Below are 72,089 nucleotides of genomic sequence, written 5' to 3'. Positions count from 1 at the left end.
AACCGAGATGGACCACTTCCTTCCCCCGTCTCGAACCCAGAATTCAGCCCTGAGTACGGTGCTTGCACGGCTGGCAGAAACTGCAGCGCTGTAACCCTGCGTCTCTATCCCAGCGCGCGCTGCAGACTCTAGCCGCGGGGCGATTTGCTGAATAAGCCGTGTTACCCTCCGTGCGACAAACCTCTCGCATTTGAGTCCCCATAGCCAATCCTCGTGCGATGGAAATCCTTCCTCCAGGTTCCGGAGCACCCCACTATTGCTGGAAATTCCTAACAAGATATCCTTTAGCCGTCCTGACTTGTCATACTCCCACACAGTGAAGCAGCACACGGGGGCAATGCACTCCCCTCGCCGCCATCTTCCTTCTCCTTATTTTTCAATCTTAACTTACTATATAAGAATATCTATTGGGCTGGGTATGGGGCTCAAGCAGTAGCGTGCTTGCCTGGCATGTGTGGCGTGCTGGGTTAGATCCTCAGCACCACATAAAAAATAAAATAAAAAGATGTTGTGTCCACCAAAAACTAAAAAATAAATATTAGAAAAATCTCTCTCTCTCTTTAAAAAAAAAGAATATCTATTAGGCTATTTTTTTATTATTTTCATGTTGTTTAAAATTTCCGATATATTTATCAATTCTTTCCATATGTTTTAAAAATTCTTCTCATAGCTATTATATTTATTTTGAAGTCTTTCACAACTAATTCTAAATTTGTGTCAAATATGAATCTTTTTTTCTCTCTTATTTCTATTCTTTTGGATTGTAATAACATGTACATGCTTTTTCAAAATTTAAGTAATGTTTTGTTCCATTATAGACATAGTATATAAGCATCTATGGATTGTGGGATATAAATACTTGCATTTATGCACATGTTTGTACACACATCTATGCACATTTACATATGTAAATATTTTTATTTACCATTTTCCACATAATGTAAGCCCTCTTAGTAAGATTCCTCAAATAATTGACAAGCAACATTGTCTCTTGGTTTAGTCTCTGAGTTTACCTCCAGTTTGCCTAAACTCCAACAAGATATGCAGCTACTCCTTGATCTGTGGTCATCATTGCCTTCTCTGCTCTAGCTGGGAGATAGGTTGACCCATTGTTTTAGTGTGCTCTTGAAACCATTTAAGTTTTTGTTAATCTAATTATTATATATTATAGTTGCAACATGCTGTGGAAATTTTTATATATTATACAAATTTATTTGTGAACTATTTAATAAAAATTAGAATCCCTTTTTTTTCTTTTTAATAAGTGCATCCCCTGTGGCTCCTGTGGCTTTGTTTGTACTCTGTCTACACGTCTTTCAGAAAACGATACACTGCTATGATAGACCAAATTTTGACAAGGACAGAAATCTATAAAGAAAAAGGCTTATCTATGAATTGAAAAAAAGACTTATTGAATTGAATTGAATACGTTTCAGAGGTTTAAAGATCATTATTACTGGAAGATCTTAAACAGCATTTGTTGAAAGATAAATTTTATGCTCTTCCTTTTCTGAACATGAGGCAATGGAAACTGAAATTGAATAAAGATCTGGCCTTGATCTTGTCTTATACAAAAATTGGCATCCAAAGTTCCTGAAGGATGGAACCTAGTGTGATAAGCAAAACAGGAAATATTGCAGAATGTAGTTGGGAAAGTTTGAGAAATTGAAATAGAATGAATAAAGACGTAACTCATTGTGTGTGCTTACAGATTGCTTTGACAGATAGTTGACAGTGAAAATCTGTTAACTGTGGCTGGGCATTTATATAGGGTACATATTATTCTATAATTTTTAGTAATTTGCATGCTGCGTTTTAAATAGTTTTCATCTCCACACATTCATTTTACTGGAAAAGATCTCTGATTGATATTTTGCCTTGGATTTCTTCGGTTATGTTTTACTCTATCAAGTGATCAGAGGCACAGCTTTGCTCTTTGCAAGGATGCTTTTATGATTGACTGCTTGTCACTGCTGAATCACCTTCTCCTAATGTATCTTCCATCTACTACCACTGTGGTATAGTGCTTCTAACACGTAACAGAAATAGCTAGAAACAGAGAGAAACCAGGAAAACCTTTACTGACAAAGCCTGACCTCTAAAACGACTCAAAGCTTTCCCCTGTTCAAATTATAAATGAGTTGTTTTTACATTCAAATGTCAGTTCTTTTTCACAATTTTATCCAAAAACATAAATATCCTTTTTAGAGGCTCATAATATGAAGACTGCTGATCAAACCTGCCTACCCTCAATTGGCAGGACACCTAGTCTCCTTGATATAGTTATTCTTTCACAGTAAACATGTTCTAGTGGATATTAAGAAGAAACACAAAGATCTTCTACATTATGCCCACTCTAATATGTTTATCTACATGTCTTAACTAGTTGTGTCAGTTGCCACTGTCTGGGATCTAGAGGTCTCATCAACTGAGCTGGGGTCACATTTTATTTTATAACAAGTAGACAACAAGGTGCTCAACGTGAAGTTCTGACCACAGAGAAGGCAGTTTCCTCACCATGATGTTCAGACATCACGTAAAGATGCAATCCATCTGCAAGCCTAATTTGGACTTCTTTCCTTCTTTTTCAGCTGGTCATTTAGAATTTCCTATGTGACCACATACATGATCTGAGAAAGGGGTGAATGGTGTCAAGGGGGTATGGATTTCTTTTCATAAGGTCTTCTTGCTTGTACTATTTGCTTTCATTCCTGTATTTCTACCTTAACATAGTTGCTGTTGAGTCCTCATGATTTTATCATGGATGGTTCAAAAGGACTCTGCTCATGATGAACAATTGCAGATAGACTTATGGTAACTCAGTGTCCTTTGGTCAAGTTTTGTATCTCTGCTACAGCCCAGTAGTATTCCAGGAGCTAACTTTCCATATATTTGTGATTTTTTTTTCACTGCATAATACGGACCTGGTTCTATAATTCTATTTGCCTGTATTATGATTCTTCCACTGGGGCTGGCTATAAAATCCATATTGCATCTTAGTGTATCATAGATGTATTTAATAACGTTAAGTTCTGTTGGGCTGCTTGGTGAAAACAACAGATGTATTTGCATCTGTACATACACAGGCAGAATATTTTCCTGCACCTGCTACTAACTAAAAGCTGTGTTATATAGAACAGAGAGGTATTTGTACATGGCAGATATATTTATTCTAGCAATTGAAAATTGTTCTAGGTCTTCTGCTTTCTTACTTGTATTAGAGGATGCAAGAGCTTTAATTGTTTATTACATATTCACACATTTTTGTGTAATGATTACATACTTAACATAAACAAATATATTTATATAAAATAATTAAATATAACAATGTATTATTCTACCCGATATTTGACAAAAGTGTTATTTTATGTATTATTTAAGACTATTTAGGCATAAAAATAGAGATATAAGGATCATGCAGGAAGCTAATTTAATAGTATAAGAATAAGAGCAGGTGAATCCTAAGATTAATGTGAACCCAAATTCAAGATATCCAAACAATGGAGTGGTTAGTATGTATCATACATCTCTAGACTGATTTTCTGTTGTTATGCTGTATAAATTATAACTTGATATTTAATAAGTCATTGACCACAAGTATCTTTATATGGCTCTACTTTGTTCATTTTAGTTCATTATCTCAAGTTGTCCCTAATCTTTCCCAAAACTACTGGTGTCTTTGCTTCTTCTAGTATTCTCCATCTCCCATAAAATCTCTGAGTCTGGATGCCTTACAGGACTGAGACCTGTTGTGAATCCTTGTCCACTTTGAATAATATGTAGAGTAATCATAGTTCATAAAATGTGTGTTTCTCATGATTCCTGCTAAGATCTATAATTAATAGATAGGAAAATGCCTTAAACTTTTCTTTTATCTATATACAAATATAATACTTTTTTGTTACTTACTTTAGACTTTGTCAATATGCTACCTATCTTAGCACTTTCCTATTTTCCATAATACTTGGCTTATAAAATATAACAATGGCAGCATAAAATGTAAAGCCAAAGGGGTTCACATATGTATGGTGAAATATGAATGAAACAATAATTCCTAATGATATGAAAGACTGCTTCACCATCCATGTTCAGTTTGAGTCACAGACCAAGAAGGTGAAACCTCATATCTCATGAATAAATTAACTCTCACAAGGGATAATTGGCTTCATCCTTATTTTATGTAAAGAAATTAAATTATATATAAGTTAAATTATATACAAAGTGCTCCGTGAGATGAAAGGATGTGATTCTTTTTCCCATGCAACATTGACTGAATCAAAAAAGCTTCTGAGCTTTTGTATAAAACTTTCCCTATGATCTTAATTTTTTTCACACTTGTTGTATCTCCTAAGTTCCATGTACTCAGAAAACATAAAGGCCTTGTGTTAGTTGGCTTTCATCACTGTGCACAAAATACCCAATGAGAACAATTTAGAGGAAGCAAAGTTCATTTTTGGTTCACGTTTTGAGAGGTTCAGCCCATGCTTGTGATAGTCCATTGCTCTGGTCCTGAGATGAGGCAGAACATCATGATGGAAATCATAGCAAAGGGTCATTGCTACAGGGAAGCAGAGGGGGTGAGGAAGGAGCCAGTGGAACAAGATGCCCAAAAACATTCCCCCAGAGACCTACATCTTCCAGCCATACCCCATCTTCCTATAGGTGCCATCCAGTACAGTACACCTTTCAAAACAGTAATCCATCCAATGCACAAATCCACTGATGATCTTATAGCTCTTATAATCCTCTCATTTTACCTCTGAATGGTCCACATTGTCTGTCACAGGAGCTTATTGGTGGTCACCTCATATCCCAACCTTCAGAGGCCCCGTATCCTTCAAAGATAATATATTTTATACTGTTTTTGAGATGATTATTAACATAAAGTCTGTGCATGCTATGCAAGAACTTCACAAAATCCCAGTTTTGCAGAAAAAAAAATGTTTAAGTTCTAAAATACATTAATTCTAATCCACCAATCTGTCAGGTTTCCAAAGTTTTCACAGAGAAGCATAATAACTTTTACCCTAAGCATCACAAAACAAAATAAAACAAAATTTTTCCCTAACTAAAAATAACAGATGAATTAACAACACATTTGGAAACCAGAATTTGAGTTTTGCAAATAACAGGTTGGATTTTCACTTATTTTGTGAACACAAAGCTTGAACAAAAATTCTATTAATTCATCAATATTAAGTCACTATGTGTTAATATAAGTTCCACTAAATGGCCTATTTATTTATTTAATTCCACTAACTCCATTAATATATAGAACATATTTGTTTACTCATTCAGTATATATTAGAGATGGAGTTTTGGCCAGTGATTTGTGACTGAAGGAAAGGTGAGGATCAGCTGATCAGAGACTCAAAGGAGAGTTTTCCTGAAGATAATGAAGATTTTTGGTTAAAGGTTAGACATATTGCTAAAAAGGTCTAGACCCTAAATAAATTGATCTAATCCAAATCCACAGGTTGATCTTGACAAGAAAAGTGGCCACACCTCGAGGCAAAGTTGGAGAGGGGAGGCTGAATTCATAACCCGGGGAATCCAAAGCAATGGGATCCACAGCTGAATGAGAAACAGCTTCTATTTCAAAGCCCAGGGAGCAATCTATACTGGACCCAAAGCCCAGATATTCAGCGTAAGTCTTCTGGCAGGAACTACAGGGAATGGAGGTCCTCTGGGAGTCACAGGATGGCCAGCGGGACCTGGATCCCATGTCTGGCAGCTGGTGGGCTCACAGCAGGTCTTCTGACAACCACTTAAGACAGAGGAGCCCAGCTGACCAGTGCTGGGAGAGCAGAGGTCAGTTCTTTTTTATTTTATTTTTAAAATTTGTTCTAATTAGTTATATATGAAAGCAGGATGCATTTTGATTCACTGTCCACAAATGGAACCCAGCTTTTTATTTCTCTGGTTGTACACGATGTAGGCACACCACATGTGCAGTCATACAGGTACCTAGGGTAAAGATGTTTATCTCATTCCACCATGTTTTCTACTCCCATGCCCCCTCCCCTAACCTCCCTCCCGTTTGCCCTATCCAAAGTTCCTCCATTCTCCCCATCCACCCCCCACCCCTATATGTGTCAGCATCCACTTATCAGAGAGAACATTTGGACTTTGTTTTTTTGGGATTGGTTTACTTTGCTTAGCATCATAGTCTCCAACTTCATCTATTTACCTACAAATGTCATAATTTTATTCTCTTTCAATACTGAGTAATATTTCATTGTATAGGTACCATAGTTTCTTTATTTATTCATCTGTTGAAGGGCATCTAGGTTGGTTCCACAGTTTAGCTATTATGAATTGAGCTGCTATGAACATTGATGTGGCTGTGTCACTATAGTATATGATTTTCTGTAGCAAGAACCACATGAGGAGTAGAGCAGGTAGCCTCCTGGGGACCAAGGGAATATATTTCTTGTTCAGCAGTTGTAGGACGTATTGAGAGGAGAGGCGAGCTCAGCCAGTGTAACTGAGAAGATTCACGTTTTGGTGACACATTCTGGAATTGGACACTTATATACTCATAGTGAAGGAAGTGATGTCTACTCTGTCATCATTCCCCTAGTCCTGCCCACGTCCCATGCAGCCTGTGGGAATGGGGTTCCCCTGTGGAATGAGGTGGCTGAGAAATAAAAGCTAAGAGAAATAAAATGTCAAAAAAAACAAACCCACAGAACACAGAAAGTAGTTTCAAAAGTGGGGGAAGGATGGACAAGCTAATCAGATGTATCTAGTTTCTGGACAATATGGAGCCCACACCTTTATTTATATAGGAAAACATCAAAGAGATCATATAGAATGTTATTCTCCGAAAAAATGGTTAAAGGTGGGCTGTTCAGTTTCTAACAGGTGATACCCATCTCCAGAGCTACTATGAGGAATCTTCCTAGCGGAGTGGAGAGAAAGGTCATATGCATTGAGCAATCTACTGCAATGGGAGAGCCACGGAAAGGTCCCAGTGCCAGGCCTATCTCTAGCTTCCATTCAGAGAGAAGATCCTCATGTATTTCATGGATGGCTTCCCACACCACAGGAATCTCATTTCTGTATGTGTAGTTCAGTAACGTTTTCTGTAATGGCAAATGAATAATTCCATTTCACATTTATGGGTGAATTCATTGTGTTAGTAGAGCACTATGCTAATAAGCTACTTCTGTATCAGAAATGCAATGGTTGTGTGTTTTTAATGCCATGCAATTATCACAGGGAAAATCCCTGCTTTTCCCCTTGGCCAAGCCTTCTTGTGTATTTGCCTGTATGTTGGCTGGGGAATGTTTATTTCTATGGGTGAGGAGTGAGCTGAAGTCAGTGTTCTATGTCCTCAAGAGAGACACCATTTGACAGCAGTGTTTCTTTGATCCCTAAAATTCTTTACCATAGATTACATTATACCTGATTCTCAAATATACTGGAGAGGAAACCATCAATAGGTTACTTTGAAAGACATGGTAGAACACAGAAATAAGCTGCAACAAGTGTTTAGAAGCAAAATGACTAAAGACTGATTTGAAAAACAAGTCTCAGAGGAAAACTATTTGTGCATCTATGAAAAGATTCAGAGTCAGATAACTTTAAAGCAAGATAAATGTTGACTATAGCTCTTCTACTTCTGTGTAATTCAAACCAAAACTGGTCCATTGTCTATCAATTAATCCATCTATCTAACTTAAAAAATAGTATAAAAGAAGAGACAAAGGAAATATAAGATGTATCAAACAGCAACAAAATAGTAAATACATAAAAATTAAATATAATCTAACTGAAAATGCAAATATAATACTTCAAATGTCAAGTGGCTAAAAATCAAAACTATTTTCTATTTAAAGATTTCTTAAAATATAAGAAAACAGAAAAGATAAATAAAAAGATATATCAGACAAAATAAGAAATAAAAAATGCTATTTCTGTTTTATAGCAGACACACCTGGCTAACACAAAAGGAAGTTCATTAGATATAAAGAAACATTTTTCTTAACAATCATTGCCAGTTTTCCTGAATGAAACACTTAAATCAGTTATCCATTTAGCAGTTTCCCTAAAGACTCTTACCAATGCAAGTTGCCACTAGCCACATACATCATGATTGTTATATTAATCAATATAAGATTTAAAATGAAGTTCTTTAATCACATTAGCCATATTTCAAGGGCATGATACATAAATGTGATTAATGGCAACATACTTTGGAAAGTACAATGTGAGAACATTTTCATCTTCACAGAAAATTCTATTGAACAGAGATGCTTACAAATCACAGCATACTTTATTGCTGTATTAGCATAATTTAGTACTTTTACCAGTGTAAAAAAAGTTAGAAGTAATTTAAGTCCAGGTAACCTTAACTCAATTCATGTACAGATGTTAGGGGTTTTTCTGTATTTTGTTTCATATACGCTTACACCTATTGATATATACATATGTCTTTATTTTTTTCTAATATTTAATTAAATTTACCCAGTTTGTTTTTTTGTTTATTCTTATTCATTACATCTACTTGTTCTGGTATTATTTCATTTTTACTGTGTATAAGTACTATCATATATGTTTTAAAACTTTTTAAATATTTATTTTTTAATTGTAATTTGGCACAATACCTTTATTTATTTATTTATTTTTATGTGGTGCTGAGAATCGAACCCAGGGCCTCACATGTGCTAGGCTAGTGCTCTACCACTGAGCCACAAACCCAGCCCCCTGTCATATACTTGATGATGAAAAACTAGTGACACATTCTCTAAGTATTTCATTGACTGAAAATTTCTATATTTCATCTTCATTTTGAAACAGAAACTACTATCATTTTTTAGTTTTGAACTTTTACTTCCTAAGAAAGTTGAGAGCATTTAATCGTTTTCCTACCTTTCTCCTTTTGGTCTTTGCTTAGAATTCACCTGCCAATATCATTGGTGCTTTAAGTTTTTCTTTTTTATATTTCGTGCTCACCACTTTGACTCTACAATGGCTGATTTTCATTTTTTCCCTACTTTTCATACAAGGGATTTACAGCAGTTCTAGAAATCTGTTAATTTGATCCCTATTTGGAAAATCTTTCTGGATCGCCTATGGAGGTGTTTCTACTCATGTTACTTCTCTTGGATGTATTGATTTGTCATAAGCTCTAAATTTCTCATCAGATATAAAAAATATATACACATATGCACACACATATGCAATTCTGTTTTAAGGGTCCAATTATAATTATGCTAGATCTTTTTCACATATTCCATAATTTCTGAAGCTTCTTTTAATGCTTTTCTTACCTTTTTTGTATTCTATGATACACTATCTTATACTGAATTTTTAATTGATTCACCAAATCTTATTTGATTTATTGCATTTTGCAATTTTAGAATTTGTTTGTTTCTTTCTTATTCTTTCTTTCTTTCTCTTTCTTTCTTTCTTTCTCTTTCTTTCTTTCTCTCTCTCTCTCCCTCTCTCTCTCTCTCTCTCTCTCTCTCTCTCTCTCTCTCTCTCTCTCTTTCTTTCTTTCTTTCTTTCTTTCTTTCTTTCTTTCTTTCTTTCTCTTTCCCCTCTTTTTCTTTATTTCTTTGTTCCTGGGACTGAACCCAGGGGGCACTCTAGCACTGAGCTAAATTCCCAGCACATTTCATTTTTTATTTTGACAAAGGGCTTTGCTAAGTTGTTTAGGGCCTCACTAAATTGCTTATGGTGGCCTTGCAATCCTCCTGCCTCAGCCTAAAGATGTGGATCACCATGACTGGACACTATTTGTTTCTTTTATAAGTCCAATGCTCTGCCCCCAAAGTAATTCTATGCACTTTTAAGTTAAAGATGGGGAAATCTTAAGAAGTTATGAAATATATTTTCTTGATAAGTTCATCTTACCTTTTGTTTCCATATTCTTCATTTAACAAAGACCGAGTTTGTAATGTGTACCTTTCTCTAAAGGCTGATGAACAATCTAAAGGAATAATGGCTTAGAATATTTATGGACACTTGTTTTAACTCCCTATATTATCAGACTCAGTTATACTATCAAAGGCTTTCCATGTTTATGTTCTGTTGTTACTGGAACTACTTGACCCCCAAAGCTTATAATATAACCATGAAAAATAACAATAATATTTCCCTTATTTTATGTTCAGATGTTACATCACTTACAATGATATAAAAAACCTATTATCTTCATTTTTACTTAGTAAAACATTTTAAGTATAAAACTTAGATGGACTTTAAAATCTATCTATTCTTTTAGCAATTTTAAAAATAAACTTTTCATTATTATTAACTGGTTGCTATACAATGCAATAACTCACTAAAACTAATTGTTCCAATCTAACTGAAACTGTTTATCCTTTAATCAAGCTATTCCCACACCCCATTTCTATCCCTCCCCCTCACCTCTGATGACTACCTTCCTACTGTTTCTATGAGGTCAACAATTTTAGATTTCACATGACTGAGATCATGAAGTATTTCTTTATTTTTTTATCTTTTTTTTTATATATGACAGCAGAATGCATTACAATTCACATTACACATATAGAACACATTTTTTTCATATCTCTGGATGTATACATAGTATGTTCACACCAATTTGTGTCTTCATACATGTACTTTGGATACTGATGTCCATCACATTCCACCATCATTTCTAACCCCCTGCCCTCTCCCTTCCTCTCCCACACCTCTGTCCTATCTAGAGTTTGTCCATTCCTTTCATACTCCCCCTCCCTACCCCACTATAAATCAGTCTTCTTATATCAGAGAAAACTTTTGGCATTTTTTTTTTTTGTATTGGTTAATTTCACTTAGCATTATCTTCTCCAACTCCATCCATTTACCTACAAATCCATGCTTTTATTCTCTTTTATTGCTGAGTAATATTCCATTGTGTATATATGCCACATTTTTTTAATTTATTCATCTACCCAAGGGTATCTAGGTTGGTTCCAAAGTTTAGCTGTTGTGAATTGTGCTGCTATAAACATTGATGTGGCTGTGTCCCTGTAGTATGCTGCTTTTAAGTCCTTTGGGTATAGACTGAGGAGAGGGATAGCTGGGTCAAATGGTGGTTCCATTCCCAGTTTTCCAAAGAATCTCCATACTATGTCTAATAGAAGAAAAAGTAGATTCTAATCTTCATCATGTCAGATTAGGCCCCAACTTCCTTAATAAGACTCCTATAGCACAAGAATTAAAATCTAGAATCAATAAATAGGATGGATTCAAACTAAAATGTTTATTCTCAGCAAAAGAAACAATTTGTGAAGTGATTAGAGAACCTACATCTTGGGAGCAAATATTTACCCCTCACACATCAGATAAAGCACAAATCTCCAGGGTTATATAAAGAACTCAAAATGCTAAATAATAAAAACCAAATAACTCAATCAATAAATTGACAAAGGACCTGCACAGACACTTTTCAGAAGAGGATATAAAATCAGTCAAAATTTATGAAAAAATGTTCATCATCTCTAGCAATTAGAAAAATGCAAATCAAAACTACTCTAAGATTTCATCTACTCCAGTCAGAATGGCAGCTGTTATGAACACAAACAACAATAAGTATTGACGAGGATGTAGGAGAAAAGGTATACTCATAAGTTGCCGGTGAGACTACAGATTAGTGCAGCCAATATGGAAAGAAGTATGGAGATTTCATGCAGTATTTCTTTCAATACCTGGATATTTTTATTAAGCTTTATGTCCTCCAGTTCCATCCATAATTTTGCAGATGACGGTGTTTCCTTCATTTAAATATCTCTCAAATATTTATCATTACTTTATGGTAAACATTCAATATATTTTCTTCTAGCTTGTTGAAATGTATAATTCATTGCCATTATCTACCATCACCCTACTGTGTAATAACACACAAGGACTTTTACTTCCATTTAACTCTAAATCAATACCCATCAATCGATGTGTTAATCATCTTTTCATCAATATGACTAGGACAGCTTAGATGAGGGAAGAATTGTTGTGGTTCACAGTTTCAGATGTCTCAGCCCCTGTTCGGACAATTCCACAGTGTGTTTGAAGGGCATGGCACAGGAAAGCTTCTCAGCTCATGGCAACCAGGAAAACAGACAGAGAGAAAGTGGAGGCAGACCCTTTCAGGACGCATTCCCAGTGACCTACTTTCTCCAACTAGATCCTACCTCTTAGTAGTCCAGTGATTAACCCACTGATGCCTAAAAGCCCCACCTCTGAAGCTTGTTGCAGAGGGCACATGATTTTCATACATGAGTCTTTTAGGGAATATTCTATCCAAACTATAACAATCAACCTTCCCCATCCTAACCACCCTTGCCAGTCTCTGGAAACCACCATTCTACTCTTGTCAAATTTAGCTTTTCTTTGTAATAGCAAAAACACCTGAAAAAAAAACTTTAAAAATGAAATATTTTATTTTGCTCATGGTTCCAGAGTTTTCAGTCCATTGTCAACCAACTTCATAATGTCTGGTCCTGTGATGAAGCGGTATGGTGAAAGGGCATGGAAAAGGAAAGCTGATCATCTTGCGGTGGCTAGGAAGAAGAGAGAGAGGACACAGGGACAAACTATACTCTCCAACTGCAAACTCCAATACCTACTCCCTTCAACTAGGTCGCGCCTCCTGTAGTGTCCACAACCTTCCAACAGTACATTTAATTATGGTCTTGTTAACACCTTCATGATCCATCACTTTCCAAAAACTTTACCTTTGAACATTGTTGCCATGAAGGACCAAGCACTAAACAATAATCCTTTGGTTTGAATCCAGATTCAACTGGAACTATTCTCAACTTCTATATGAATACCTATATTATATATACACATGAGTGAGATCACGTAGTGCTTGCCTTTCTGTGTCTGGCTGATTTTAGTTAGCATAATGATCTACAATCCATCATATTGTCTCAATGACAAGATTTCATTCTTTTAATGGCTAAGTAGTTTTCCATTGTGCATATGTGTCACATTTTCTATATCCATTCATCAGTTGATGGACACTTAGGTTGTTTGACTTTCTTGGCTATTGAGAATGGTGCTATAATGAACATGGGGATGTGGATGTCTCACCAACACATTGATTTAATTTTCTTTGGATACACACTGTAGTAGGAATTACTTTATCACAGGGTAGGTGTAGTTTTGAAGAACTTTCATGCTGTTTTCTTAATCTCTGTGATAATTTACATTCTCAAGTATAGTGTGCAATATTTCTCTTTTCTCCACATCCTCGCCAGTGCATGTTACTATTAGACTTTTTGTTAATTGCACTTCTTACCAGGTTAAGAAGATATCTCATGGTGCTTTTGGTTTCCATTTCTCTGATGACTAGTGATGTTGAGTATCCTTCTCTTTGAAAGTTGTCTTATTTGATGAGATGATAGATTTGTTAATTAGCTTCAATGAATCTTTATACAAAGTATGCATAGATCAAAACATCACATTGTGCCACATTGTTACACTTGGATTTGGAATGTCCCCAAAAGGCTTATATGTTAAAGGCTTTGTAGATGGTGAGACTATTGGGAAGTGATAGAATCATTAGAAAGTGCCTTGTGGGAGGATGTGGGTCACTGGGGAATGTATTTGAGAATGCATATTTGCCTTTTCTCCCCAACTCCCAATGCTTTCTAGCATCTTAGAGGTGAGCAACTTTGTCTCACCTTATCTTTCTGTCATGATGTACTGCTTCAACACAGGCACATATAATGGGACCAAGCAACCATGATTGATACCATAATCTAGAATAAATCCTTCTTCCTGTAAGTTCATTTTTTCATGCACTGTTGTAGAAGTAGAAAGCTAACTAACAAAAAATTGGTATTTTGATGTGGGCTCCTGCCTATGATTATACTCCACAATATGGTTCAGAATCCTTTGGAATGGTTTATGAAGGAACTGAGGAATTTTGAATATGTGGACTAGAAGAGCCCTAGAATGCTATAATAAGGGCATAATGGGCAATTATTGTATGAATTAAAAGGATCAGAATCCTGATAAGAATGCAAACAGCAAAAACTGTGCTCATGGGGTTTCAGATGGAAATGAGTATACTCTTGAGAACTGGACTGGAGAACCATTATTGTTATATTCTGGTTAAAAATTTGTCCTCATGTCTATCTCCTGAGACTTCATGTGATGCTGAGTTTAAAGGTGATGGACTAATTAATCTGATAGAGAAAACTGAAGGCAGGAAAGCATCTAGGCAGTGGCATGGGTAATTCTAATTGCTGTTAGCCAGTTTTACTGTGATAATCAAGAGCAAAGAGCAGAGCACAGAGATGTGAAAAATTGGCAGTTTGTCAGAAAAAAAGCAAGTGTAAAATAAGAGCCTAGAAGAATATGGTTGCTGAACAGATTCACTCCATTCAAAAGCAGCCAACTACTGTAGATGGAGACAATAGGAGGGATAACTCAAGAGCATCTCAGGAATTGGCCAGCCCCACTCACCTCAGGTTCCAGGGTATGAAAGCAGTACCCTGATCCCACAAGGTCACCTAGGGAGTTATTTCCTCAGCATATACTTAAGGATTTAATGTTTGAGTAACTGAGTTTCAATCTTGGTTTGATCCCATCCCTCCTTTCCTTGCCTTCATTCCTCCCTTTTGGAATGGGAATGCTTACCCTGTGCCTTTCCCACCATATGTAGCTTTTCCTTTTTGTTTTCTTTAACAGAGGCTCACAGCTAATAGTTGCCTTGAGTCTAGGAGGACTTGGAACTTTTGAGACTATTGGACATGAACTTTTGAGACTATTGGACATGAACTTTTGTGGACCAGGAGCAGAATGTTATAGTTCAGATCCAGAATGTCCTCTCAAAATTCATGTGTTAAATATTTGGTCCCCAGCTGGAAACACTATTGGAAGGTGGTGGAAACTTAATAGGTGTGGCCTAGCAGAAAGAAGAGGCACAGTGGGGCCTCACATTTGAAGGTGTGTTATTTCACTGGTACCTCTCTTTCTTCTTCTCTCTCTGATTCCTGGTTACCACGAGGTGAGCATTTTTGCTCCATCACCCACTTCTGCCATGATACCCTACCTTACCAAAGGCCTATAGCCTTAGGGTTCAATGACCATGGACTTAAACCTCCTAAACCATGAACCAAAATAAATACTTCATCCTCGAAATTGATTTTCTTGCTTAATTGCTTAATTGCTTAATCACAATAATGGAAACTGACTATGACACTCATAAATATGTAAAGTTATTACACATCTATTAAAAGTAAATTTATAAAAAAATCCAAGGTGAAATCTAAACTCTATGATCTTGACCCTTCACTGAAGTTTCATGGCTTTTCTTATTATGTATACTTAGGTAACTGAATTATAATTTGGATATTCCTCAGTAAGGTGAATGTATTTTGCAACATTTACAAGTAAATATCAGATGGTTATATGGAAAACTATATAAAATTCAAATATTATCATCTTCCATTTTCCCCAGTTTATTTTTCCTTCATAATCATATGGATCTAAATATTCCTTTTTTTTTTAAGTCTCTGCATTCCTTATGGAACTGTCAAATAGTTTGTCTTTGTTTAACAAAGACCTCAGGATTTACATTTTAGGAAGGGATCAGTCTAATTCTTTATTATGACATATTAATTAATAAAGCACTATATATTCAAATGATGTATTAATACTTCCTGTAGTTTACATTAAAAAATCTGAGGCCTCCCAAATTTATTCAAATCTCCACATTAATCGATTTTTAATTATTTTTTATATGCCTATTGATTACATACTAATGATCCCCTTAACACTGTGCAACCAATACCTAAGTTAGTAAACAACTTACAAAAGCAAACATATCTCAATATTAGAATCAATGCATTTATTAAAGTTTGAATTTTCATAAAATTTTGAAAGAAATCCAATACTATAAATCCCATCTCTAATGCAGGCTTTAGACTTTATTTTGAGTTACTATGCTAATTACAGAGTTTTTCAGATGGAGTCTATCAGTTATTTGCTAGTCCCAGACAAGGTGAGAAATCAGCAATCTGAGAACAAGAAGGCAATTCTTCTTGTACATAATGAAGGTGATAAAGATTGGAAGAGGAGGCACTGATGACATTTGTCAAAAAATTAGAAACATAATAAGATGATCAGTAGAACCCACATCCTGATGTACAGGTTGGTCTGTAGCAAGAAGACTGGCAGGGTCTGGAAACCAAATAGGATGGACGGCACAGCCCGGATCCACAGCCCAGAGAAGAGAAGCCACCAACTCTGTAATTCAGGTGTCTAAAACCACTAGATCCACAGCATCTTGAGCCATAGCCCTGAGAGCAACAGCTACTAGACACAGATCTCACAGATCTAGCATAAGTTGTCTTGCAGGGACTGCAGAATGTGGAGGTCCTTGGGCGGTAGCAGGAAAGCTGGCAGGGCCTGGACACCACACAGGACGTCTGACATCTTGAGGGCCTGTGGAAGGTCTTCTGACAGCCCCTGTAGTGAGAGGAGCCCAGCTGGCAGGTGCTGGGAGAGCAGAGGTTCTGGCTGTAGATCAGGTTTCTGTTGTAGGAGGAGCCACAGGAGGAGCCTGAGTAGGGCAGGTAGCCCCCAAAGGAGCGGGAGGAGAAGTTTCTAGAGCAGCAGTTGTAGGGCATGTTGAGTGTGGGTGTGAGTTCAGCTGAGTGTAACCGAGAAGATTCTGAATGTGAATATCACTGCTGAACTGGAATATTTATATACTCTTGGTGATGGGTGTGGGACCTTACAGTGTCATCTTTCCCATATTTGGAATCCCCCATTTGAATGCATGTAACTCAGTAATCTTCTCCATAACTGCAGTTAACTAAATCCCTTCATCTTACTTTATGAGTGAACTCCTTTTGGTTTTATGGCTCTGAGTCAATGAAGGACATTTGTATAACAAATGCTATGACTTGTGTTTAATTAATGCCTACCCTATCATGGCCAGGAAAGCCCCTCTTATTTTCTCTGACCCTGACTTATACAACTCCTCCTATTTTGGTGGGGAGAATTCTTTCTTCCTAGGGTGGAGACTGTAGTTATTAGCAATTATTAATGTAATTACCATGTAAGTAAGCAATTATCAGTGTTTACTATGTTCAGTCCACCAGAGCCATATACAATTAAGTCAAAGGAATTGAGAGATGATGATGAGTGGATGAGTGTTTTCTGAACAAGAAAACATTTAGTGCTTTGAGAAATAAAATCAAGATAAAAACAAGAGGAGACCATAATCAACCCATGTGAGGAAAAGTTGTCCCAGACACAACTGAGATTGGATGGAAAAGTGACAGTGGCAGCAAAGAGGAGCAGGGCTGTTAGGATTTTCTTCTACTCCCGTCATGATTCAATCACGTCGATATTGTTTAAAAATAAACTTAAATCCAAGCTTTCCTATAATACACTTTAATTGTGAATTCTACTGGGACCATCCCCCCCCAGCCCACCTCCCATATCTCTAAACTTCATTTTAAAATTTGGAATGCCTTTGGAGCATTTCCATGGTCAGGCCTACTTCTAATTTGTTTTTTCTTCCTACTTGTGGTACATGATTCTAACCCAGCTTTTTAGAAGAGGTGGACCAGAGCTTTTAGGTCTTGGAGAGTATAATTCCGGGTGTCCTAATTAAGAAAAGAATATAACATTATGCTTATTACATTAGTTATATAAAAATAATACTGTTATATAACAGCAGTTATACAAGAATCATATAAATACAAGTCACAACAATACCATCATCCTTCTCATCATCTACAATGTTTTCCCTAAATCTCACAGCTGCATAGTCTTTGATAGCCATTGTACATGACCATGATTTTGTCAGCATTGTCTTCTGGAGAAAGAGTAGAAATATAACTTAATTTTTCCTATGGAAATTCTATATTAAAAATTATTTAAATTATTTTTGATGACACAGAAATGCTTTCAACATTCCATTTGTTATCTGGAATGACACATCTGTAACATCCTCTGTCATTTCTTCTCAGTCAGTGCTTCAAGCCTAACATGATAGACATCTCAGCCATGTGTCACTCATTTACCTTCCCACCCAATCCTGAAACCATGAGGCTGTTTGTGTGAGAATCTGCAGTAAATGCCTGTAGCCATGGATTGTAGGGTCTATGAAAATCATCCTTGTCCGACCCAGCAAAGTTAGAACCAGAAGCTAGTTCATGCTTGCCTGTCTGAGATAAATACCATTTCAGAGACTTTCTACACTCCCCATGAAAGATTCTTTCTCCTTCTAGAAGCTCCTTGTGCTTGGCATGCCTCCCACATGCATATATGCACAGATTTCTGTAACCAAATTTATACGCAACACTTTTTAAGACTGCAACAATTCAGCCAGGGTGCTTTGGAGAGAGCAACTGCCCACAATAGCACCTCCACCTATGAGCTGACATCAACTCCTGCCTTCTCCTTGAGTCTCCAAAACGAATAAACTTTGCATTCAAGTAACTTATGTAAATTTTCCCATTTTTGCTTTAGGAACTTCCCCTGGCCTCAACTTCTTTGAATATGCACATAGTCTATTTCTCTGCTATTACAAAATAAATAGCATTCATTATACATTGTAGAATCTCTCTGTGTCATTTAGGTTGACAGGGCCTCCTGGCAGATAGAAGAATGGTGTCTTGTACAATATTTCTAGATCAAAGCTTCCTAAAATTCAGTTTGACACTGGGGGCTGGAGGTGTTTAATAGTAGTGCAGGCAGTGTCTGGTTCCACAGCAACCCTAAGACTACCACCAGCGATTCTCAGGCTATAGTAGTGTAGCTACTGGAATGACAAGTTCCTCCCAGGCTCCCTGGAAGAGTGCCAATAGCACTTTGGAACTAGCAAGAGAAGGTCCCCTGGGTTTAAGATTCATTAAGTTGCATCTGTCTCTGTGTCTATCCAAGGCACCCTGCCCAAGACACCTAAACATGTGCTCAGATGATCTCTCTGCACTATCAGGGACCTATATGGGGTCCCGAGGTCTCCCAGGGTACATTTCATCTTTCTCCAAAGATCCACCTTCAGTTTTAGTGATTGTCTTCGTGTGTGTTTGGCTATTCTTTTTGTTATTTGTCTTTGAGTCCCTCTAACTCTAAATCAAAATGCAAAACAAAGTACAAAAGTATCTGATAGATTTTAAATGATTTTTTAATATAACTCTAGGTTTATTGACAATTCAAAGCAAATGCACTGATGTGATAGATCCAAGGTCAAATATGCAGAGATAAGGGTTAGGGCTGAAGTCATTTAATTTCAAATCCATTCAAATAAAAATACTATAAAATTATGTGATAGACGCTGAACTCATCAATGTTTCTTTATATTTGATTGGAAATTTTTAAAGAAGCATCGCTACACAGGATTTGAACAAGTCAAAGGAATGGCAAATTTCCTGCACACAGCCCACAGTGACTTTGGAAAAGTCTAACTTTCTTCCTGTGGACTCCTGGTTACTGAGGTAAAAGTCCTAGCCCATGCAATATTGTGAAGACCACTCTTTTCTCAAATCCCCATTTTCTAAAGAAATTTTTAGAATAGCTATCCTACCATAACTAGGAAAAGGAAACTTTTTTGTTTCATGGGAGCAAGCCCAGCATTAGTCAAATAACAAAGTCTGCAAACATATCTACCATGGCGCAACATTCTGGCCACCTTCCCAGGTGAACATGGTGCCCTCTTCTTCCCTGTACATATCCAACCCTCTTCTCTTTGATGTGGGGGTGTGAAATAATAGACCACAAGCTCTCAGGTCCTCTAGCAAATCCAGCCCACTCAGTCTTGTTCATTTCATAGGTAATGAGTTTTATATTAGACTCCAAATTAGTTGTCAGCATTTAAAAATCAAAAGAATTCACAAAAAATATGGAATTCTGATTTCTTAAAGAAAAAAATCTGAACATCTGGTGAAAGAGGGCTCTCTTTCTGAAATGGGAACAAGTTGCTCTGTTCACTTGGAATATTTACTTCCTAATTCTCAACAGCCCTAGACCTCTTTCCTCCAGCTCACAAGCCAGACTTCAGTCCCCATTGGTGGCCTTTCCTGCAGTTACTTTGTTGTGTTTGTTAATATCTCTATCACTAATGCAAGACTTAGAAGTGGATTAAGAAGCTTTGGGTTTAAACAAAGCTTGTAGGAAAAATATAGAGAAGGAAAAATAAACTATGTTTTTATGCATTAAAAGCATACTCTTTCATGTTTAATGGAAAAGTACCATGTATTTGTGCTGATGAAATAAAATATAAAGCATCATGCATGAAGCAAATCACAGGTCAATCTCACTTAAATTTATAGTCTGCCCAGACTATGTAGTGCCTTGAAGTTAGATCCTCTGACTTTAAATGCTTCACAAGCTAGAACAATTTGAGTTGGAGTTATATGCTAGACAAAGTCTTGGATCAGTGGTGTTCTTTCAACTAAATATTGCAAAATTAACAGTGGGTCACTTTAGGATATGCAAATAAACAAGAAATAAGTAATGTTTTATAAGTCAGATGATTCAGTTCTTCCTAAGCTTGTTTTACCTGTGATTCTGAGGTACCACCATGGTTGGAAATCAGTCCATTGAATTAAAGTGTTAGCATCCAGCCTGAAACCCAAAAGATCATCACAGTCCTGTGAAATAGATCTACCAGCCTGACCACTATATCCACTTCTGCACATGACTTGTCTGTCCAAGCAAATCAAGTAAGAAATTTAAAACAGAGGAAAGGTAATCTATTTTCTGTTGGTAATATTATAATTTTGTTGTCATGGGCAGTTGTCCAAAACAATGTACCACTCCCTCTTTCATGCAAGTGTGCAGATATAATAGCTATTATGGGCAATATTGTTTAATAATGTGGAAGATGAATTTGGTGGCATTAATATCTGTCCTGCAAGACTCAGCATCTTAAAAGTTTGGATGAAGACAATGTGTCACTATCCAACATTGTACAGATGGCCTCATGATGCCTAGTTATAACTCCTTTTATCATAAATACCAGAGGGAAGAGTAGCAATTTTGGCAGACTGTGACAGCTGGTTTGGGAGGCAGAATAAAAAGGCCTTTTGAGTTAGAAGTAAAATAAATTGTATGCAGAATCCATGACTGGCACAAAAAACATCCCTGGTATACAGTAGTTACTTTGCAGATGCATGCTGATGCAATGAAAAAGGAACTTGAATATGTAGAGGTTTTAAAGGAACAAAGCATGTGGGAAGGTTCCGTAAATATTAAATACAGTTCATTTGTTTATTATTTCTTTGGGAAGCTGAGTAGAGGTTGGCTGTATGTAGTACGTAGATTTGTAAATTACTCTGCTCAGAAGCAGGTACACTCAAAGAAGTGTCAGGCGAGATCCATGGTCTGTATCCATCTAGATGAGAGGACATGCTTAGGAAGAAGTGGTAACAAAGGAGAAAGAGAACATGCTAGAAATATGGGTAAGAGCCTCTCCTTCACTCCTTTGAAGACATGTGCTCTCTTCCTGATCTTGGGACACCACCACATCCTGCTTCATTTCCTTCTTTTTACTCATTTCTCCTAAAATGTTTTAAATTTAATTGATTTATTGGTATTTTATGTGATTTTAGATTAGAAATCATTAAAAAGTTTTTTGGCACCATTTCAAAATTTTAAATCCCATCCTTATAATACCTTTGTAATGGAATGTGCCCCAAAGTCAGAGCATTCCAATGTGACTTGCAAAGATGGCTCCTATGAAATTTTGTTTGTCATTGTATATGTCTGGCTTCCACAGCTCTTAACCGGTTGTTCCTCTGGAAAGCTTCCAAGAATCCCAGCTTCATGTAATAACTCATCTTCAGCTACCACGCCAAAAGGACCATGAAGATGAGGATAAGGTTTATTCCTCAGTTTCTGGCTCTCAGTGCACATTTAGTAATTAATGTCTGTTAAAAAAATGAGTTCAGTATTTTTAGTATCAACTCTATTATTTCTTGTTGGCAATTAAACACATGAGATTATCACTTTGGGATCTAAGAGATTTCTCTTTCTGGCTCCTCAGAAAACAGCCATTAAAGATCCAGTATCTTGCCGTCCTGAGATGGCACAGAATGGGGGTGGCAGTGCCTCTGAAGTGCTGCATTTTGATCGCTGGGTTATTGGCCATGAAAATAGCCACCTTCCTCCTATAAATGAAGAAAGAATGATCCGTGTCTCTTAAATAAATGAATAAAACATATTCAGCCATGTCTTTACAGGAGAAAATCAATTTCATTTTAATTAGAACGCTGATTAGTGAAAACCCAAAGGGCTCTATGAATACCAGCATGTGTTCTTTACATACCATGTTCAGATTTAAAGGTTTATAAAGTGCTTTAGGAAAAAATTCACTCCAAATATCATTAAATCATAGGAAAACCAAAGTCAGGAAACAGTATCTAATCAAAATCCACCATGTCTTTGTTCTTACTTTTGGTTGCTGCTTATCTCCTGTTACAAGTTGAATTATATCATCCATAAAACTCATATGTTCAGGTGCTATTTCCCAGTGCCACAGAATACCACCTCATTCACAGACAGGGTTTTCTCAGAGTTAATTAGGTTACAGTGAAGTCATTGTGGTGAACCCTAATCCAATAAGGCTCGAATCATTATAAAAAGGGGAAATTGGGACATGGAGAAAGACTCACAACGAGGGAATATTAGGTGAATAAATAAGGAGAAGATGGACATCAATAAGCCAAGGGAAGAGGCCTAGAACAGATCATTCCCTTACAGCCTTTAGCAGAAAACAACCTTGTCTGCCCTTTGATCCCAGACTTTGAGCCTCTGGAGTTGTGAGAAAATATATTTCTGCCTAAGTCACCCCATTTATTGTACTCTATTTTGGCTGGCCTAGTGCATACCCTGTTTGTCACAGAGGTCTCCTCTTATCCCAGAAGTTGAGTACCTTGGTGATTCTCTTTTCCCAGTGTCTACCAACTTTCCACTGGCCACAAGAGAACCTGCCAGTCATCTTGTGTCCATTTGCAAACATCCTGTCTCCTCAGATGTCCAGAGAAGAAGGCTGTGAGTGTGGAACTGTGGATTCATCGTTTCTAGTGTCTGGGCTGTGGGTCTGGAACCTTCCTCACTCTGATGATGCACTGGTCTTCCATGACTCTCCTCTTCCTCTGGGAGAGATCAGTAACCTAATTCCCAGCCAACGTGTAACCATAGGTCTATGGGTCAGTATGTTGCATTTGTAGGATCTCACAACTTTTATTTTTTTCTTAACTTTATTACAAGGAGATTCTAGATCAGCCAACTCAGGAGTTGCCTAGCAATATCCAGGAAATGTTCAGGTGCTATCTTCCAGTGCCACAGAATACCACCTCATTCACAGATAGGGTCTTCACAGAGTTAATTAAGTTACAGTAAAGTCATTGGGGTGAACCCTAAAGATGGTTTTTAGAGCCATCTTTAAGCACCGGTAACCCATGCTACCATTAGAATGCAATTTCTTGCCTCAAAAATTCTCTTTCTTTTATATTCTTCTTCTACCTTTCCTTCTCCTTCCCCACTCTTTCCCTTCTCTGTCTCTCCTCTCTCTCCCTTCCCTTTCTTAGAATGTTTTGTGTTCCATATTTTTGAACCATCTCTTTCTAATACCATCTCTTTCCCAAAGGAATAGAAAGATGCCAGTTTATTTTCAAATAATTTCCTTACCATAGAAATCAGATTCTTGCATCTACTTACTTATTTTAGTGTGCTTTGTTTCCATTTAGTCAGTTTCCTTTGGCATGAAAATTCTTTGCTTCTGATTCCCCCAAAGGATATCATTTAACTGTCAAGTTCAGACTTTTTGGAGACTATTCAAACCAGGTGTCCCAGATATTGAAATCATTCCTATAGTTATAATCTTAATTAGCTCTCCTTATTTCCTTCTTCCCCCACCCCCCTGTTGGTCTCTATCCAAAATTAGAGCCCCAAGGAATTTTTTTTTCTTTAGAAAGATTAAAACAATGATAAGCTTCTTTCCATCCCTTGTGAGTTAAAACAAAGAGTACTACTAGGAAGTGTGCTGAAAAAAGATCTTTCTTCTGTGCTAGCTGTTCCACTTAAGAACTTGGTATTATATCAAAGAAGCACAATCCAAATTCAGCCTGAGGTCATACAATTCATGCAATTCATACAACTCTTGTCATCTAGAAATATATATTTAACCTCTTAAAAGAATTAGAGTTAGGGAGAATCAGATAATGGATTTGCTACTAATAACCTTGACTGCAGAAACCTCACAGAACTCATTCATTCATTCATGCACCTTTACATCAAATCATCTGTTCAAAATTAATATCATCTGTTCTAAGAATGCATACTCACAAGAGCGACTGGAGTGAAGAGATTAAATGAATGAAGGAATGGAAGAAATGATGGAGCTTGGAGTAAAATAAACCTGAACCCAAATCTTAATTTTATCAGTTATAGGAGGTGAACTTCTATAAGTGAGTAAATATTGCTTTCCTGATTTTCATCTGGAAAATATGAATGGTAATGGTATATATTTCCCAGGAGCATTTATAACATGAAAAGTTTTACATGTAAAATTTCTAGTAGAAATCTTGATTATGTATTGGCTCTGTTACTTTCTTTCCCTTCTGTCTAACTTCTGTGTTATTCTATATCCCTTTGCCTTGATCTCCCTTTATCCAGGAAATTTGTACTTTCCAAGGAAGGCTTTTTGACCTGTACTTTCTCAGCTTTTAGTGCTGTGTCTGTGTGTTCTCCTCTGTGAGTTTGGTTTTGATTGGTAGCAGCCAGATCTTGTCTTTTTATGACTTTGAATGCTAATATCTATCTTCTGGTAGGATGTGAACTAGAATTTGAAAAGAAGCTATTTTCAGGATGGACATTCAGAAAAGTGTGACGTTAATGGATAAATCTGAACCAGCAGAATTTCAACAGCCAAGAGCTAAGAAAAACCCTATGGATAAAGCATAATTTGAGGTTTATTTCCAAGTTCAAATCTTGAGCTCAGTTGAATCACAGAGAAGGGAAGATCTAAGGATTTGTGAAAGGTGAAAGGATCAGGATAAGAAGTTTTCTGTTTTTATCTTTTAAGAAATTTAGAACGTTTTGATATAGCTGAAGTACAGGTTGATGGCATGAAGATGAAATGGATATTAGATATTGATTTTTCTGGGTTGAGATAATCAGTCAACAAACTAATTAAAATTTATTTTTGACAGAATTGAAAAATAAGAGTCAAATACAAGTCTGGAGACTCAAAAAAAAAAAAAATCCATGATGGAACAGAGTGTGTTTTCATAGCATGTCTGCAAAAAGAAATAGATATCATTTTGGAACTACTGTGAGTTAAATAGGATGACTTCTGTAGCATCTGTACTGCTTAGCACAGTGCCTGGCCCATATGAAATGCTTATTAAATAGCAACCAATATTATTATTTTATTAAGACAAAAAATGGAGATTTTTGCATTCTGTTCCAAAATTAATCATTAGACTCTCTGATCCATTTTATCTGTTTTTGTTGTTGTTGTTGTTGTTGTTGTTTGTTTGTTTTTTTAAACTAGGACTGCTTTTAGGTAGGTTTCTATTTCAGTAACTCTCCAGGACTTTCACATGACTTGAATTAATTATGGTTTAGAGTCATTATGGTCACATCAGAGTTAAAAGGTCTTAGTGCAGTGGATAAAATCTCACATCCTATGGCAAACATAGTATACAACTTTAAGTGAAGAAATATATCTTAACAAAATGTGATTTGCTACTACAAAGATTCATTGTTTCATGTTTTAAAGTCAAGAGTTCTTGAAACTATTATGATAAACATGTCAGTATAGCAGGAAATCACTTTGCACTGCTCGGTAAATAAATGTAGACAGAAGCTTGCCATTCTGATGAGGAATGGAAGGTACAATGACCTAGCTTCCATTGAATAGCCCTGGTTTGTGAATACTTTCCAACATTCTTTCTTATAAATAAAAACAACGTCATTCACAGATTTCACAGATGGTGTTTTCTCATTTAAAGCATTGTGTCAGGAGCTTCTTATATTTTTAATCCTTCAAACACTACTGATATTTTTCGAGCTGTGACTAATATAGGCCAATCAAGTATGACTCAAAGATACTGAGATAGTTACAAGTTCCATATTATTAATATAATGAAAACAAAATGAATATATAATAAATAACTTAAAAGTAAATACTTGAATGTCAAATAATTTTATTTTTTCTGATGGAAGAATTAATTGTGACACTGTTTAATTTCTTAGTAACACTCTCCAATGGCTAATTTTAATGTGTTGGTACATAATCCATTTGTTCATTGAATACCAGGTTGATAAAGTAATTTTTAGATACAACTCACATTTAAATCATTAAACTTTGAGAATAATAATTTACCTTCCTTGTAGGGATAGCTTCATGCAATCAGATGAAGGTTATAAGAATATAATTGAAGTTTCCTGAGGAAGAAGAAATTCACAAGACTGTAACAGAGAAACCCTGCCAGGTCTCTAGCCTGCTGCCTCACGGATTTGAATTCAAGCCTGCCACATCAGTTTTTACCTGAATTTCAAGCCAGTTGGCCAACTTTTCCCATTTCATAATTGCCATCCTCCACAAATGCAAGTGTGATCCAATTCCTTAAAATAAAATTGAGTTTGTTTACACACACACACACACACACACACATATTCTTCAGCTTCTGATTTTCAGGAGAACACTGACTAATGCACTCTCCAAGTAACAGATGATTTCCTTCATGTTTAATTTCAGTTTCCACTCTAACCAATTGATAAGTCCTTTTTGAATATTTAAGTAATATTTTCATATTACTTAATATTTAGTAGGAGAGGAACACACCTTTTCCTATACAACCAGTCAAAGAACAAAACTCAGAAGAACTGTAGTCATATGGATGCTCATTATAGAAAATAAAATTTAAAAACTTGATTTTTATGTTAGAATAACAGAATGCTACAATTGTGAGGACCTTCAGAAGCCTCCTTATCCTGCCTCTGATATATGTGAGAGCAAAAGTGGAGAGCTGTAATTTGGTTTTGTTTCCATTCTAATATACTAAACCTCATTTCTATCAGTGTAAAAAAAATCAGACATTGTGATGAGTGGTTTTATACACTGGTATTTACTTGTTAGGTTTAGAAACATCTAATTTGGTTAAATATCTTTGTGCATTGCTCAATTCGCAGTAAGTTTCAGGGTTTTTTTTTTCAAATTGAATTTATTTTGTTTTTTATTTTGTTTCCTACAGTGCCAAATTAAAAAAAAAAAAAAAAAAAAAAAAAGGAAAGTTGCCTGTAATGATGGCTCCCTGTTTGGTCCTCTAAGCTGTTTTTCTTTTCTTCTCTTTTCTTTTCTTTTCTTTTCTTTTCTTTCCTTTTCTTTTCTTTTCTTTCTTTCTTTCTTTCTTTCTTTCTTTCTTTCGGCCAGGTTGTGTCATCTTTGACAATTTTTCAGATAAATATTTGGAGAATAAGTTTTGGAAACAAGATGAACTAAATGTTTCCCAATTTTCTTAGAAGCCTCTAGATAAACTAAGAAGCATACCAAAGAAGACAGGACTAGCCTCTGACAGTTGGGTGGTCCATCCAGCACTCAGGCATTAAACTCTACTTAAGCCAGAAGAAACCTGTCCCACCTCTGCCATCCGAGTAGGATACTGCTGAATGAGGCACAGAGAGGCAGAAAGGTGTTCATGATGTCCATGCAAAACCACAGAAGAAGACAATCGTAGCTTTGTTTACCTGAAGCCAGTATTCGAGTTTCAGGCTATCAATGTTAATATGCTGGACCCTTTAATATTTTTAAACAAAGATAAATGATAAAATTTTATTTCAATAAATATTTGAGAAATGACAGCTACAGTACTATGGTAGAAATGATTAACATGAAGACAAAATAGTATAGGATAATAAATATGAAGCTGTTGATTTCATCTTTTCTGGACTTCATTTATGCCTATCCAACATAATTGAATGTGCCTTGCTTTCTGGCTAGGGTTTCCCTGGTAATAATGATTTATACTGCTCCTGGGATTGAGAGACAGGTTGTCACAATTTCTATCATTTTTACAGACCTAGCAGATATGAGCACTGCTGCTGGATCCTGAGGCAACTTACAGTCACATCATAGGTAAAATGGGACAATTCCCATTTTAAAAATTCCCAAATGAACAGAATTCATTCAAGAATATTTGGTACCTGAAGATCCTTGAGCCTATAAGAAACTAGGTAAATTAATAGGTACAACCCTTCCAACAAAGAAACTTTCAAGTCAAGATGGCTTCACTTGCAAATTATTCAAAATTATTGGGAAAAAAAATCAATTCTGCATAAAATCTTTCAGAAAAAAATGAAAGCATAAAAACTTTTCAACTCATATTATGAGATCAATACCACTCTGACAGAAAACCATACATAGACAATATTATAAAAATATTCTAAACCAATATCCCTTATGCACTATCACAAACTCCTCAGGAAAAAAGTCTGTAAATCTAATCTAGCAATGTATTAAAATACAGTAGGCATCATGACCAAGGAGGCCATCCCCAGGAAAGCAACCAAGTTTGGCTTTCAAAATCATAAAGCACAATTTGTCATGTTTATAGGGAAAAGAAAAAAAATAGCTATGCAGTCATCTTAGCAAATACATAACAATGTTTCTAGTAAGATCCTATATGCCTTCTTGATAAGAGTTCTTAATAAAAAATTTAGAAAAGGATTTCCATCAGCTGGATCAGAGACAAGGCAAGGATGTCTCTCCTTTTCCTGGAAGGTTTTGTCTAGAACAATAAAAACAAAAGAAAAAATATCCATATATATATATATTATAAAGAAAAAAACAGAACTATATTTGCAGATGACATAATAGCTAATATAAAATACACGAAATGATTTACAAATATTTGATAGGATCAAAATTAAGTAAGGAAAGTTGTAGGATATAAGATCTATACATAGAAAAATATAATTTTAGGTAAAATGAATTTATATTTTTTATTGAGAAGCAAATAAAGATTTTAATTTTAAAATGTGTTTGAAATAACACCAAATAAATAACACACAGTAATTATAAATCTACTTAACACAGCATATACAGGACTGTGGACTGTGTGTGGTGACATTAAAGAACACTTAAATAAATAGGCATATAATGCCCTTAGAACAGAAGACTACTCAGTTGCCAATTTTCCCCAAATTGGCTATAGAATTTAGATGATTCTAATCAAAATCACCACCAAAGAAATTTTTTAAAATAGAAATTGATAAACTCACTCTTTAAATTTGTACAGAAGCTCAAAGGAATTAGAGCTGGGAAACAACTTTGAAAATACAGTCCAAAGTTTGCAAATATACAATGTGATTTTAAGGTTTACCATAAAGCTCTAGTAATTAAGTCCTTGTGGTTCTGACCCAAGGCAGAGATACAGATCAAGAGAACATAAGCTTGACTCCAGAAATAGATCTATATAAGAGTGATTAACTGCCTTTTGGCAAAGGTGTCATGATGATTCAATGAGAAAGGGTGTTCTTTTCAATGAATGTTACTAGGGTGGTTGGACATCAAAATATTAAATATAAAAGAGGCCTGACCCAAATTCTGTACCATGTACTAAGAGATTTGGGGATAATTTGTGTTTCATAAAATTTATTCACACACACACACACACACACATACACACAACACACAAACACACGCACACACACATACATTCTTCAAAGATTTTAATAAGATATGACATGACAAACCACCACTGGGGAAAAATGTTGGAAACATCCATATTTGATAGAGGAACTGTATCTTGGATATATAAAGAAGTATTATAACTCAGTGACATGAAAACAACTCAAATAGAAAAATGGTCTAAATATTTGAAAAGGTATCAATAAAGAAGACATCAGAGACAGAACATGAAAAGATGTTCAGTATTATTTTTTTTAAAGAAAGAGTGGGAGAGAGAGAGAGAGAGAGAGAGAGAGAGAGAGAGAGAATTTTTTTTAATATTTATTTTTTAGTTCTCGGCGGACACAACATCTTTGTTTGTATGTGGTGCTGAGGATTGAACCCGGGCCGCATGCATGCCAGGCAAGTGCGCTACCGCTTGAGACACATCCCCAGCCCCTGTTCAGTATTATTAATCATGAGAGAAATGCAAATTAAAACCACAGTGGCGCACCTCTACATGCCAACTACAATAAGCAAAATAGTAATTATTATATTATTATAACAATTATATAATTATAATATACACAGTGCTGTTGAGGATAAGGAACAAGGAAAACTTTCATACATTGCTGTTTGGAATGCAAAAATGTTACAACCATTGTGGAAAAGAGATTGGCAGTTATTTATAATGCTAAATATACAGTTACCATATGAAATAATCTCATCCCCAAGAAATTTACTCAAAAGAATTAAAAACATACTTTCACATAAATATTTACATTCGCGAGTTTATAGAAATTTTATCCAAAGTAACCCAGAACTAGATATCATGTAAGTGTTCGTTTCATGGTGAATGAATAATCAAGTGGTATGACATATGGATAATGAATCAGCATTTAATAATAAATCATACTGAATAACTGAAATGTGAAACATCAAGCATATGTCTCAAGTGCATTATGCTCTTTAAAAGAAGCTAAACACAAAGGTCATGTGATGTGTAGTTCCATTTACTTTTCAAAGACAAGAACAGAACTTCAGGTATGGAGGGATTGGTGTGATAACTTCTGGCAATAATGAAAATATTCTATCTTGATTGGTTAATGATTACATAACTACACATGATTGTTTGTCAAAACTCATTGATTAATACATTTCAAAATGATGAATTTCATTACACAGGAATTGTATCTTAATATAGCTGACTGTGTAAAAAAGTGTAAATAACTGACCAAAGGAGTATACATATGAAACACAAAGACATGATATAGAATATAAAAAAAGACATGATATAGAATATAAAAATAAATTTACAGTTCAGATGATTCTATAGAAGAATGGGCAAAAGATAACTAGAAAGAGAAATTCAATATGTTTGGTTTATACAGCTAATAAGTGATGGGATCAGGATTCAGATCCAGTCAGCCTACACTCAAGGACTGCCATTTTAATAGCCACAATGCCTGGCTATCTTACTTCTGAATACACACCTGCCAGAGCCCTAGGCAGCAGGTAAAAGGACCTATACACAAGTATGCTTCTGGGCATATGATTTATTTTTTTTTTCTTCTTTTTTTTTATTGGTTGTTCAAAACATTACAAAGCTCTTGACATATCATATTTCATGCATTTGATTCAAGGCATATGATTTATGATAATGAAAAAATCAGAAAATTAAAGGATAAATAAAATGGCACAAATATATAAATATCCACATGGGAATATTTTAAAATAAGTTTATCTAAATAATTTTAATATAAAAAGAAAATCATCCATATATGTTCCATAAGAGAGAATTATTGCAACTTAACCCAATAATAATACAATGAACTGTCTATACCTACAAACATGTGTAAAGAAAATTTTCTGGAAGTTTACTGAAAACTGATATCACATATCACGTGATGACTTTGGCAAGGTGGGAAAGAACCAGACTGAAGTTGGCCACCAGAAGCAGCCTTCTGATATTTTATTTCTTTAATTAATAAAAGAAAGTCATTATACAAATATGACAAAATTGTAACAATTATGATTTTAGGTATTACAGAAAACCATATTACTCTATGTATTTTATTTAGATGTTCCAGTTGCTCAAACAGCTTTGGACAAACATCAGGGTAGGTTCTTGCAAGTGGTAAAAAAAGATACTTCTGTGAGCAGAGCTATTTGGAAAGCAGATACACTGACCTTTATATTTAAAATACAAGTTAGGGAGAATTTGAGTCACAAGATACAACATGGGTCCATTCGAAGTAGAAAATGGTGCAGTCAGGTAGGAGAGATACCAGGTTCAAGAATAATCACAAACACTGAGGCAGGTTGGCCAGGCAAGGTTTGCTGGTTATCTGAGGAAGAGGCCAAGAGCAGAGTGGGCCAGTGATTCTGTGGAGTCCTTCACTGATCCAATTCTTCAGTGTGTGTTACTCCTTTAACAGATAAATCCCCTCAGGATGAATGCATTTGGAAAACTAAATCCAGCAAACTACAGCTATTATGAGGAAGAACTCCAGGAATTGAACAATAAAGCCTCTTTAATTTTTGAGACTATAAAATTTAGTATGAAGGAAGAACTGTGTACAGAGTGGAGTATAGAGATTTCTTCTATTTTTGTTACTACTGAATATTTTTGCCTGATTTTAAGAGTTTTCAAAAACCTGAGAAAATCTCAATAAGAGTCAGGTTGAAGGCTGAGCTACATTAACATGATGATCTGGAAAAATCCTTTTTAAGCAGTTCATATCATAAGCTACTTTTGGGTACTGAGTACTGCAAAGCTAGTTTTTCTCTGTAGTGTTAGTATTTCTCAATTTCTTGGAAGAAAAGAAATTTTTAAAAAGAAAGGAAGGAAAGTTTTCAGTATTGCACCTTTTCCTCTGACAAATTCAAATATTGAACAGTTGGCCTGTATATATAGAAGACACATATAGAATATTTAATTAGTTCTAAAATCCACTTCTGAACAACTGAAACTACTCTAGTTTTGTTTTGCTTTTTCTTTCATTCAGAGGTACATATTTATGAGTTGTTCATTACCATTTGCACAAAGTACACAAATAACTCTAATAAAAAATATTAATGTAATTAGGGGTGGGTGGAGGAAGTATTAATTAGAATTGACTTACTCTCAAGTAATTTTAATGTTTATTTCCTCTTATGGGTAGCTGACCTGGAAAAGCAAGAACTTATAGATATTATAAAGTAAGTTTTTTTCTTTCCTTTTTTTTCTATTTTATAGCAAGAAAAGAGTAATATTTTCAGTTCCAGAGGAATTCAAGGCTGGCATTATAAAAAATACCATATGTTGGGGATGGCACATGCTTCTGTAGGAAATTTAATAGGTGTCCATTCATAAAGCACAGCTTATTTTACTTCAGTGAATCAGAGTGATGGCTTAAGTATTGCATAAGGGCACTTCATGCAATGCATGCCACACATTGGATTCTGCATGGGTGAGAAAATCATAAAACAAAGTAACTAATGCTCTGAAGCACGCGCATGCTTGGAAATAAAGATAATTAATTTTTAGATAGTTGAGTGGCTCCCTCTCAATGACAATTGTGAATGCCATTTCCCTTAGTTAAACCAAATCAAAAGTCAGATTGAAAAGAAGAAGAATGGGTACAAAGCAGATAAGAAGGCTTTTGTCCCACATTAATCTAAGTATGGATTATCTAGCTTCTTTTTTTCTTTCCTAGGCCAGAAGGTAAAACTGTGCTTAAAATGTATGAAGATTAGTGAAATGTAGAATTCCTCCAAACACTATTCAATGTAAACATACTTAGAAGAGATAAATAAGGCTTTAGTAGACTTTCATATCAGTATCAATAAGCTTAATAAATTCTTTTTTGAGACAAGTTAGAATTTGCTTTTAAAGTTTTCAGAGTATTTGAAACTTAACTCTGCATACGGAACCCATAGTTAAAGACTCACTCTTACTTCTCTAAGTGAGATATTAGAAGAAAGTTAAGGAAACTTTTTGAGAGATAATTTTTTCATGCATGTATTGACCAAATTTCAGTTAAATATGCACATAGTTCTAAGGCTTCAATTTAATATCTGCAGAAATTCCTAACAATCCCCCAAATGTTCTTTGAAGTATATATTAATATTGTAGTTAATTATCCTTCTACCAATAAAAAAATTCAAAACACAAAGACAAAATATAAATAGATTCTACGTATTGATTTAGGGTATAAGCAAAAGCTACAAAATAGACTAATAAGAAAATGCATGAAAAAAATCTTCTGTTAAAAGTCTCACTACAAGTGTTTTATTTATTATTTCCTTAGTGAGAATAATATGTGAAAGCTTCTCTTTCAGGAAGTTTATTGATATGAACACCAACAATGTTGTTGCTCTCCTTAATTCTTATCCTGAGCTCAAGATGGAGAGAAAAGAGATTTAACTGAGTAGAGATAATATTAAAAGAAATTCACTATAATGTGCTTATAAAGTAAAAAAGGATGAGTCATTTTGGAAAGTTACCACTGATGTTTCTGGTGACTTCATAAAACTGAAGAAAGAACTGATGCAATTTCTTTTGGTAGAACAAGGACTCTGTGTGCACACAGATCGTAAGAGCAAGACCTTCAAAAACATGGTCAACTGTCACGCTGAAGGTCAAACCACAACAAACTGTAGGGACAGAAAAGAATGAGTGGCTTCCTGGTAAGTGTATCAGAGAGATTAAAGTGCAATTACATGAACACGTGATAAACTTCAACAATAACCTTGAAAACATTCTCATATAAAAGGTGAGGGAGAAAGATGGAGCATCAGGAAATTGGACACACCCAGGTGCAAGAGTATATATAACCTGGAGTATATATAACCTTGACATTGAAACTCAGAGCATCTTCTCAGATCCACTCAGCTAACCTCACATCTCTCATCATGTCCCACAGCTGTCACTCTGGATACTTCTCCCACTCCTTTGGGGGCCACCTGCCCTATTCACGCTCCTTCTGTGGTTCTTCGTACCCTAGGAACCTGGTCTATACCACCAACTTCCACCATCCCAGGACCTGCCACCTGGGCTCCTCTCACTACAGGGGCTGTCAGGAGATCTTCCACAGGCCCTCAAGATGCCAGAATTCCTGTGTGGTGTCCAGGACCTGCTACCACCCAAGGACCTTCACCCACTGCAGTCCCTGCCAGAGCACCTATGCTGGATCTCTGGGCTTTGGGTCCAGCAGTTGCCACTCCCTGGGCTTTGGATCTAGAAGCTGCCACTCTCTGGGCTATGGCTCTAGAAGCTGCCATTCCTTGGGCCATGTTTCTGGAAGCTGTCATTCCCTAGGCTATGGATCTAGAAGCTCCTGTTCTCTGGGCTACCGATCAAAGAGCTGCTATCCCTCAGGCTATGGATCCATCCACTTCAGACCTCTGGGTTATAGAATCCATGACTGCCCTTCCCTGGGCTATGGATCTGGATTCCACCACCCAACCTATGTGGCTTCTAGGAGCTTCCAGTCTTCTTGTTACAGACCAACCTTTGGGTCAGCCTTCTAGAGATAAATCTGATGAATTTCTAGATCTTTTAAGCCAAATGTCTCACTGTCTCCTTAGAGCTGCTGTTCTTAGTTTCTCAGCAATGTTAGAACCCTTTCTTTTGCATCAAGCACAGGTTGACAGACTAGCACTTTCAGGCTGTGAAATTAATGAATGAATAAAATATAGAGTCCAGTGTCTATAATTTAGAAACAAGTAATTCATAAGTACATAAATTCATCCTATAAAATTTATGGAAGTTCAGTTATATTTGACCTAATAAACTCATTCACTCTTGCATACCATATGTGGCTCTGCTTTTTTTTTATTTTCAAAGTTTGATTTGGGATCTGCTTTTGGTTCTTCAGGTTCTCAGAGTACCTTCCCTAGGAAACCCATTCCCTAGGAAAAAACATCTGGCTTTTGTTCGGATATGGTCTGGACATTCCATTGTCTAAATGCTAACAAGAACTTGCCTGCTGTCATATTTTTAACAGCAGAAGATATCCACAATGAAGCCAGTATTCTCATCGTGCTTTCAATGAGAACAACCTATGCTGACAGCCATCATTGGTTTTGAGTTTACATTTTTAAAACAATACTGAGAGTTTCTCAAGATGATGTCAACTAGGTGAAGAAATATTTTTTTCAATATGTAAAATATTTGAGCAAATCCGATATGCTGTTATGTAAAAGAGAAAACACCATGTGGAGGGAAATATGGTTGTCTTTAAAAATTTGTGAAAACGAGTTGGTCCCTGTGTATGTGTGTAAAAGTGAGAGAAAGAGAGAGAAGGACAGAGAGGGACTTAAAGGTTAGGACAAAGTAATAAAAAAAAGTTTTAGGGAGGCATATGATGGCTCTTTATAAAGAAATATATACAGTAGTTCCTTGGTATCTGCAGGGAATTAGTTTCAGAAAGTCTCACAACACCAAACTGCTTAAATGCTTAAGCCCCTTAAATAAAATGGTGTAAAATGGTTAAGTATTTTCATCTAAACATGCAATCCTCTTGTATACTTTAGATCATCTCTAGATTACTCATAATACATAATACAATATAAATATGTATTACACTGAACTGTTTAAGAAATGATGAGCAGACATAAAAGTTCATACACATATGGTAGAGACACAATTTTTTTCAAAACTATTTTCAATACACAGTTGACTAAATCTATGGATGTGGAACACACATATATGAGAGGTTGACTATATTTATGATTTATATATATGATTTATGATTTATATATATATAATATTATTATGACTTGGGTACTTTTTTGGCTACCGAATCCTTCAAAAGTTAGATGAGGTTTTGCTTTGGATTAGATCTAGTGTTCTAAATCTTAAAACCTGTGTTTCCTTGGGATCCAGTGCTCAACTGCAACAGTGAGAATAAAAATTAATCATTGTAGAACTTCATTCACATCTTAGAAGTACATCCTTTATGTTTCTTTTAATTTAGAGTCAATTGTTTCCTAGGCTGATTATAGTGTGAAAATTTAGGTAAAAAGATTGCCATAATGATTTAGTAATAACTCTTCACAAGTGGTAGAATAATTACCAAAGATTATAACTTACTCCAATGCTCTGAGTGTTTACTGATTTGTATGCCTAACACCTTTTCCTGGAGTGTTTTCTAACTGGACCTGAGAAGAGAAGGCATCCTTTTTTCATGCTATGTGGGTTGAGCATGGAGGTGTGGGAACAAGGCCGTCTATGCACAGTAACCTGCTCAGAGATAGAATAGGATAGAACACAGGGACAAAGAGTAAAGCTCGTGGTGACCTAGGATCCTCTAGCTGCCATCATCTCTCAAGTCACCTTTATTTATCCTTCCTGTGCCTTGATTATATGGGCCCCAAAATTTCCTCTTTTGGTTTAAACTAATTAAAATAAAATAGGATTTGTGTCACTCACATTTAAAGAGTCATAATTAATAAGAATATGTCATCTGGTGTAGACTTACTAGTTGACTTTGGTGTAAACAAGCGGTTCAATCTTTTATTACTAAGACCAACAGATTCCAGGGAGTTTGAGTCACTGTCATTACAATGAGGGTGGATGACTCACTTTCTTTAAATAAGGGGGGATGAGTAAAATGTGGACTAAAGAGCCTTTTGGGAAGAGAAGCAAATGGGTCATATACATGTCCATTGAGAAAGTCCTGGGAACCTAAGGACTTCTAAGATTAGCAAGGAAGGCAAGGCACTACAGGAGTGATGGTTTTAAGAAAGTTTTAAAACCAATAACAACCTCAAGAAGGAAAAAAGGGATGTCCAGGGACAAGTTGAATCTATTTCCAAAATGACTTCAAGAATTTCCCCCATTCTAATGGACGTGTTGAAGCAGAGTGCCAAAAATTGAAAGGAGGAGTAAAAAAGTAGAAGAAAACCCAAACATTAGAATCTTTGCCATATTTAAACTTTACAAAGTACAATGTGAAAGTTCAGATTTCAGGCATCAGACAAGATGGTCACACTTCAGATCCTTGGCATAATACATCCTTTGCATGGTTATCAGTCCTTGCTCTTCTCCAACTCTAGGGTAATTTGAGTTTTAACACTGAGTCAATAATTGGGTTGGATGATGGTGACAAGAATGTGATAGAAGGCTGCATTCCATCACTGGCTAAGAGTGTGAAATGGAACTTACCCTTAAGTTCATTCTGCTCATTCATAATTATTTAATTCCCTTACCACACTAAGTGATATGAGCTGTTTGTTCTGAATTCAGCTCAGGAGATTATTTGAATTTTAACTTTGTATTTGAGTTCTGTAAAAAAATAAAAAATAAAAAATGCTGGAAACTTAGGAAAGACTGAGGTCTTTGTCTTAAGTAGCTAGTTCATGTCTAGTGAAAGACACGTTTTCTCTCATTATTTTGGTGTGAAGGGTGGCGTGAAGAGGACTGCTGGTGGGATAATTGCATAAGTTACTGCAAAATTGATTCAAAAAAAGGCATATAGGGTTGGTGAGTAGAAAACTACAAGGTTTTATTGTTTGTTTGATTATTAACTATGAAATATGGACAGCCAAACGTAATCAAAAGTGTGATTGCACAGCAGATCTGTGTCTGAAATACTTATATTTCAATGAAGTAGAAATTTTCAACCTAGAGTATGCTGCTATATATAGGAATGATAGGTAGGCTGAAGTCTGAAGATCACTTAACTATTTTTCCTATTTTGTGGCTCTATATAAAAGAAAATAGAGCAAATTTAGAAAAAAATACAGCTTAGGAGTTAGGGTATATTTTTGGTTCTCTTGTTAACTAGTTTAGATCTTCTACCCATCCCTTGATTTTCTTTGGGCCTCGGCTTCTGTTATGTAAAATTAGATGTCTCTCAATAGTCTACAGTCTCTAAAGTGCCTTTCAACATCACAGATCTATCCATAGCATATGAAGAGTGCTAGTAGTAACATGTGACTAGAAGGTATAAATGTCCCCATCACAGTTTTAATTTGTCTATGCAGACTTGGGAGGAAGGAACAAAAGAAAAATATATAAAATGTAATATAATATAACATAATATTGTTAAGAAATTAATTTTAAAGATAAAATTATGATTTCTATGCAAAAAAAATTAAACACCTATAAAACACTTTATTAGTTAATAAAAGAGGGACCACTAACTGGTTCAAGGGTAATTCAAATCATACACTCATTCAGGCTATTAGTTGTACTGAAATGAACTCAGAAAGATGCAAAGTAATCACTGTACTCAGAAAATAAATGGTATTCCACTGGACTGAACTCATTTTCATTTTTATGGACAGACATCATTTGCATTTCTGTCAATTTTGTCTGATATACAAAATTCTACAATATTTCTAAAGCAAAAAGATACCCTGAAAGTGAATCAGACAAGCCTTATAGTAATTCATCCCTCCCATTTCAGTCTTTGACAATTTTTTCCTGACAATAGTATGAGAAATTATAACTCTCATTGTAAAACATAGTGCTGCATCTGCTGCATTAGTGTGAACATCATTTTTTCTGGTATTATGAAAATAAAGGAAAAAAATAAAATGATGTCCATTGATTCATGAGGCTATCTACTTTACCTTATCAATTATGTCATTTTTATTCATTTCAGATTTTTAAAAATGTATTCTTATTATTTATTCGTGGCAGTAGAATGTATTGTAACATATTATACATACACAGAGTATAACTTCCAATTTTTCTGGTTGTGTGTGATGTGGAATTACACTAATCATGTATTCATCTATGTTTATAGCAGCTCAATTCACAATAGCTAAAGTATGGAATCAGCATAGTGCCTGCCCTTCAACAGATGAATGCACAAAGAAAATGTGGTATACACACACACACACACACACACACAATCAATCAATCAAATGCTACTTAGTGATAAAGAGAAATGAACTTATGGCATTTGCTGGTAAATGGATGGAACTGGACAGTGTCATGCTAAGTGAAATAGATCAATCCCAAAAACCAAAGGTCAAATGTTCTCTGTGATATTTGAATGCTAACTCACAATAAGGGTGAAGGGGACGGGGAAGAATAGAAGTACTTTTTAGTACTTTTTTCCAGCTTTGTTGAAGAAAATCAACAAATACAGTATATATTTAAATACTGCTATTTGATGTTTTGAGTCTATAGACTGTTGATCCTTTGTGTCCAAGAGTTTTGCACTCATTGATTCAACTGACCATGGGTTGAAAATATTTAGGGGAAAATTTAGATCTGTACTTAACATGTACAGATTTTTGTTGTAATTGTTTCCAAAGAAAACACAGTATAAAAACTACTTACATAGCTTTTACATTTAATTAGATATTTTCAGTACTCTAGAGATTATTTACAGAATACAGGAGGATAGTGTAGGTTATATGTTAACATTGCACCCTTGTATATAAGGAACTCCAGCATATGTGGATTTGGGTACCTATGGCGGGGCAAGGGGGTCCTAAACCACATTACTATGGAGATGGAGGGACAATTATTTGAAATGATCACATACTCAAGCTAATTAATATAACTAATCATCACCTCACTGTTTCCATTTTTAATTAGTCAGTTAATGGATTAATTTATTTATTGTGGCAATAAAACTTAGATAAGTGTCCTGGTATTTTTAAAATATATAGTGCAGTATTTTAACTTTACACACCATGCCCCATGTTAGATCTCTAGCACTTATTCATCTGTAACTGAAGGTTTGGACCCTTTGACCAGCACCTCCCCATTCCACCTCTGTCCCAGCCTATTCTCTGCTTCTCTGATTTTGATTACTGTAGACTCTACATCAGTGAGATTGCCATAAAGCATTTGTCTTTGTGTCTGGCTTACCCTCTTCAGCAAGCGGTCCTCCAGGTTTGGGCTTTTCTAAGGGAATTGCCTTGGCTGTGACATAAGGACAAATGGGCTTTATTATACAAAGGTGTGATATCTTGACTTAATCTTTCTTCATGCTTCAACCCATCACTTAATCAAATGCTACATTACTATTTCATATTATTGCCTAGGAAAAACAAGAGTCACATGTAAACTACTTAATTAATTTAAATAATGTTTTGCAAACATAATCATTTTTTTCTAAATGCTAAGAAATTGGCTATTAATGGAATGATCTTGGTGGGCTGTGGATGTGACTACCTAAGTAGTTATTTGAAATAAATTACTTGAAGCCACAAATGCATGAATATTTAGGCAGATAAAAGTCGAGTACTATGGTCTGGCTAATAGTACTGCACTAACGTCAATCTCCTTATTTTGATATTGTAGTATTTAAGGGATGTGTCCATATTGGGGGAAGCTGGATAAGGGGTTCAGGGAAATCTATTGTTTTGGGAACTTCCTATGAGTCTGTAACATAATTATCTTTTAAAAGTTTATTAAGAGTTAACCAGATGATTTATTAGAAAGAGGCATTTAAGGTTGACAGGGAGCAGTCCTAGAGAATGAGTATAGATACACTAAAATCTGATGAAGTGAAAAACTCTAGTTAGTGATTTATGGAAGCTCTTAAACTACTAGAAGTGGTGAAAACTGTCAAAGGACTAGCTTTGTCCCAAGTTCATCTTTTCTGCAATGTTCAAAACCTGTTTCAAAATGTATAGATCCCTCTTCATTCTCCATTTTGCTTTCTGATGGGATTAGTAAAATGTTCTACTCCATTGCCGAATGACTAAAGCCCCATTTCCCACCATTAACTGCTTGGAACATTGATCTTAAGAAACATTCATAGAACAGAGATCCTGTGCCTAATAGAAGAAAAGGAGGGCCAAATCTCCATCATGCAGGCTTAGGGATGGAATTCTTTAACAAGACTAGCACAAGAAGTAAAATCAAGAATCAATAAATAGGATGGACTCAAACTAAAAAGCTTCTCCTCAGCAAAGGAAATAATCAATAACATAAAGCAAGAGCTGACAGAATGGGAGAACATCTTTACCACATGCACTTCAGATGCAGCGTTAATCTCTAGGATATATAAAGAGCTAAAAATACTTAACAATAAAAAACCAAATAACCCAATCAATAAATACGCAAAGGAACTGAACAGACACTTCACAGAAGAAAATATGCAATCAATCAACAAATATATAAAAAGTTCAACATCTCTAGCAATTAGAAAAATGCAAATCAAAACTACATTGATATTTCATCTCACTCCAGTCAGAATTGCAATTATCAAGAATACAAGCAATAATAAATATTGGCAAGGATGTGGGGGGAAAGATTCTCTCATACATTGCTGGTGGGGCTGCAAATTAGTGGAACCACTATGGAAAGTGGTATGGAGATTCCTCAGAAAACTTGGAATGGAATCACCATTTGACTCAGTTATCCCATTCCTTGGTTTATACCCAAAGGAATTAAAATCAGCATACTACTAAGATGCAGCCACATCAATGTTAAAGCAGCTCAACTCACAATAACTAAACTATGGAAACAACCTAGATGCCCTTCAATGATAAATTGATAAAGAAAATGTGGTATATATACACAATAGAATATTATTCAGCATTAAAGAAAAATAAAATTATGGCATTTGCCAGTAAATGAATGGAGCTGGGGGAAACAATGCTAAGCAAAATAAGCCAATCCCAAAGACTCAAGGGCTGAATGTTTTCTCTGATATATTGATGCTAATTCAAAATATGAGGGGCAGCATTAGGGAAAAAAAGTTACTTTGGATTAGACAGAGGGGAACAAAGGGAAAGGAGGGTGTATCGGAGTGGGAAGGACAGTGGAATGAATCAGACATTATATTACCCTATGTGAATATATGAGTACATAACTGGTGTAATTCTACATTATGTACAACTAGAAAAATGAGAAGTCACACTCCATTTATGTATGATATGCCAAAATGCATTCTACAGTCATATATAACTAATTAGAACATATAAAAAAGAGAAACATTAATAGATCAGATATAATGTTATTTTTATAAATTAAATTGATGGACCAAATTAATGAGCTTTATTTTCTTCTCATCTTAAGAATTTTTTAGTATACTCAAATGCATTGTGATTTTAGAAGAGAATAAGAGAAGACTATAGTTTTCCTCCTCTGTGAGACAGTGGAGTTGAAAGGGACACACCACCAGTTACTCCAAGATACCTTAAGTCATTTAATATTGTAAATTGTAGTCAAAATCCAAATTGAAAATAACAAGCTATTACCCTCACTTCAGAGAATTTCTGCAAAGGAAAAATATTTAAATCTGTCTCTTCTATACACTTTTGGTACATTACCAGCAAAATAACTGTAGTCCTGTAATTGAAAGGAAAGCTGTTAGAACAATAATAATCATGAAGACAAGTAAATAATGTCTCATTTTGAGCTATTAACAGCTTATTCTTCCTGGTGGCCAAACAACCATAGAGGGTAATGCCCTTGATCATAAAATTAATTCCAGGGTCTTCTTTTCTGTGTCCTGTGAATATTGAAGGTGAAGAGGTGTTATTGGTTGTTCATATTCTCCAGCTTAAAAACCAAGTTTGAAAACTCTTGGGGCTGGGGATGTGGCTCAAGCGGTAGCGCGCTCGCCTGGCATGCGTGCAGCCCGGGTTCGATCCTCAGCACCACATACAAACAAAGATGTTGTGTCCGCCGAGAACTAAAAAAATAAATATTAAAAAAAAAATATCTCGCTCTCTGTCTCTCTATCTCTCTCTCTCTCTTTAAAAAAAAAAAAGAAAAGAAAAGAAAACTCTTTTTGCTTTCAAGAAATGCAAGGGGATTTCTCCCGGTCTGTTACTACACTAGCAAGTATAGGAAAAACATTCAAGATACAGTTAGCAATTCCTTGGCAGCTGCAAACTTCATTCTGGGAGAAAGATGTGGAAATGTCCCCTTAATGGATTTTCCACACCTGGCCATGACATCAAGTCTACCTTTATTGAAGTCATGAGATTGAATTCTACTGGGCATCATTTTCCAATTATTGACAGGGAAGGAACGTGGTTATGGATTCTAGAATGATCCTACCTTTTTCTTCCTACTTTCTGCCTCTTGTCCAGTAGATCATTACTTTGGGAGATTCTCATCCCTTTAATTTTAGTCCTAATTTCTGAAGAGTGTAAATGCTAAAGACTGTCATAATAAAACCTTACCTCATCTGCAACAAGCATGAGGTCCTTGGCATTTGTTAGCTTTATTTTGTGGCTCGGGTGATGAAATATCTGCAGACAGACAGACCTAGTCTCACCTTATGACTCTGTAAGCTTTTATGAATAATTTTATTTAACAAATTACTTAAAACATCTCTTTATTTTCATCTGAAAAAAATGAACATAGTAGTTAATTCACAGAATGACTATGAGGAATAAAAATGAGAATAAATACCTTTCTGAACATGATCTCTTTGAATATGATATTATTGTCATATTTTATCAAGTAGTATTCCCATGTTAGTCTCCTTTTAGCAAGCAGGAGGGGCATAAAATTCTTTGGTTGGCATTACTGATATTATAATTGGGCATCACTGTTTCAAGCATCAATCCACCAACTGTTGCTTTCTCAATAATGTATAAAAATAAATTTTGTTTTCCAAAGTTTACTTGTTATTAAATTAATAGACATTTTTTCCTAAAATCTTCACTGATTTTTATGATGGATAAGAGTGATACAGGTAAAAAACACACAAAACTTCCTCAAAAAAGCCTTTTACCTGCTGATATACTACTTTGTATAAACTCCTAATAATCACAGCAGGGTGTGATGAAGAACTATGAAAAAATGTTAAAACACTAGCATTGAAACAGAGTGCAAACTGGCTCCTGTCAACCCACCAGCATGAGTAAAAGATGCTATTTCCGATGTTACAAAGTATCAGTGATTGTTCTACCACGATTTTGTTGGGAATGTCAAATACTGCATTGAATATTAATGATATTGAAACTCAAAATGAATGTGGTCCATCAGATAGTACCTTTGCCTACTGAACCTTAAATTCTTACCAACATGGCTACTAGCAATGGACAACACATCACCCTGTAGCCATATAATGGTGTAGAACTGATGCTGCCCAAATAAGTCCTGCCTGTGAATAAGCACGTGATTCCTGAATACCAAGAGCCTCTGGAAAGTCACCACTTGATTATTAACCTTAACCCTCATCCTTCCCCAAATGCCAGTAATACCAGGTTAGTTCGCATGGTAGGTACAGAGAGTCTGTATAGATCCAGACCATTAAAAAGAGGAGTCCACACTGCTGGGACTTTTAACTAACAGGCATTCCAGACCCTTGGGAACAGGATTGCTTGATTACCAGAATGTCACCCTCAGGGTCCCTCATTTGGCTTCTTCATCTTTTGGATCTTCTGGGCTTTTGTGTTTTAGCATCATTTCTTGAAAGAGTTAAGTACTTAGATTATATATGTACAATTATTTGTATGCATATAATTTTATAATTTTGTATTATTTTAGTCAGGTTTTTTGCTGCTGTTACCAAAAGACCTGGCAAGAACAATTTTGGAGGAGGAAAAGTTTATTTGGGTCTCGTGGTTTCCGAGGTCTCAGTCCATAGATGGTCTACTCCATTCCTTTGGGCTGGAGATGAGTCAGAACATCATGGCAGAAGAGTATGGTGGAGAAAGTGACTCAGAACAACACCAGGGAGCACAGAGACAGCTCCCTTTCCCAAAACAAAATATATACCTCAAAGGCACGCCCCCCAATGACCCACCTCCTCCAACCACACCCTGCCTGCCTACAGCTACCACCCAGTAAATCCCTATCCAGATTTAATGCACTGATTAGGTTAAAACTCATAACCAATCATTTCATCATTAAACATCTTTACACTGTGTTAAACATGAGCTTTAGAGAGACATTTTATATCTAAAACATTATGTATAATCTCTATATATCTGACTACATATATATAGATTATATATAATTTTTGTTGCACAATAATCTGTTTGCTGTGAGAATTAACCCATTTAAATTGCCTGAGAATATGCTTCCACAAGAAATGCTACATACTTCTAGATCTCTAACTATAGCATTATTGGGTGTATATCCTGTGCATATTATGAAACCTCTCAAAAATTCATTTCCTTAAATGTAGAAAAGATAATGATAGTTTTTATACCACAGGGTTACATGAGGGAAAATGATATGTGAAACAACTTGAAGAGTTTCTTGACTATAAAAAGCACTTTATAAATGTTAACTATTATTAGCCTGTAAATGTATACACATTATGGCCGAAAGATAAATGCTTATGGATGCCTTGACCTAAGCCTGATTGAGTGAGCCTGAAACATTCTTTTAAGAATTTTAGATCTAAATATTCGTTCTCTAAATTCCTAAATATTTTAAGTATCCACTAAAGTACACAAGAGTGTACTCCATTCCCTCCCAAATATCATAAATTTGTAAATAAATGTTTTAATTGACTTCTTTTATAATATTTTTTTTCATCCTGGATATAACCTATTACAACGTTCTCTTGATGTTTTTCTGTGCATTAGAAATATTTCTTTTACCTGTGATCTTTCTATCTCTGCTCTTCACCAGTGTCTGTTATTCACTGGGTCACTACATTTCTATATCTAGAACCATCTTGGGACATAAGGCACTCTCACATAATTTGGAAATCTGACTATCTGTAGCATTGTCTTAGAACTTTTTATTTGTTCAGTAATTTTCAACATGCTTGAAGAAAATAATTTGGTATTTGCTTTACTGCTTTTAAACATAGCCCCTAAGGAGCCATTAAAAATTTACACTCCATAAATTTGATAGCAGATTACTTTTTTAAAAGTATTTGGGCCGCAATTTCCATCTTCTTAGCTAATATAATTTAAGTCCACTTATATCAGGCATTCTATAGTAATCTATCTGGTGAAGAGAGCCAAGCAGAATTATTTTTCTATAAAACTCATTTGGTTCTTATGGTGAATCATGATCACGCAATGATATCTTTGCCTTTTATGCACCATTTATAGCACACATACTGTGTCAGTTATCACTAAATGTAAGCACATACTTTATAATATGGCAAGACATATTAGGAATGATTGAGAAAAGAACCCAATAAAATACTATAATGCAAACAGGGAGAAAGAAAAGACATATAACTCAGCATCCTGTAAGTGATCTTCTCAGTAGCAATTTGAGTTGGCAATGATGTTGATGGCTTTGAGTAAGCAACCATCATATGAAGTCCAAGACAGAACAGTAAACTATTTGGTGTTATATAATACAAGCATGCATATTTATGATGGTATTAATCTATTCAGTTGAAATTAGACATAACACTAAGGACATGTTCTTATGCAAGTTATAGTGTAGAGAGATAATGAAGTTGGTTCCCATGAACATCACACCCATGAGGAAAACGTGCAAAAGTCTGTGGGCCAGCAGGAAACATTCGGACTCCTCTGACAGACAAGTGAACCAGACAGAATGATGATATTTTGTGCTTGCATCAGGGGAAAATTCTCTCTCTATTTCCTTACAGAATTCTTGGTCTAATAATCCTGAGCCTCTTCTTAACCCAGCTAGTTGGTTCCACTTTACTGCCCTCTGTTCTTGTAGTCTCCGTCAAGTTGAGTCTCTCTGTACCAATTCTCAGAAGAGCTGCTGTAAATCCACCAGCAGCTAGCTATCATGCTTTCTTCTAGAAGAAGGTCACTCTGCTATAAATTCAATGGATTGCAATCTCTGCATTGTAGATCCAGTGATTTCCAATTTGAATTACAGTCTTGATTTCCTTTCAGTGAGATTACCTCTCTATTAGGAACATACTTTCAACTTAATATAGACCAGTCTATATATATTAACAGGTCCAATAACTATAAATCAGTTTATTACCTCTACTTATTCCAATAGGAAAGGCTGCTTTCCACCATATTCATCTACTATAAACCCTGCTTCTAGAACAGGCTGCTGTCTACCTAATTAGTTTCTTTCAAGGAGACATGCTCTGCCATCATTACACGAACAATTGTGAACATCAAGAAACTAGAGTTTTATATGTGAGATAATATAAACTGGAGTTTTATATGTCAACTACCTTCTATGTAGGAGATGTCATGGAGTTATTTCATGTGTTCTTGTTATTCTACAATGTGACATCAGTATTGCTATTTAATAAAGTAAATATTTATGGACTTTGAACATAAACAGTTTTTCCTTGATATTTTAGAATGATTAGCTTATTGGCTGTATTAGACAGATTTCTGTTGCTATGACAAAATACCTGAGAAAATTAACTTCAAAGAGGAAAGATTTATTTTGGCTCAAAATTTTAGAGGTTTCATTGATGGTCTCTTGCTTTTGGCCTTTGAGATGAAGAAAATCATGGCAGAAGTGTGTGATGGAGGAAACTACTCACTTCATGGTAGCCAGGAAGCAGACAGAGAGATAGAGAAGGATCTGGGGAAAGAGTGTATCCTTCAAGGCATGCACTCAGTTAACTATTTTCTCCAACTAAGACCCATATCCAAAAATTTTCACTATCTCTCCCAATTAAGTAAAGAATCTATTAGTGGATTAATTGCTGATGAGGTCAGAGCCCTCATGATCTAATCCCTTTCCAAAGGACCCTTTTGCTGCTTCAAGGATCAAGCCATCAACACATGAGCTTTTTTTTTTTTAAAAAAATACATATACATATGTATATATATATGCATATATATATGTATGTGTGTATATATATATATATATATATATATATATATTTGCAAATGGACACAGTATCTTTATTTATTTTTATATAGTGCTGAGAATAGAACTTAGTACTTCAGATGTTTAAGGCACGCATTCTACCACTGAGCCACAGCTGCAGCCCCAACACATGAGCTTTTGGGGAGACATTTAATATATAAACTATAACACTGGGGTTACATTTTTTAAATATATGACAAATTACTATTTGGATATCTTTTGTTGATTTTCCAAAAAAAAAAAAAAACAATCTGTATAATCAGAGCCAGGGCATCACATTTGTACAAGCAGAAAGAATTCTAAGGTCTAAAATACCTTCTGGGAGAATTACCATTTGCTACATAAAACAAGTGGACTCAAAACAATTCAGAGTAAGTGAATGTAAAGGACCTAAGACTTCATTCAGCTTTGTATAGTAGCTCAAGGGTTCTTCAGAACAGCAAAATGATTGAATTTAATGGACAATGACATACTTTACTCTAAAGTCACTTATCGTAGCACACTGTGACTCATTTTGTCGGGGACAGATTAGGGCATACTGACTTTAGGGATAGGGTCATCTCACAGTCCCCTCCACATTCTCACCTCCCACCAGTTGCCTATACATCAATGCATGCTTGCTGAATTAATGGGGTATAAATCTCTCCAGTTTTCAAATTTCACATTAACATACTGAAACTGTTGTATAAGATGATTCTGTTTATTTAGCATTTATTATGGACCAGGTACTTTTGGAATTGTGGCGATTTCCACATTTAAACACACACACACACACACACACACACATACACACACTTTTCCTGGTATTAGTGACTAACTAGTTTCTTAAAATCTAATGGGAGCATCTAGCTTGACATCCCTCCAACTATGAATACTTCAGACTGTTTTCCTTTGTTACTGACACATTTTCAACCTGACTTTGTTACTTCATTAGCTATTCCTTCTCCATCATTGGTGGGCTCCTTTTGCTGTGTCAGTTTTTAAAAATTTAAAGATTTATTCAAGGTGCCATACTAGACCCCTTCTCATTTCATTCTATACATTTTTCAGGGCTTTAATAACTATTTTTATGGGAGACAGTTGAACACTGTAGTAAAGCACATAGTTTTGTACTATCTTCCCAGGGTTTGAACCCTAAGGCCTACTCTTTGTACTGCTATGTGACCTTTCAATCCATGTGTCACCTTGGAGTAGGGGTCATTTATCTAGGAGGCAAATTTGGAATAGTCATCTCTAGATTTGTATCTAAGAATGTGTTCTCATTTCTACAGACTTGTGTTCCTTAATAAAACCAATGAGAATAACTATGTTTTAGAATCATGTAATTTATATATACATGTGTATTATATACATATATATATATATATATATACACACACACACACATATATATATGTATATATGTATATATATATATATATATTATATGCGTGTGTGTGTAGAAGATAAATTTAATTATATAGTAACCAAATTATCTGAGACAATACTCTATAATAAAATAATATATAAAATAATATATGTGTGTGCATATATATATGCACACACACATACATATATATTTATGAGGCACAGTATAAAGATATTTACACCAAGCAGAAATAAACAGAAAAGGCTATATATAATTTCCAATTTCCATTAGGTTGAACCATGTGATTCCATCTAAAGGGAATAGGTCATGCAGTCTTTTACCACCAAGTTCAAAAAGGAAAATATTTTGATTTTCAGAGTTCATTTAGGCCTTAGAAGAATGTCCATATCCCCACCATTGCTTACAAAGCCCATTGGAAGCTGACTCCTCTCCATCTGCCTCAGTGTTGTCTTTCACCTCTTCTCTTCCGGGAGTCTGGCTGGTGCCAGTATTCCTGAGACAGGGGTCATTTGCCTGACTTAGTCCTTTACTTTCGGTCTTAAGATGATCCAAGGTAAGCAGTATTTTTGAAGATAAAATTTTCCAGGAATGATGTAATTAGTGGTCAGAAAATAGGACATCTTGCATATCATATTTACAAAATAGAATCAGAGTTTAAAAAGTCCAGCATAGACTTTTAGAAAAATCATTCTGAAAAAATGCGTAGGAAATAGAATTGAGAGAGTCAAGACAAAAGCTCTCAGGTATGGTAAAGGCCATCCATAATAGAGGAAGAAAAGAACTGAATCAAAGAATGACATGAAATCTTCAGAGAAAGTCCGGGAAGGGGGCAGAAATCTGCCGAGATAAAAATGGCAAGCATCCTGACCTGATATTGGAATTTGGTGAGAAAGAGGGGGTGAGAGCTATCTTCCAGGCATAGACTTCTGAATCACACATATGGCACACCATACTAAGATAGGTTGCACAGAAAAAGAAGCAGGTTAGGACCCCAGGTCCAACCCCAGCACTGCTGATCAGAGTTCATAATAAAAGATGGTCTGTCTCCCTACCAAAAAAAAAAGGTAGATAGATAGATAATAAATAGATCTGCACCTGGTGGCTCTGATTAGGAGGTACTTCAGATGTTGCTGGGTTTAATATTGAGCAACATTCAAAGGGAGATCTAGAAGAAAGTCTTGAGGTCTAGAGGAAACATAAGATAAGAGATATTAATGGTGATAAATCCACTAATTTCCTAGCTTTCCATTAAATATTTTTTGAGCAAGAACTTTTAACTTTGACTTCCCTTGAGCTGAGGTTTCAGTGTTAAATAAGAAAGAATATAAGTATTTACTGCTCCAACTTAGTGATTAAAACTCAAAAATGTGCTACTCAAGGAGGGGGTTATAAACCAGGATGAATTAATGATTCTATCAAACATGATTTCCCTAAAGTAGAATTTTTAATAACAAGACTTCTTGATAAAGGAAACAATGCAGTCATTTGCACATGGGTATGTATTGCTTATCTCCAGGCCAACTGGTAAACTATTATGGACTTGCTTGTTTACATAGTATTGCTCTAGTCTAGAGGATGGAAAAAATATACAAATTTCAAATGATAGGATTAAGTATGGGGATGATAAGAAATCACAACAGAGAAACCTAATTTATCCTGAGGAATGATGACTCAAAAGCAAGGAAAGTCTTAAGTATTTTATTGCTGATGAAAAAAAGACAGAGAGAATACCATGTCCTTACAGAAGAAACTTGAGATACTTCACTGTGGAACAAAGGCAGAGTGTTTTCGAGAGATGAACTGGCAGGGACATTGTCCCACAGCCTTGGAGACCATTTACAAGATTTTGGTTTTATCTCAAGTGTTAGAAAGCAATCAGGAAGCTTTATTCAACAGAGTACTGTGCACAGCTATTGGTTTTAAAAAGATCAATCACATAGAAATGCAGAGAAAATATTGAAGGAGACAATTCTTTGTAAAGAATCAGGCATACTTAGAACTGTTGTCAATAGTCTCAAGCAAGAAAAGAGATGAGGTCGAAGAGCAGCATCAGTTCTTCCCATCTGACATTGCTACCCCACTCCTGGCCAAGTTTTGGAGACATTCTTAATTGTCATAATGGGAGGGGGATGGTACTACTGGCATCTAGTAGTAAGAGACTAAAGATACTTCCAAATATCTTACAACATGCAAAAGACCCCCCCCCCCCACAACAAAGAATGATCCAGTTCATAATGTTCAAGGGGCCAAGACTAAAAAATCCTGGACTCCCGGGAAGGCAGTAAGAGGACTGGATGGATGTCAAATAAATTTGGCAGAGAGAATGGGAAGTACTCAGAATGGACTGCATTTATTATGAGTCCAAATTTCCTGAGGTCAACTGTGTTGGTGGAAATGTTTCTCATTAAAATGAGAAAAAAAATGTTTTTTTCTTCTTCTTAAAGGAGAAAAAAAGTTCAATTCCATACACATGAAAGTTTGACACTATGAAATTTCCAAATGGAAATGGTAAGAAGTAGTTGGATCTCTAGGCCTCAACTTTTTAAAAAAAGTGTGGACTGGAAATATGATTTTGGGATGATTTGATGTAATAAAATATAGAAGGTATTTTAAGCCATAGAGAAAAGGCATTTCCTCTGTAGATAGACTATGTCCAGAGTTGAGCACCAGGTCTCAAGGAATACTATGGGAAGAACCCACCCAGGGCAACAAAAAATTAGGTGCAAATTAAAGAGAAAACAAGGCTTGTGATGGCAAGAAAACACTTGGACAAAACCTGTTTCAAGATTAAGGCCATGTCACCTGTGCTGATGTGGCTCAATGTGAACATAGAGTTACCCTGAAATGTCCATTGCATTTGTTTACAGCATTGAGGCCACGGCTGACCATGCAGAATCACTTCAGAAGAGTGCTAAAGAGGGGCAAGGTGGTTACTGAAGAGAATAAGAAGTGAGAATAGTTGACAAATTGTTGCACAACTCTTTAGAGAATTCTGGATTTAAAAAGAAAAGTTATATAATCATGGACTTAAAATTTTTGGACTGAAAAGGATTGATAGTATTTATAATGCTGGGAATTATAAATTAGAATGAATGAGAACAAAGCATTTTGAAAGGGGAGAAAATGAGGGTTCCAGGAAAGATATTTTGCTTAGGGGCAGGGGTCGGGGACAGAAAAAGAAGATTACTACAAGCACTGAAATTTGTGACAGATTGTGATAAACTAAGTGTAGTCTCACTTAGACTACATCAATAAACATATTGATGTAGTCTAAGTGAGAAGAATATAGCTTTTCAGTCAAGACATTCCAAATGGCAAATCAGGCAAATCTACAGATGAGAGCATGTACAAATGGAAGATGGATAACAGAGGGTGCTGTTGATGGAAATGTTATGTGAAGGGAATATAATTTTTTTTAAGCTTCATGTACAAGAAAGAATGCACAGCTACCAAATGCACAGCTTTCTGGCTGCATGACATAGTGTCCTCATGTGAAAAACTGTTATTCTATTATTATAGCTTCTTCAGTCACATCATAAACATATAATAAAGCATGAGTTCAGAATCCATGAAAGCACTTTTAGACCAATAGTGCCTCAGAAAAAGGTTGCAGGAAGCAATGCAGAATATTTTGAGAGTTTACTAAATGTACAATCCACCCAATGGATTTGACCTTTCTCAAAGTTTGTGGACACCATTATGTACATATTCACATCCATAATAAATATATTATTTAAATGGGTTGTCATTTTCACGGAGCTGTTTTCTAATATACCTATTAAAGAAGTGATTCTCCATATACCTTAAATAACATAGTAAATTTTAATTTTTTAAAAGTATAGCTGTGCCTGTTTTTAGAATAGAATTCCAAATTATGGTAGTAAGATATACAAAGATTTAATGTTTCGAAGTTACAGTAATTTGTACTTTTTATAAAAAGGTATAGCTCTAAAAGTTATAAAATAACTGAGAATCACATAGGTGCCGTATACTGCTAGCATTTTCCCAAGTAAAACTACCCTGATGTGTGTATAGGAATGCTGGAGCGTGGATTCGAACATTCTGACCCCACAGTGACTTAGAGAAATTGGTCGCCCCCAGGTCATGATGGAGGGCATGTCCAGCTAGTGTGTGTGGTTTTAGTACCTGCAACATGATAGAAAAGAGCCAAAATCAAGATACTACTGCAATGGAGGGTTGTACCCAGACTTCCAGCCAAGCTAACTGACCACCTCTTTCCAATTATGCTTTCTCTGATCCTGTTTCTTTGTGTAATGGAAAAACAACAAGTCCACATTTATACACACTACAAGAATTGTTCATAAATTGCCCACATGCAAAGCCTAATTTCTCTCTTTATGTACATGTTATAAGTGGATTGCTAGTTTAAAAACCTGGATTACTAGGTATGGTTAACAAGGGGATTATATTTAATCATGAAAAAGATATTTATATTCATTAAAATTACTTTGAAAGCCAAAAAATAATTATATACATATATTTCTTTTGGATGAAAGTAAAAATATAAAGATTTTATATATATGCTTTCATTTCATAAATAATGGTGTACACCCAACATGTGCCAAATGCTGAGTCAAACACGGACTAAGCACTGTTACTAGCCCTACTGAGCTCCTCCTTTGTGTTACTCCCACACATGGGACTGCCCTGCAAGCTAACTCCTCCTCATACCAGAGGACACATTTCAAAAGACATCCTTTAAAGATGTCTTTTGCAATTCCTCCATCATGCATGGGTGTGTGTGTGTGTGTGTATGTGTGTGTGTGTGTGCATGTGCGCACACTCACCTATGCATGCACCCACCCAGATAGACCAGCATATAAAATACTGAGGTTCTTCTCCCTGCCAAACAGGAAGAATTGAGTTTGGCTTTGGGGAATGAGAATGATTAAGAGTAATGAAAGAAGAGAAAAAGGGAGCAATACATTCAGTAGAGGTTTGTAAGCAAAACAATAGGCAGAATATTGTATTGGTAGATGAATAAATACTATGAGAGACTAGTAGAAAAGCCATCTATGAGACAGGTTGAGAAGATAAAAATAAATAAACACTTTTTTGATTTTCTTTTCTAAATTTTTTTTTTAAAAGAAGTTGGACATGATAATGGGTGAAAAAAAAGAGACTTTTTAAATTTCAAGACTTTTCTTTGTACCATTGATTTTTTTTTATAGTGATAAGGATAATTTTAAGTACTTAATATGAAAGTAAATTTTATGGTGCTTTGTCTTTCTGGAAGGATGAGCAAAAGAGAATCTCATCAGGGGGTGAAATGAATCACTCTCTAAGGTGTCAGATTTCTTACTCCCAACTGAGTTGGCAAAGGTTAGCATACTATTAAAATTCAAGTTTTTGCTAATGTGTTTCATTGGTAGTCAGCTCACTAGAAGTGTATCAGTTTTTAAGCAATTATTCCCAGAGATAGTCAGAAGTGTTTGCCAAAGAGTTCTCTGCTTCACACATAAAAGAATCCAATAACTTCGTAGTGGGGAAAACATTAAGGGTGATAAGCTAAATGAGAGGACAAGATGGTTTGTTACAAGCATCTGCATAGTAACTTTGAATACCAAATGAATAAATAATTGAAAATTAAGAAGCCAAATAAATAAATAATTGAAAATTAAGAAGCCGTGTCTTCATTGGCTATACTTGGGGACTTCACAAGTGAAACGAATACCCTTTGGATATATCACATAAGACACAAATATCATCTGTTTGAAATGTTACCTTTTTTTTCTTTTGAATACCTAATTGTTCCTATGTCTCAAGGAAAAGAAAATAAAGATGGAGTATCGTTGGTTCAAGCACTTAAAATGGAACTGGAAGCCACTGTTAATCAGGTCTCAGACAGTCCACAGCTGCACTTTTGAGCCAGGCTACCTGCAGGTATGCATCCAGATTCCTATTGACCTTTGTTTTGAACCAAACCTATGGACCAGGCAGTTTCCCAACATCCTTATTCTCTTTTGTCTTGTACAATGGAGCCCTTCCCCCAAACCACTCAGACTCTGAGATCCCACTCAATCTTTTTCTTACACAACAACTTAATTTTTTCCAGCATCAATCACAATTCCTGACTAAATGATAAAATTTTTCAAACCGCCTTTGGGGTTTGAAGTTATACATACAACACATTTTCAACTGTTTGAACCTGTGGTTTCCTAGATTAAAATTATAATTAGCTCCAAATAAATATAGTTTTCTTTGTTCTCAGCAAGGTTGAGATTCTCTATTGGCATGTGGTTCTGGAAGCTGAAACATAAAGCACCCCAAGTTGCCAATATAGCATTGTGGCTCCTGCTAGCTTTAGAGACAGACATACCTGGGTTATGACATGGGATCAATGACTTCTTTGATCATTACTTGGAAGTCATATAATTTTTCCAAGCCTCCATGACCTCATTCCTAAATCTTATCTCATAAGAATTCTTACAATTTTTATCTCATGAGATTGTTGTGAAGAGTAAATCATGCCACAATTAAATATTTTGCAATACTAAATGCTCAATAAATCATATGAAAATAATTAGAGGGATGGGTATTGATGACTGTTAGGAGCATATTACCATTGAAAATTATGTACACTCATGCTCAAAATACCCACAGTTAAACTGAATGAAGGAGCGGGGTACTGGATAATCCATGACCAATGTTTAAAAAAGCAAGCCACACAAGAGACAGAGAGAAGCAGAGTGGCTTCTATAAATCAGAATGATCAAACTACAGTTAAGGACACGTGAATGAGTTCAATTACAATTAGAGGATAGGTTAATTAGTCATTTCATGAAAACACATGCACAGGAATGGGCAGGGTCTCTGATATTGCATCACACCCCCAGAGTGAGGGTATATAAACACCACTAGGAGTACTCAGGGGCATTCGAGTATCATTTCTCTGTAACTGAGCTGAGCTCACATCTTCTCTCAGCATGTCCCACAGCTGCTGCTTTGGAGACTTCTTTTCCCACTCCTTTGGCAGCCATCTGCCCTATTCACACTCCTTCTGTTCTTCCTCCTACCCCAGCAACCTGGTCTATACCACCAACTTCCACCATCCCAGGACCTGCCACCTGGGCTCCTCTCACTACAGGGGCTGTCAGGAGATCTTCCACAGGCCCTCAGGATGCCAGAATTCCTGTGTGGTGTCCAGGACCTGCTACCACCCAAGGACCTTCACCCACTGCAGTCCCTGCCAGAGCACCTATGCTGGATCTCTGGGCTTTGGGTCCAGCAGTTGCCACTCACTGGGCTTTGGATCTAGAAGCTGCCACTCTCTGGGCTATGGATCTAGAAGCTGCCATTCCTTAGGCCATGTTTCTGGATGCTGCCATTCCTTGGGCTATGGATCTAGAAGTTCCTGTTCTCTGGGCTACCGATCAAGGAGCTGCTATCCCTTGGGCTATGGATCCATCCACTTCAGACCTCTGAGTTATAGAATCCATGACTGCCCTTCCCTGGGCTATGGATCTGGATTCCACCACCCAACCTATGTGGCTTCTAGGAGCTTCCAGTCTTCTTGTTACAGACCAACCTGTGGGTCAGCCTTCTAGAGATAAATTTGCTGAATTTCCAGACCTGTCAAGCCAAATATCTCAGTATCTACTCAGAGCTGCTCTTCTTAGTTTCTCAGCAATATTCACTAACCCCTCCCTGCACCCTTTCTCTGGCATCAAGCATAAGCTAACAAACTAGCACTTTCAGGCTGTGAAATTAATGAATGACCAAAGTGTAGAGTCCAATGTCTATAATTTAGAAACAAGTAATTCATTAATACATAAATTCATCCTATAACATTTATGAAACTTCAGTTATATTTGACCTAATAAACTCATTGACTCTCGCATAACATATGTGACTGTGCTTTTTTTATTTTCAAAGTTTGACTTAGCATTTGCTTTTGAGTCTCCAGTTTCTTAGATTACCTTCTATAGGAAACCTATTCCACCATAAGTCCCCTGGCAGCGATGGCAGTGGTTCTCTGACTTTTGGGATAAGCAGCTACCTCCACTCCCTGGGCTGTGGATCTAGAAAATACTACTAATCAGGATGTGGATCTAATGGGTTTAGACACCTGGATTACAGAGTCAGCAGCTTCCCTTTCCCTGGGCTATGAATCTGGGCTCTGCTGCTCACCCTATGGGCTTCCAGACCTTGCCAGGCTTCTTGCCACAGACCAACCTGTGCATCTGAATCTGGGTTCTATCAATCATCTTACTAAGTTCTAATCTTGTTGACCAATGTCATCAGTAACTCCTCTCCCAATCCTTACCCTCTTCCTTATATACAAAAATGGCCCTCTTGTTCCCTGGTTGTCAATTTCTAACCCTAACATTGACCACAAACACTTGCTCACATACATCATTTGAGAAACCCTGTAATGAATGTACTCACTCAAAATAAAATAAAGTTTTCATTTAAGATGCAATTTATATTGTTGGATTTTCTTCCCAAATTCTAGGAAAACTGAAAATTCAACCTGATCAATTTATTGCTTTGGTATCCAGGTTGGTTTGTTTTGTTAGGGTATTGGTGGTGAAATAGTAAAGGGATTATTATTAAATTATCCACATGCACAGTAAAATAGGCTTTGAAACTCTATGAAGTTAGGGATTTGAACAAAACTTTCAGAAGCCTTAGATATTTTTCTTTCTCAAAATGTGGAAGTAAAAAGATATTGTTTGAATATATATACTTTTGTTAGTTAAAACTAGATGTAGAAATTAAACTGATTCCTCAAAAATGCAGATCCTTAAGTCTAAGCCACAAGGTCTAATGTAATAGACTGTTTGAGAGTTCTATTAGAAATGCAGAGAAAAAATAGATTTATATGTTATGGTTATAGATGAAGCAAAATCGAACTGAAAAAAATTAAAATGATAATGTATGATTTTTTTAGTATCTTTTCTTGAAGTCACCCAATATTTCCTGGTAAAGTAATCAAATGCCTGAATCTTACTGATAATTATTCAATATGTTCTACTTATTGAAGTATAGCAAATAAAGAATACCATAAAACTTGACTCAAGGATGAAAATTATAAAGTTGATATTCTATTATTTCTATTAGTTTTAATTGAACAAAAATCATTACCTTAATTTCTGGGGTACCCTATGCCAGCCACCCTATGGATATCCAACCAGTGCCAGGTGTCCTACTATTGCCCAAAGACCTCCACACTCTACAGTTAGTCCCAGTTGACTTAACATTGCATCTCTGGGCTTTGGGTCCAGCAGTAGTTGCTGCCTGGTCAATGATTCTAGAAGGTGCTACTTACTAGATTGTGAATCCAGTGACTTCCTTTCCCTGGGCTATGGATCCAGAATCTGTTGACCAACATAGTTTTTTTTTTTTTTTCCTAGGACCTTCCAGTTTTCTTCCTACAGACAAGCTTATGGATCTAACTTCTAACTTTTAATTTAAGGACTTTATAATTACTTTTTCAAAGTCATCTCAGCTGTCCTCTAGCTAGATCCCAAATTTGACCACCTAGAAGAACAATAATCAAAAGAATAATTCTATTAATAGTAAAATAACTTTCATCTCATAGCATATCCATCTCTTTTTCTCCTATTTTATGGAGCCTACCCTACTTCTCTGGTTAAAAATGGAGCAAGAGCCAGGCATGATGGTGCATGCCTATAATCTCAGCAGCTCAGGAGGCTGTGGAAGGAAGTTCAAACCTAGTGAGAACCTGTTTCAAAATAAAAGAGATTAAAAAATAAAAAGGGCTGAGGATGTGGCTCATGGTTAAGTGCCCCTGAGTCCAATCCTCTGTTTAAAAAAAAAAAAAAAAAAGGAGCAAGAGGTCAAGCTTTTACTTCAAATAAATTCCTTTAATATTAGATCAAGGTAGTTGCTGTTTACTCTTTCTTTTCGAAATGTATATTTGGAATTCCAAATCTATTTTCTTTGTCTAAAAATGAAATATTTAATTTGAGGAGCAGGAGTAGACTTCCTGATGAGAAGACTTTTCTAACAACACAGAGATAGTTGCTAGGAATTTCTGCCATGTAGAATCAGAACTTGGACAGGTTACCCTCTAATTTTCTATGATCATTTCAGCCTAATTAGGATACTTCACTCTGGTTAAACTACTATTGGACCAGATCCAAAAAAGAGAAGTTTCAGTGATGCTTCAGGAAGTGTTATCTGGCAAATTTTGATGAGATAAATGTCAAAATAGATTTCCTGAACCTCCTTCCCAGACTTATATAAGTCACAAGAGATTGCTGAGGTTTTGACTTTAGGTGACTGCAGTGGCTCATTAATGAAACGAATATTTTAGGTATGAACAAAATTAAATGGGTATGCATTCTATTACAAGAAAATGAATGAAGTTCTAAGATTTCTTATGTTGATAATTAACTCTGTTTCTTCTATTTGGTCACTATAAGACCATCTGTCTACAAGTTGAAGTCATCTGAGAACAGTGTAAAAGATGGCAGTGTCATGGGTAGATAATCCAGATTGAGGAAAGTCTTTACCTCTTGAGATTCTGGATTTGGCTTTGCATGTAATAACTAGATAGTCTATTAGAGTCTCTTGATAAGGAAAACACAGGCATCTCCATATTCAAATATATAAGCAGAAATACAGAAATAAAAATATATAAAGGGATGTGGGTAGTCCATGTCCATTTCCCCTCGGTTGTTTTTCTCCCCTCTCCTCCTGCTATGACACTTAGATTTTTGCTTGTGTGTCTCTCCTCATCTTACCAGGCTGCCCTTTAAATGAACACAGCATTCTCCACTTCTCAGCACTGGATCCAGCAAATCTGTGGCAGGTGCCTCCCCACTGAAAGAGCTTGCTCCAGGAAAGCATGAGCATGGGATCTGACGTAACCCACGAGAAACAAGGAATGGTGGAGGAGCTGTTTCTGCAAGAGTTTTTCTCATAGGGTTTCTTGAAGCAGCTCTCTCTGCCTCTGCATTTGCCATGTGAAATGCTGGGTCATTATTTTATATGACCTTAATATAAAATTAAATTAAACCCTACATGGAAAAATCCAAAACCAAGAGGAACAAAGTTTGAACCATGTAACTTCTGGCCTTGGATTTATGCAAGCCATTACATCATGTAATTGATCAAGCCTTTTTGAATTACAATTTCTGTTACTGGAAAACTAAGGTGTTTGTAAATTAAACACTCATTTAAAAACCTTAAACAGTAACCCTTCTCAATGAGGTCCCCTTAATATAATCTCAGTTTGAAACTATTTCTGCCCTCTGTCCATCCAGTTGTCTTCCCTCCTCATCTACATACAGTTCACCAACCTTCACCCCATCAAAGCTTCCTTCTTCCAATTCCTTCAACACGTTGGGCAGAGCTGACCTCATATAGTCTAGAACATCTACAAGGAAAGCCACCTTTATTTTCTCCTTCAGAGCCCATGGAAATATTATCTTTCCTCAACCCTTCCAGATAGACCCCACAATCAGGAGAGTTGATTATTCCCTTCACAATGATAGCATATATGCACTTATATTTCTTTAATGACAAAGCCACTATTTTTAATATTCCCATTGCTAATATTACTGCATTTAATCAGTATGCTGTTTAATCTTATTGTAACTTCAATGCACAAAACATAATTTAGTCTAGCAGAATCTTACGAGTAGTAAATACTCACTAGGAATGATTGCATAAATAAATGAAAGAAATAGAAGTAGTGTGACAATCCTGGAGATATATTATGTCACTGCATTCAACATGCATTCATTTTTTGCCTTGAGCTCCGTTTAGATGAGTTAGTTGTCATCAATCCTCTGATTATCATTATCATCAAAATTGATTTAATGCAATCTCAATGATACATTATTACAAATGCATCACCCACACATGTGAGAGAACTCAAAAACAAATTCACATTTCTGGTTCTCACAATAGCAGAAAAATAACATCACTCAACAAATCTCCAAGGCAGGCAGGCATGTGCATCCAGGGAAAGGAACCAAAATAAGTATATAATTGTTATAAGCCATGATACTTTCACTTCCAAGACCTAATGGTACAGGGATCAGAGAATATGAACTGTGAACTCAGAAGGTAAAGGTGCCATGGCTCATTTTTCCCCCCTTACCATTTATCATTATGACATGCACCGACACTGTTGTCCTCTAACGTTTTTCTTCTTCTTTTCCTTTTTTTCCTTTCTCTTTTGGGTTGCTTGAATCAAAGTCTGATACAACTGAATTGAAAATGACCAAGAATTACCCCCTACACACACACACACACACACGGAATTCAAAATTACTTAAGAGAGGAAATGCTGTTACTTGTGGTTCCTTTTATTCTTACATTCAAAAGATCTATTTATTATTAGAAACAGAGAAAGTTGCAAGGGGCTGTTGGCATAAACATCATTATTATTGTCATAGTGACATAGTTTTGAAGTATTCCAGAGCCTAAAATCATTCTTATTCCATATGCATTACAGTGTCTGAGAAGGGGTAGATTCTACATAATTTACTGCGTAGAATGTTACATGTACCAAAATTTAGTTGTTCCCTTCAACCAAACTCTTTTGGGGAAGAGCAATGTGTGATTGGCCAGAAGAGTTTCCTTTTTGTTCTGTTTCTCTGTAGTTATTCTCAAATACAATTAGATCATTCATTATGAAGTTGTGAATTTCTGCCAGCATGCATGGTGTCTCATAGTCCACTGACTTCCATCTTGTTTTTTTTCCTGTTAAAATTTGGTAAGTAGTCTCAATAAGGGTTAGATGGTCTTAAATGAAAGTGAGGATTTATTCAGTGGGTGGAAGGGACAACACATCATTTAATGTCCCTTTCAACTGTGATATGGAGATTCTGAGAGAAAGGCATAGGTTGTAATAACTGGAAAAGACCACAGAGAGCTTCCTATTTGAATTCTAGGGTATTTGTGGAGGCAGAGTGACAGGTCAAAGCCTGTATGTGAATGAATGGGACCATCAAGGCAAGGAGCCACATCCTGGTGCTCTTCCCTCTTGGCTCAGCATTTTTTCACTGCTGGGCAAGGTCTCTACATGGGTGACTTCTGACATGGATAATGGTGTAAATTAATTTAGGCCACTTGGCATACATTTGGTGGATGACATAAAACTGGAGAAGGATGAAGAAAAAAATCCTGGGAGTGGGGCATGAAATATGTTATCTAAGAAAATTGAACGTTTTATTTTATTTTACATTAATGTGACTGAACAAGTGGTTTGAACTCTGGCATAGCCACATAATCAAATATAAAATTTATAAAAAATGACCTTGCTCAATCAGTAGCACAAACCAAGTGCTAAGCTCTTGAGAGATGGATACTAACTAAGTCTCTGTCTCTAATGGGAATGATTCAACCTTTAAAAAAGATTGGAATGTGAAAAACTACAGACAAAAACAACATAACCTTACACTTCTTGTTTTTTCAAGTGCTGGGAATTGAACTTAAAATCTCATACGTGCATGCCAAGCACCCTACAGTCCTACAGTGTAATCCTAAACACGAAAAACATACTATGTTTATATGCTCTTATAATTTATCCCAGATTAATAATGCTATGAGAAGTGTCTGCTTGAAGATCCTTACCCTGTTCAGAAATAACAGCTACTTTTATTTATGTGCCACACAGTATATCATGGGCAATCTGGTACCACAAACAAAACTTTATTCAATCAGTTGGTTTGTAGTCTTTGACCTGATGAAGTAATCAGGTCAAAGAAGCTTAAGACAATTATTCAAGTTTGCAGTTTGTGACTATAGGTCTCATTTAGAATTCGGGCATTTTGGCTCTAGATCCTTTTGATTGCTTCCCATACCAAATTGTAATATTCCGCCCTCTGGTGGTTAGGTGGTGTCCCTGCAGCTGTAATCATTTTTATTTCAAGACCAGCAGAAGCCAGCGAGAGAACTGGGCAACCTTTTAGTATCCAGTCACTATATGCAATGAAGAAATTAGTTTTGTCTATTTCTCAAGAATACTAAGAAATAGGCTACATTACCATCATCACCCAAGTGCCTACCAAGCTAATACTTAGCTTTTAGTAGGCTACATGAAACAGATCCAAGGTGACCAATCACTCTAGCCTTCGCCATTCCATAGTAACAGCCAGGGAACTCCCTCTATAAATCCAGCGATGACTGAAATCTATATGGACATATACTAATTCAATGAAAATTATATGTTGAAATACCTACTAACTCAGCAATTAAATAGAATGTGCAAGTGAGTGTCTTATCCCAAAGAGAAAAGAACTTAGGGAATGCTCTTATTGACATATGACAGACCTAACTTCACCATTTGAACATTTGGACACTTGGAGCTGCGTGGACCTGCGCTAATTTACTACACATTGTGAGGTTAATAGCAGGGCTGTCAGTTGGACAAAACTGTGTGAGAATTCCATCCTGCTTGATTTTCTGCTTTACCCACACAATTTGGCAACAGGACTCTGACTGCAGTGAAAAGTACTGCTCTTTTCATCGTAAAAGCTTTTGAAAACATACCTACATACAGTGAAAAATTACTTTAAGGTAATTGATGTCAGCTTGTGTACTACTAATAAGTGGCTTTCTTGGTAATCTTACTCTTTTTTTTTTTCCCCACAAAAGGAGAGCTAAAATGTAGGCATAGGTGAGTGTTTGTTGTTGTTATGGTTTTGTTTTGCTTTGTTTTTAAGCTTAGTACCCTTGCTGATTCTTGAACATTTGGAATATATGGTTTATGGTAGGGCTTTCATGGCAGGCATTCAGGAAAAAAAACTGCATGTCTCTATGCATCTAGATACAGTTTAGCATACATTTGTATCTAGCACCTTCCATTCATTAATCTTTCCAAACACGTTTCTGGAGATCTTAATATGTGGCACTGCATTGAGACTCACTGTCGCAGATAAAATAGTGAAGAAATGGTGAGCAGGCTCTTGCCTTCATGAATGCACAGTGTAGAGGCAGAGACAACAAGGAAACAAATAAAATCATCCTAAATCTTCTGAAGGTAAAGATAAAAAAATTGATCCTGAGAAAGGAATCCTTTCTTTAGATGCAGTGGTGGAGAGGTAATTCTGAAACTGGAATCAAGAAAAGAACTTCAGATAGAGGGGTGAGGGGAGCAGAGAGGAGCCAAACAAACAGCTGACTGTGTGTAGGACACAGAGGCAAAGGACTCAGGGGCTGAGTGAAGGCCTCTGACCAGAACCTTGCTGAGCAAGGGAAAGGACAGAGTGGGAACAGAAGAAGAGGGTGACCAGGTGTTATAAGGTGTTACAGGCCAGGCTGAGGGGAACGGATCTTGATCAGGTATAGTAAGGTGTTGCAGGCTTGGCAGAGGGAAGCAGAACTATTCTAAGGACAATTTAATCCCTGTAGGGACAGTCCCAAGCTACAGTGGAAGCCTCTGTTCAATAGCATATAAAATACAATCTGCCTAAGAATCAAATGGTTTATGGTAGGGCTTTCATGGCAGGTATTCAGGGACCTTCAAACACACACTGATGGTCTTTCAAACTATCCATAATTTGCGTGTGCACAGTCAATCAAGCTGAAAATATTGAGATGATAATACCCCTAATCCTTCAAATATCAAGGATGGGTTTTTTGGAGAGTTATTCAAATGGCCTAGATATTCTCCAGTTTCTTCAGATCTGAAAACAAGACTAGGGCCCTGTGCTAAGAATTATTTCTGTTCAGTTTCATTGTCATAAGTTGTGCTTGGTAAATTGTAGAATGTGTTCTAGAAATTATGCTGGCAGATTCTGTGTCGTGGGCATGAAACTGCTAAGTGCTGTCTGCAAATGTAAACCATGTAGGAAGTGAGCATCTGCCTGCAGTCACAGACCAAAACCAAAATAAATACAAACGAAAATCATATCAGAAACACAATTGTTCCAAGGGAAAACTATCAACCTGAGAAGCACAAAAACAAGCACAATGCTTGTGATAAAGCACAGTGATAATAAAAAGAGGCTGAAATTTACTGAAATAGTGGATTTGGAGACTAGGAAGAGTATGGAGGAGGTGGGAGGGAAAGATATTATAAACTAGAAACCAATAAATTTAGATAGGAGGAACTAATCCTGGTGTTCTGTAGAAGAGTAGGGCAAGTGTAGTTGACACAATCTATGATATATTTCAAAATAACTAGAAGGGTCCAATGTTTTTCAGCACATAGAAAGGACAAATATTTGGTGAGCTACGTATGTCCATTACTCTGACTTGATCATCATTCATTGTATACATGTATCAATTTATCCCCTGTACTCCATAGATATATACAAATATTATGTCAATTTAAAAATTATAATGAAATAACTGCTTTGTAACCCCCATTCCCATAGGGCACATTATAAATAATATAATGTACCTTCTTTTACCTAATTTTATGACTTTAATCATTTCCTTTATTTCAACAGTGATATTCCTTCCTCGTTAAATTTTATTCAATGTGTATGAGCATTGAGAAAAGGTGAAAATGACCTATTTTCCTTTTAAAAATTCAATTGGCAATTTGGAGGAAGAACCAGTAGCTTCTAAATGGCAATGGGAATAGGCTCATTAATGGGAGTAGGCTCCTTGTAGGACCTTCAAGGAGATGAGGGGAATAGAGTTTCATCACAGAGGGAGGTTGGCAGGGCAATGACCACATCCAGTACTTTGAGTGAACAGGAGAAAAAAATTGCTTGTGTGGAGTCCCCTCTCATCCCAACCACCTGGAGAGACTAAGTTCTGAATGCAGGCTCCACTGAATCCACCTCTGTCTAAAAATGTCCTTGCATTATCTTACCACATCTGCCCAGTTGGCATTCTCAAAACTCCAGTGCTGAATGTAAATCAGCATTCAATTGGTAGTTTCCACACTCATTATTGCTATTCACCTACTTGTGAACTTGGTGGCTAAGGGAAAAAAAACTGTCAGCTTGGATGACACGTAGGGACTCGCATCTGACAAACCCCACCCTAATGAGTCACCTTTGGAGCCAACATGAAAGCCATTTTTAAGATCCAAAATGGACTTGCATCTTTGTTAATAAGACATCATTTCCTATATAACTAAACAGTGTGCTAATGAGATGTTATCCTTCAAATGCGCTTTAGCAATGAAGAGTAAAGGAGTCCTGAAAAAAGCCAACACCCAATTTTCTGAGTAGTATAAAATCTCCCCTGCAACAAATTTGCTCTTCAAACTTGGCATGTTGAGGCCTTTTGACCATCTTCAACTAAGGGTTTTAGCAATATGCCTGAGAGCCACTGCCAGTCACTCAGGAGCTGCTGCAATGCCCCACCACTCTCTGCCATTGTACATGGCTCTAATCTTATAAGCTTTGAAGATGGGTTTTGTTTGCCCAGCAGCTGCCACAACAGAACCTGGCTCTTGGACAGCTCTCAAGAAACCTGCAGTGAAGCCACCAGCTGCCAAGTGACCAATTGTGAACAGGACCAGTTCAGAGAGGATACCTGTGCACAGAGTACCTGCCAATCCTCAGTTGTCCAAACAACGTGTTCCAACTCCAAGCCCTGTGAAAGGACAACATGCCCACCAGGAAGTTGTGCAGCAGTGCCGGAGAGTGCTTCTCAGACTTGCCAGCCAGCAAGCAATCGGCACAGAGCTTTTGTAGCCCAGAGATGCCAACCTGCAAGCTACATGTTGCAGTATCGTCCACTAAAGTCTTCTGTGTCTAGGTGTCACCAAACTCTGGAATATGAATCTAGCCAATGCCAATCTCAGACCCTTACATACAATTCCTGTAGCCCTCTGGTCGATGCTGCACCTGGGCCACAACTTCTGGAATCTTCTAGCACTTATGAGCCAACTTGCTGTGTTACTGGTGGTTTGCAATTGCCTAGTAAGTGAAAAAAAAAATTGTAGAAGATATTATATATATATAAATTGATTTCTGTGATATTTAGGATATTCATTTCTCTAAATGTAAAATATTGTGTGTTTATTAGTAAATGAGCTTATCTTTTTCTTCTGCGCTCTCCAAAGTAAGACTTTTTTTCTCTTTGGGGGATTTCTGGTGGTATGTTGGGATTGAAAAGCATGTTATATATTTTAGATCACTAGACATTATTTATTATAGAGCAATAAATTTTATCAGGGAATAAAATGAATCCTTCAAAAGTTAACCTTACACTTTGTTCTAATAGTTACCATCTCTAGAAATGATTGACATTGGATCTGCTTATTTACCAATGTGCTAATAAATCAGAAATCCATAAATGGTAGAATTAAGAGAGACCTAAGCCCATGTTTGTCTTATGAATTCAAATAGACTCAAATATGCCAGAGACTGACTGCAGTTATTAACATTATAAACAACTAAAATCTGGGCCTGTTCATTACCCATTCACCATTTTACCCACTGCATCAAAACACAACTAAGTGAGCAAAGAGATGGAATCTACTGCTTAAAAAGTATATTTGAATTCCATTTCTATGGACTCTAGGACCACAAAATCCCCAAAGATCTTTGAAAAATGTTGATTTCAAATTTAGTATCATCACTATTCTGCTATTCCTTTTACTTTTTCACTATTTCTTAAGTGATTTATAAGTTGGGGAAATGTTCTTTCTGTTAAATAAATTTATTTGGAATTATAGACTTGTTGTCAAAATATTATTTTATATGACTCTTGTGAGTTTTACATTAAAAAGTTTTAAATGATTTCTGCCTGATGAAAATATGATAAATATTTGAATAATAAAAGAATATGTTTCTTAAGTATATTTTTTCTACTATGAACCAGAATAAGAGAACACATTAGTGGCAGTCATTAAAAGATGGGAAACATACTTAATGTGAAAATCATAAAACCATGGAATCAGAATGTGTGGAATTCATTATTTTGATTAGATAGCATGGGTATGAAGGTTTGATTTTGTTCTTCTTTAGGGGAGCAACAGAGAGAGTGGCTAAGAGCACAGGTTTTGAAGACATACTTTCTGGGGTTGAAGTCTGAGCTGTGCTGAGTGAATGCTGTTTGAATTCCAGTTGTAACTTTGCAAGTTATTTAACCACTCTACAACTCAGTGTCCTCAACCTCAAACTTGAGAGGATTCAGCCTTTGGGAGCTTATGGTAATAAACTAAAAGTTATCAGCATATGGAGATGTCAGGTCATAAACTCAGCACAGAAGAAAGAATGGAAATTTATAAATAAATAAAACCAGATAACTTGATATAAAGGAAATTTAGTCATCCCACAAAACAGAGATGAGTTGTTTCATAATTTTGGAAGATGCAAGCAATCCTACCAAAGGGAAAGGATTAATAAACAATTAGAGGAGACTGGCAAGTAACTCTGAATCTATGGCAAAGCTAATGCTCTTGACAATTTACCAGTCAGTTTTGCAGGTGCTTGCAGTGATGATTCCATGTGTCAAATTGATTAGGTCAAGAGGCAGCAGATGAAATATCATTTCTGGATGTGTCTGGCTGGATGATATTATGAACCAGAATAAGAGAACACGTTAGTGGCAGTCACCAAAAGATGGGAAACATATTTAATGTGAAAATGTTTCTGTCTGGATGATATAAGCATTTGAATCAAAGAACTCAGTAGATTGACCTCCCTAATATGAGTATCATTCAGTCCACCAAGGGCCTGAAAAAAGCAAAAGCAGAGGAAGGAGGGATTTATTCTGTTTTGTTTCCTGCCTTCCAGCCTGAGATGGAACCTGGATCTTCCCTGCCCTTGAAGTGGTATTTGCATTATCAGCTCCAAGGTTTTCAGTATTCATACTCAGATTGGAGTCCTACCACTAGCTTCCCTGGGTTTCAAATCTACAGATGGCCGAGTTTAGCCCATCTTAATCATTATTCACAGTCATGTGAACATTCTTCATAATTAATCTCTTCATATGTATTTGTGAAATTTATACACACATGTGCACTATATGGTTGGGTCTGTTTCTCTGGATAACCCTGATTAATGGAACAGTATAGACTAAAAAGGAAGATTTAAACCTAAATTCTATAAACCAATGCTTACACAGGTGGTTTGGAGAGGGTGGAAGGGAAGGAGAACTGAGGGCTGTCTAAGAGAGGCCCCAAACTGTTCGATCTCATCCACAGTAACAGAGAGTGTCAACAGAACAGCATCCCTGCAGCCAGAGACATTGATGTAAAGCTTTTGGCCACAGCAGTGGTGGCTGTAACACAGCAATGCAATAACAAAGAGAGCCTTTGTCTCATGGCAGCCTCTCAGGATTCCAATCACAGCCAATCATGTGTACACAGATCAAATTTCTTCACAATGAAGACTGTTGCTAATGAATCTCAAATTGGATTGTTGGGAAGGAGTTCAATTCATTTGAGCCACTGTTTCTGAAGACAAGAGGAAAAACACAGCCAGTGTGGGTGCCTTCCAAGTACATGTTTCTTTATGGACATAGCTTATCGAGAAGCCAGGACTTTGTTGAAAATTGTCTGGGGGAAGTGGATGTGTTGGTGGATAGGAAAATGCTAAGAAAGAGAGGCAACAGTGTTGAATGAGTTTCATTTTCTAGTCTATCCTGTTCATCATTTTAGACCTTGACTCATCTTTCCCAAGCGGAGCTTGGCTTCTTCCCCAAAGAGAAGTCAGCTGAAGAAGTGGCCAATATTGAACCTAACCCAACATAAAGCAAATTTGAGCTCATCATAGAGACAAATTGTGTGGATTCAAGCACAAAAGACTATTGATATTTGAAAAAATAGTAGTATGATTGCATGAAAAGATCTTGCTAGAAAATTTAGTGTAAGGGGAAGATCATTACAAGGTCTTGCTCAATTCCAAAATTTGTCAATTATTAGCTGTGTGCCCTGACATTTCTGACTCAATTTTTCACTATAAAATGGAGAAAATAATGTCTGATTCAATAGGTGATTATGGCAGCTAAGTGATATAATGCCAATTAAATACTTGTGGAATGTTTATTACATGATATGTTTACAGTATGTTGTAGATATGCTTTGATACTTCATTTGATATTTGACTCTTGGATCCAACCTTGGTTTACTTTATAATTGAGTGCACTGCATTTATACACCAGGTCAGAAACTAAGAGACCCTTCCATTGCATTTTCACAAAGGGCATAAGCATTATGGAACATAACCTGTATATTCTATGCATAAATCGCTTTCAATAAATATGAAAACAACATGGTAAATGCTACAGAATATTCATCATAAAATAAGAGACTTAAGAACTTCAACCTATTAGAGAAAACATTCAACCTTTGGTTTTAGGGGAATGGGGCTTACTTCAGTCATATAAACTAAAAAGAACCAATAAATTAAGGGGAGAGAGAGAGAGAGAGAGAGAGAGAGAGAGTGAGTTCACAGAAAGATTCCAACAGGACTTGATTTTTGGTACTGGGGACATAAGTGACATAACTATGTATTCCTCTCCTAGAAGTTAAGAGTCATGACCATCAAGAACAATCACTTTCTTCTACAATGCTGTTCCAAGAGCCATAGCAAAGCTCTTAGTGATCAAGCACTTATTTACCAAGCATTTTATATGTGTCTTGTCATTTTAAATGTAATTTTGTAGAATGAGTGCTATTTTTTAATGCAAACTTTTCAAGTGAAGTTGAAGGTTCAGATAAATTGAAAAAGTTTTCCAATTTAGGTTATAAATGCAGAACAAGATTTTTAACACACGATCTAGGCATCAAAGCTCAAGTTAGGTCTCTTAGGGAGATTGAGAGAACTATATATAGCTGACTTGTGGCTTATATATAATTCGGGGATGAATATAATAGTGGAAAGGAACATATATTTAGAAGAGTTTTGTAAAACATGTACTTGAAATATCTCTTAAAGTAATAAATATTATTTTCTTCAGATCACATGAATTTGGCAAAGTTCAGGTGCCAGGGAAGGTGTTGAGTTGGCATGGAGTCAGACTCTCCTACAATATAGGCTTTGTTATCTTAATTTTGTCATTTCACACATCTTTCAGGGATTGCTGTGAGTTCTTTTCGTAAGCTTGATGTAGACACTAATGGAGATGGGAGAAGGACTTCGTTCCAAGTTGTATGAGACACATCTTTCTTAATACAGAATCTCCTTCCTAGCTCTGCTTCCTGTTTCTACCTTCAGGACTCTGACTGACTCAGCTTGAAATTATTTCATTTGTTCCAGGTCCTTCCACTTGTACTCAAAATGATACTTGATTGAAAAAAATGTAATTAAGATAGAATCACTCAACACAAAGTGAGGGCATTATACTTCTTTGAACAATTAATAATTCATCACTCCAAGTTACACAGATCTTTGACCTTGATAAGAGATAAAATCCACTCTCGACAGCACAATAAGTACCTAAAATTCAAATTAAAAGAAAAGTTTTGTGGTTGCAGAGTAGAAAGTACTTTGCCTGGCTTTTTGTGTAACTTTCACTAACTTTATGGAAACAAATGTACTAATGAGATTCAAAAAGAAAGGTGTTCCTTGGAGCCCAAAGGCAAAACCAATGCTATTACCTTC

The 72,089-nt window shown here is 36.0% G+C and overlaps 3 protein-coding genes, 1 long non-coding RNA gene and 1 pseudogene across 4 annotated transcripts; 4 read left to right on the top strand and 1 right to left on the bottom strand.

Annotated features, from left to right (window-relative positions):
* Positions 1-16,162: 16,162 nt before the first annotated feature.
* Positions 16,163-16,635, bottom strand: LOC107136249 (keratin-associated protein 23-1-like). Its single transcript, XM_015478432.2, is given in 2 exon segments — positions 16,163-16,487; positions 16,490-16,635. Coding segments are annotated over 2 exon segments (291 nt in total). The 5' UTR covers positions 16,599-16,635; the 3' UTR covers positions 16,163-16,305.
* A 5,160-nt stretch (positions 16,636-21,795) lies between these two features.
* LOC125616940 lies at positions 21,796-42,474 on the top strand. Its single transcript, XR_007347735.1, has 3 exons — positions 21,796-21,806; positions 22,111-22,118; positions 42,326-42,474. It is a non-coding gene; the product is annotated as an uncharacterized LOC125616940 (long non-coding RNA).
* LOC107136248 (keratin-associated protein 13-1-like) lies at positions 34,404-35,418 on the top strand. The gene has a single exon (XM_015478431.2). The coding sequence runs from the start codon at positions 34,499-34,501 to the stop codon at positions 35,114-35,116; it is 618 nt and encodes a 205-aa protein (XP_015333917.1). The 5' UTR covers positions 34,404-34,498; the 3' UTR covers positions 35,117-35,418.
* A 14,065-nt stretch (positions 42,475-56,539) lies between the features above and the next one.
* LOC107136247 lies at positions 56,540-57,049 on the top strand (annotated as a pseudogene).
* A 9,764-nt stretch (positions 57,050-66,813) lies between these two features.
* On the top strand, positions 66,814-68,195 carry LOC107136246 (keratin-associated protein 27-1). The gene has a single exon (XM_015478429.2). It carries the CDS (start codon positions 66,848-66,850, stop codon positions 67,463-67,465), a length of 618 nt encoding a protein of 205 aa, XP_015333915.1. The 5' UTR covers positions 66,814-66,847; the 3' UTR covers positions 67,466-68,195.
* The last annotated feature ends 3,894 nt before the right edge of the window (positions 68,196-72,089 follow it).

This window comes from Marmota marmota, unplaced genomic scaffold (genome assembly GCF_001458135.2).
Source record: "Marmota marmota marmota unplaced genomic scaffold, marMar, whole genome shotgun sequence".
NCBI classification, from domain to species: Eukaryota; Metazoa; Chordata; class Mammalia; order Rodentia; family Sciuridae; genus Marmota; species Marmota marmota.
This window is presented reverse-complemented; position numbering and strand designations above follow the sequence as displayed.

Bases quoted from the DNA above. Each gene is read 5' to 3' on its own strand.
- LOC107136246 (XM_015478429.2), top strand. From the start codon at position 66,848: ATGCCTGAGAGCCACTGCCAGTCACTCAGGAGCTGCTGCAATGCCCCA.
- LOC107136248 (XM_015478431.2), top strand. From the start codon at position 34,499: ATGTCCCACAGCTGTCACTCTGGATACTTCTCCCACTCCTTTGGGGGC.